At 35.8% G+C, this 69,700-nt stretch overlaps 9 protein-coding genes across 20 annotated transcripts in view; 6 read left to right on the top strand and 3 right to left on the bottom strand.

Moving 5' to 3' along the window:
* The window catches only part of LOC122291689, a 5,893-nt gene extending 3,505 nt beyond the window's left edge, over positions 1-2,388 (top strand). The window contains exons 4-5 of the mRNA XM_043099561.1: positions 1-1,120; positions 1,376-2,388. The exon at positions 1-1,120 is cut by the window's left edge and continues 540 nt beyond it. Coding sequence (XP_042955495.1) covers positions 1-1,120; positions 1,376-2,061 — 1,806 coding nt within the window. The 3' untranslated portion in view covers positions 2,062-2,388. The remainder of the gene's footprint in view (positions 1,121-1,375) is intronic.
* A 428-nt stretch (positions 2,389-2,816) lies between these two features.
* On the top strand, positions 2,817-8,427 carry LOC122291690 (probable GTP-binding protein OBGM, mitochondrial). 8 transcript variants are annotated; one of them, XM_043099570.1, is made up of 8 exons: positions 2,817-3,128; positions 5,224-5,266; positions 5,519-5,816; positions 6,000-6,108; positions 6,359-6,441; positions 6,530-6,592; positions 6,709-6,814; positions 6,920-8,427. In XM_043099570.1, the coding sequence occupies exons 3-8, from the start codon at positions 5,682-5,684 to the stop codon at positions 7,867-7,869; spliced, it is 1,446 nt and encodes a 481-aa protein (XP_042955504.1). In that variant the 5' UTR covers positions 2,817-3,128; positions 5,224-5,266; positions 5,519-5,681; the 3' UTR covers positions 7,870-8,427. The 8 variants fall into 8 exon arrangements, with proteins under 8 accessions (XP_042955504.1, XP_042955503.1, XP_042955497.1 ...); XM_043099569.1 differs by having other exon boundaries at positions 6,881-8,427; XM_043099563.1 differs by having other exon boundaries at positions 2,818-3,128; positions 5,605-5,816; positions 6,709-8,427.
* Positions 8,428-12,390: 3,963 nt separating this feature from the next.
* LOC122292750 (metallothionein-like protein type 2 A) lies at positions 12,391-15,344 on the top strand. Of its 3 annotated transcripts, XM_043101239.1 has the most exons (4): positions 12,471-12,550; positions 12,801-12,823; positions 14,717-14,768; positions 14,889-15,344. In XM_043101239.1, exons 1-4 carry the CDS (start codon positions 12,486-12,488, stop codon positions 14,977-14,979), a joined length of 231 nt encoding a protein of 76 aa, XP_042957173.1. In that variant the 5' UTR covers positions 12,471-12,485; the 3' UTR covers positions 14,980-15,344. The 3 variants fall into 3 exon arrangements, with proteins under 3 accessions (XP_042957170.1, XP_042957173.1, XP_042957171.1); XM_043101236.1 differs by lacking the exons at positions 14,717-14,768; positions 14,889-15,344 and adding an exon at positions 12,965-13,304 and having other exon boundaries at positions 12,391-12,550; positions 12,801-12,887; XM_043101237.1 differs by lacking the exons at positions 12,471-12,550; positions 12,801-12,823 and adding an exon at positions 14,411-14,570 and having other exon boundaries at positions 14,691-14,768.
* Positions 15,345-17,571: 2,227 nt separating this feature from the next.
* LOC122292463 (pentatricopeptide repeat-containing protein At1g07590, mitochondrial) lies at positions 17,572-20,509 on the top strand. The gene is made up of 2 exons (XM_043100841.1): positions 17,572-18,082; positions 18,956-20,509. The coding sequence occupies exons 1-2, from the start codon at positions 17,648-17,650 to the stop codon at positions 20,204-20,206; spliced, it is 1,686 nt and encodes a 561-aa protein (XP_042956775.1). The 5' UTR covers positions 17,572-17,647; the 3' UTR covers positions 20,207-20,509.
* Positions 20,510-21,242: 733 nt separating this feature from the next.
* On the bottom strand, positions 21,243-23,427 carry LOC122292466 (outer envelope pore protein 16, chloroplastic). Its single transcript, XM_043100842.1, has 6 exons — positions 23,204-23,427; positions 23,016-23,067; positions 22,653-22,684; positions 22,401-22,434; positions 22,212-22,279; positions 21,243-21,565 (listed from the first exon to the last, which is right to left on the bottom strand). The coding sequence occupies exons 1-6, from the start codon at positions 23,315-23,317 to the stop codon at positions 21,425-21,427; spliced, it is 441 nt and encodes a 146-aa protein (XP_042956776.1). The 5' UTR covers positions 23,318-23,427; the 3' UTR covers positions 21,243-21,424.
* A 19,659-nt stretch (positions 23,428-43,086) lies between these two features.
* On the top strand, positions 43,087-48,735 carry LOC122290939. Its single transcript, XM_043098604.1, has 8 exons — positions 43,087-43,165; positions 43,530-43,604; positions 43,724-43,992; positions 44,079-44,288; positions 44,409-44,466; positions 44,938-45,831; positions 46,212-46,296; positions 48,530-48,735. The coding sequence occupies exons 1-6, from the start codon at positions 43,087-43,089 to the stop codon at positions 44,985-44,987; spliced, it is 741 nt and encodes a 246-aa protein (XP_042954538.1). The 3' UTR covers positions 44,988-45,831; positions 46,212-46,296; positions 48,530-48,735.
* A 1,464-nt stretch (positions 48,736-50,199) lies between these two features.
* Positions 50,200-54,109, bottom strand: LOC122292601 (CAX-interacting protein 4-like). Of its 3 annotated transcripts, none has more exons than XM_043101031.1 (3): positions 53,957-54,109; positions 52,504-53,513; positions 50,200-50,488 (listed from the first exon to the last, which is right to left on the bottom strand). In XM_043101031.1, the coding sequence occupies exon 2, from the start codon at positions 53,484-53,486 to the stop codon at positions 52,521-52,523; it is 966 nt and encodes a 321-aa protein (XP_042956965.1). In that variant the 5' UTR covers positions 53,487-53,513; positions 53,957-54,109; the 3' UTR covers positions 50,200-50,488; positions 52,504-52,520. The 3 variants fall into 3 exon arrangements, with proteins under 3 accessions (XP_042956965.1, XP_042956966.1, XP_042956967.1); XM_043101032.1 differs by having other exon boundaries at positions 52,504-53,508; positions 53,957-54,081; XM_043101033.1 differs by lacking the exon at positions 50,200-50,488 and adding an exon at positions 51,350-51,711.
* Positions 54,110-60,111: 6,002 nt separating this feature from the next.
* LOC122291722 (glucan endo-1,3-beta-glucosidase-like) lies at positions 60,112-62,552 on the bottom strand. The gene is made up of 3 exons (XM_043099637.1): positions 61,386-62,552; positions 60,651-60,981; positions 60,112-60,552 (listed from the first exon to the last, which is right to left on the bottom strand). The coding sequence occupies exons 1-3, from the start codon at positions 62,433-62,435 to the stop codon at positions 60,401-60,403; spliced, it is 1,533 nt and encodes a 510-aa protein (XP_042955571.1). The 5' UTR covers positions 62,436-62,552; the 3' UTR covers positions 60,112-60,400.
* Positions 62,553-66,304: 3,752 nt separating this feature from the next.
* LOC122291721 (pentatricopeptide repeat-containing protein At4g11690) lies at positions 66,305-69,231 on the top strand. Its single transcript, XM_043099636.1, has one exon. It carries the CDS (start codon positions 66,513-66,515, stop codon positions 68,199-68,201), a length of 1,689 nt encoding a protein of 562 aa, XP_042955570.1. The 5' UTR covers positions 66,305-66,512; the 3' UTR covers positions 68,202-69,231.
* Positions 69,232-69,700: the final 469 nt, after the last annotated feature.

Below are 69,700 nucleotides of genomic sequence, written 5' to 3'. Positions count from 1 at the left end.
AATTCATCAAGCAAAAAGTATATCAGTACTAGAACACTTGAACACAAGCAAAATGAAATCTGGTCCTTCCCAAAAGGAGAAAAGATGCTTTCTTCCTCTCTAGTATCAGAGTCTGACTCATCCGTATCTCAGAGGACAATGCCTTCTATGGCTGACAATAATACAGTAGGCAGTGCCATGAGACAAGAAACAAACTCTTCTTCTCCGGATTCATCCCAGGGATTAATCCATCAGGGTTGGAATCAACAGGTTATTAATCGTTTCAAAGAAATTAAGCAGAAAATATGGCATGCACTCAAGGAAAACAGAAAAGAAAGTAACCGCACGTCTATGGAAGCACTCATTGAAAGGGAACCCTCTGGAAAAGAGATCTCTGGAATGTCAAAGATTTCCACATCCCAAGATGGTATAGACAACCCTGGAGGTTTTCATGAGGGTAATGGTTCCGATTATGATCCCAGCAGGGGAAGACTAGGCCACATACAAAGAACATCGTCTCTAAACGAGTCTCTGGATAGATACACTGAGTTGTTTGAGCGCACTTTTGGTCAAGGTGCCAAGTGGCATCACTCCAAGAGCCTAAAATTGACAAATGAAGGTAAGGTTCCATCAAGTGGGTTTGCTTCAAAGTCCTTCAAAAGGAGACTCTCTCTGCCCGATCTTGATTACTTTTTCTCCCCTCTAAATGATCCATCTAGAGATTCTCTAAGTTCTGTTATGCCAATAAGGACAGCTGGGGATTTCTGTACAATAGTTGATAAAAATAATCATTGTGAACCAAAGTCATTCAGCACTCTAATTGAAGAACAAACACCTGAGCCGATACATGCTGCTCTAGAGACTGAATTTCAGAAAGATATGATTTATGGAAATGACGGTGGTAGAAATGTTTTATCTTCAGCTGATTTGACAGTGGAAAGAAATCATGAGGGAAATGTTAAGACGGGCAACCTTAGGAAACGTAGTCTTCAACAGGACCAGATTTTTGGTTTGACAATGAACCACAGCACAGAGCTTGTAGGTTCTTCTACAGAGCAAGCAAAACCAGATCCAGTTTCTGATCATGAAACTCGCTTTCCAGATGATCTAAACAACCTTGCAGAGTTTCCAATATTTAAAGGTACTCGTACTTACCTCTTATGCAGTTATCTAAAGCTCACAAATTGCTTGCTTAATATAATGGCATTGAAAAGAAACTCCTAATTTCTTAAAGTTTTAATTGATATTTGTGCATCCCCCCAGCACCAGGGTTTTGCCCTTTGTCTTTTCTTATTGATATATGATTCGTATGGTGTAGTATACTTGATAATTTTCTGAAGGCTCAAATTACATGTAATAGAGGATTGAAATTGATTGTTTTGCTAAATTGTGTCAGGTCCGGCGTCAAGTCCTATGGACATTCAAATGGATGATCCAGATGCTCCTGTTGACCAAAAAATCATGTCCAACACAGATTCTTTACCTTTGGTTTGCAGCATAGTAACTCCAGAGACTACAAAAGAAACAAATATGAATACTGAGGATCAAACCCGGCACTTTAAATTGGATGAATCGGATGAAGCTGACTTCAACTATGTGAGAATTGTTCTTGAGCTGTCGGGCTTCATCAAGAATGAGAACCTTGGGACATGGCATTCACTAGACCAACCATTGAGTCCCTTATTGTTAAAGGAATTGGAGGCTTTCTTGCACCCTGAACTCGAGGATTATGAAGAGGACATTGATGGAAGTTGTGATCACCAGATCCTATTTTATTTAATCAATGATACACTTCTTGAGATATATGAGAGATCATTCACCTACTTCCCGAGGGCCTTCATCTTTAACCGCCACATCCGTCCAATGCCTAGGGGGCACCATCTTCTGGAGGAGGTATGGGCAAAGATTAGCTTGTACCTGAGCTTGAGGCCAGAGCTGGACCAGTCATTGGAAGATGTTGTGGCTCGAGATTTGACAAAGGGTGATGGGTGGACTAACCTCCAATTTGATAATGAGTGTGTGGCGCTTGAGCTAGAGGATTTGATTCTCGAAGAATTATTAAATGAAGTGGTATGCTCTTGAGATTCTTGAGCCACATCAAGGTCATTCATTGTTTAAGCCTGCTGCTTCACTGTACCTAAAATTTTGTTTATTTGCAGCGCATTGTATATACCTCTATTCTTCCAGCATTCCAAGATTTCATTTTTTTTTTATTACCATTGTAGCAATAGGGAAAGGCAGACATTCAGTTTTTTGAAATTCATGTAGGCATAGTTGGTTGGATAAAGGTATGGCTTCAGTAGTAGTGAAGCTCTATGTATAATCCGTGTAATTACAAATGTAATGTAGGCATAGTTGGTTGGATAAAGGTATGACAACATGTTATTTGTTAAAGCTTTTGTATCCCAACAGAGTTTATTTTCTGTTACCACTTAACAGTACCATATGGGTTATAGAATACAAACCCCATATGTACCAACATATCCTCCATATATCAATGTATATTAAAGAAATACACATAATAATAAGAGTTCTTCTACTCAATAAATAAAAAAGATAAAAAAAATAAAAATCTATATGTGGTGTAGGGCTGCTAACTAGAAATTTTTCTAAAAATAAAAATGTAACCTTCATTTTTCTCCCATTGGTCAATATTTGCTTTTATTTTATTCTCTGGTAAAAAAAATATACAATTTCTAAGATATTAATCTTAGCAATCACCTTCCATATTCCCAAAACATTTGGCGTACCCTTCCAAAAATGTGAAGTTGATTATATGAAGTTGTAAGAAAGATTACGTGCATGTATAAAAGGAGCGGGAAAAGGAAACAGAGGAGAAAACCAGTAGAAGCGCGAGAGGGTTTAGCAACTCTCAGACCCCTCTCTCTGTCTCTTCTCCTGCCCTGCAGCCGACGGGCCTCCCCCACCCCCCACAAAAAAAACACCTTACCCAAATTCAACTCTCAGACCCGTCTCTCGTCTCTCAGTCGCTCTCTCTTCTCCAGCCGTGCGGGCCGCAGTCCCTCTATGCGTTCGCAGCTCCTACAACTGCCCCTGCCCCTGCCCCTTGCCGTCGGTTCTTTCTCCCCTCTCGGTATTTTTTCAACATATTAGGCGTCCCCGTCGGTTCCTTCTTCATTCAACCCACGGTAATCTCCCCAGTCTCCTGAGATTGATTTCTTGTGGATGAGTTTTTTTAATATGGGCTTGCTATTGACGAGGAAAACTTGTGGATGTGTTCTTTGAAATATTGCTTTGTAAAGTTTCTGGTGTAAATTGTAGATTTCTGCCTCAAAAGCTATAGCTGTTTTTGGGTTTAATTCTAAGCTCTGTTTTGAATAATTTATAGAACAAGTCTGGGATTTTTTAAGCTCTTTGGGTTTTTATTTCTATGCTGAAGCAGATCGATTATTAGAAATTTTTGCGACCGTTTTAGTATACCGTAAGCTATAAATGGAAAAACTTAAAGTCAAAGAATCTTTGTATTGATTTCTATATGCGATTCAATTTGATATCGATCGGTTTGAATGAAAATTTTCCCAAATCTGACTCCAATCCGTTTTGGAGTCAGATCAGAGCCTGTGTAAGTCAGATTCGGAGTTCCATCATTTCTTGCATACCGACTCCGGCTCAGCTGGTGCTCTGCCTTAGGTTCTGGGACTCTGGCTCTACAGTTGCTGAGAAGAGGCGGGAAAATGGAGTAATCTAAACTGAAAGACAACTCTAAGCTTAGTTACCGTTGAAAGTGAAACAGCAGAAAACATGAAAACCAATTGCTTATCTTGGGTTTTCTCAGGAGCCAGACGGTGGGTTTAGGATTTTAGAGGCATTAGTTTTCATTTTTCCCTAATTTAAAGCCCTAAATCTTTCTATTATTACTTCTCTTGCATTGGTTTCTCTCAATAGAGTTACGGGAATCAGAAATGAAAGATTTCTAAATGATGCTGATGTATTGATTATATTGCAATATATACTTGTTATCTGTAATGGGTATCTATTTTTCCTTTCCTAATGCTTTGGTTATATTATTGCATTCAAATAGCTGGTCTTCAGTTTAATTTTCTATTAAGTTCTGAACTAATGAGCTGCATGTACTGATCTGCTTCCCGCACAGAGGTCTTGCTTTGTCCCCATGGTCTTACTTCGTCTTCGTTGCCATGGGCAATATTATCCTGTGGTTCCCATCTTTGGCTAGGGCATTTTGCACATCCCATTGGCTTCATCTGAAGCGGTCATGCTTCGACATGTCTCCTTTGGTGCTCCCGTGGTTCAGCTCGCCCACGGTTAAAGGGCGGCTCAATGTGAATTGAGTCCTGAGACAAACATTTAAATTGAGACCACTAGATTGTAACATGACATTTCCTAGTATCATTTAATTTTTCAAAGAATTGCAGGCTTTTTTTCCCTCATCAATGCATGGGCTTTCTATTATCATTTTTTTTTTTTTTTATAGATGTCTATCATTATTATAATACTTGTATAATACTTATCCTATTTTAGACCTTATGTTAATTTTTTCTTTTCAAAATATACTAAAGCTTTTATAATTTTTGGGGGCCTTAGGCAACTGCTTAATGGCCTAACCATTGAGCGGGCACTGCAATTGCATCTTGAGATCTGTGTTACCCAAACAGATTGGGTTTGTTTATATTCATTTTCTGTATTTTTTGCCAGTCATTTGCTGGGAATGTCCTGTTATTTTATTTTTTCCCAATCATTTGCCATACCAAATGGCTGTGCAAGTTGTAGTACAAAGTGTCATTTTTGTTCGCTTAGGAACTCCAAGGTTAAATGCCTTGTAAATTTTTGTACATGCCAAGCACGAAAATCGGTGAGAAACATATAAATATATATATTCGTAATAGTGTGACTAGTTCTTTTATCTCTTCAATCCATTGGCTATGCAACCCTCATCTTTCTTCTCCATTTTTCTGGTTTTTATCTGTTTTTTTTGCTGATGTGGCGGGCCCTCCCCCACCATGTCAGAAGCCAGCCACATCCGAGGTGTTCCCTGGGCTTACATGCTGGGAACTGTGCATAGCACAGACTGTTCGTCTAAACGTTTCACAAACTACACACTTTATAATCATTTCTGCTTTGGTTTATGACTGTAAACTGAAAATATGTCTGAATAGCATAGTCAGTCGAGTTTTTGAAATTTCCTTAATGAATGGAAATCTCTTCATTTAATGACCTTTGCTTTTATTTTGCTTGAATTTAAATTAATGTGCAATTCTTTTGCAGGCTATGAAAGATTTATTTGCAGAAGTGCAATGCAGTAATGAAGGTAAACATATAACTTAGATACTACTATGCTACAGCTTTGCATTCAAGAGAACTAGGTTTATTCTTGTTGAATGCGGATTACATGACATATTGAATAATGGTGGTGTTGTGGTGAGTAAAATGAGAGAAGGCATCTTTAAGTTTGGATAGCACTGTATTTATCAAAAAAAAGTTTGGATAGCACTGTGTGGTGAATTTATGATATAATTCCTTCATATATGGGCTCATTTGTTAGTATATTGTTTTTTGTAAGGGCATGTACATCACAGGACTGCTCTTAGGATGATTTCTTTTTATCCTCACAACTCCCAAGTACAATCATATCGGCATCCCTTTTAGGTCTCCAGCATCAAGCAAGTCAAGGAATAACTGGTCTGAATTCAAGGAGAGCTTGAGTGATAAGAAAAGAGAAGCAGATGTGGATACGCTGTGGAAAATCTCTTTGGCACTTAGAAGCCTTGAGACAATCCTCTAAGTCTCCATGTCTTTTCTCACTTTTCTCTCCCTACTCGGATACGCCTCACAGGAAGTCCAAGCTTGCACCTTTACAGGTTGGCTCTTACAACCAAACCCCCCCCCCCCCCCCCCCCCCCCCCCCCCCCCCCCCCCCCCCCCCCCCCCTCTCTTTCAACACGCCCATCCCACCACCCCAATTGTATTTTTTCTAATCTGATAATCTGCCTGTGTTTAGCAACATGAGAATCATATTATGGGAACATTGGGACTTTTTTCAGGAGAGGAAAATGATTGATAGGTTCAGGCTAAATGCTAAAGGAGGTGATGGCGGCCATGGTTGTTCCAGCTTTCGCCGTAGCCGGCAGGTTCGTCGTGGCAGACCTGATGGTGGGTTAATAGTTTATTACCTTAAATAATTAATTATTTTTACAGTATGTTTTATTCCTCTCGTCAGTATAAGTTATGTGAATTGTTATATTTTTCTTTGTCTGTAATACATTGGATGACTAGTCTTTTTTTATTTTCCCTGTTTTCTCACGGTATTGTTTACTATTAAGAAGTGTTCAATATGGTGGTAATTTAAAATGGTAATTCATGATACTGCTAACGTTCCTGTCTGTCTTCGGAACCAATGAAGGTGGTAGTGGTGGAAGAGGTGGTGATGTGATTTTGGAATGTTCCCCCACAGTTTGGGACTTCAGTGGTTTGCAACATCACATTGTATGTAACACTACCTTTGCGATATTTTGACAAAAATATAGCTTGATGATCCAGCAATGACAAAATTGACAGAAATGGTCTCCTGCAGACGGCAAACAGAGGTGGACCAGGATCCTCAAAGAATATGATAGGAACCAGAGGGGAAGATAAGGTTCTTATTCCAAAGCTGTTTTATTTACTTGAAAAATTCTTCACAGTGAATGTCATTGACCACACTTGACCAAACTATAATGAAGTGGTTCATTAAGAAATTATTTTGCTTGCTAGGTTGTCTACGTACCTGTTGGCACTGTGATACATCTTATAAAGGGTGAAATTCCTTCCATTGTTAAAAATCATTCTTCAACAGATTTGGATCCGTGGGAGATTCCGGGTACACTTGTCGATGGCATATCTGAATCAAATCAGGCATCTACCTATAATGACCCTAACATGGCAGCTGAAGTTGAATCATTGCTCCATACTGGTTGCTCATCAGATCAAAATGGAGGCACTCTAGAGATATTGCCATGCAGAAAGCAGACAACTCAAGGTGCATCGACCAATGCTCTTCCTCAATTGTCTCCTCGCAATCATACATCCAAAGTTTGCAAGAAAGAAGAGATGGAGGAGACAGAACAAATGCAATACAATGTTGCAGAATTAACAGAACAAGGTCAACGAGTTATAGTTGCTCAAGGAGGGGAGGGTGGTTCAGGCAATGTTTGTACTTCCAGAGTTCCAAATAAGCTCAAATCCATAATGCCTGGGGTTGACAAGGATAAAACCATCGATGTTGAAGTATCTGATGATGATCAGTACCCTCGTAGTGAGGGCTTGCCTGGTTCTGAATCTATTCTTGAGTTAGAACTCAAGAGTATTGCTGATGTGAGCTTCGTGGGGATGCCTAATGCTGGTAAAAGTACTCTACTAGGTGCTATATCAAGGGCGAAGCCCTCTGTAGGGCATTATGCCTTCACAACTCTAAGGCCTAATCTGGGGAATCTGAACTTTGATGACTTGTCAATCACGGTTGCTGATGTTCCTGGACTCATAAAGGGTGCCCATGAGAATCGTGGGCTTGGACACGCATTCCTGCGCCACATAGAACGCACGAAGGTTCTGGCCTATGTGCTAGACTTAGCTTCTGCATTAGATGGTAGAAAGGGTATTCCGCCATGGGAACAGCTGAAAGATCTTATCTTAGAGCTTGAATATCATCAGGAGGGTTTATCTGGTCGACCATCTTTAATAGTGGCAAATAAAGTTGATGAGAATGGGGCTGAAGAAGTGTATCGAGAATTAAAAAGAAGGGTCCCAGGTGTTCCAATTTTTCCCGTATGTGCTGTTTTGGAGGAGGGAATAGCAGAGCTGAAAACTGGTCTTAAAGGGCTCGTGAATGGTGAAATTTCTTGCAGACTCAGTATAGATGAAATGTTGCTTGATTAGGTACTTGCTGATAAATGTCCTTCGCTTCTTAAGAGCGCGCCACCCCCCCCCCCCCCCCAAAAAAAACAAAAAACAAAAAAAAAGTAAAAAGTATCTTGGGCGGCTACCACCAATAAAATATTTTTTTTAAAAAAAAAACAGAAGCTAAGCTGCCACCAAGTCACCAACCCAACTGCCAACATTTACTTAGAAAATGCAGAAAAATATGCGTTGGATACCTCCATGATCTTCTCTTCGGTTGAGTTTCAGTGTGAATTGTGGATGTTTTCAGAAGACGCAGAAGCATGTAATTTTGAATGCTTGAAGATTCTTTCATACGGGCACAGGGTGAACAGAAATCTTCAGTTCTCAAAATTTCTGGCTTTTTACCAGTTGAGGATTTCTAAAAGAGGGATATATATATCCTTGATTTTGTTGATCTTCGTATGAATAACTGGTTCTATGGAGATCCAATTATCTGAATATCTTTTCTTAATTTGTTGATAGTGTTTGATATATGCAGGTTGAACACATATCCCCAACTTATTATTACTATAAAATCAACTTAATTAAGGGCAACATTTGGAGTGCCAGTGTCTTTTTACTTTGTATTTGGCTCCGAACTAGTAGTGTGTTAGTTTTGGCCCTTAAATTAGCTTCTTGTGAAGCATTTCACAAGGGCTTCCAATTCTGATTCGACTGACTAGGTTACATGAGCACCCAAAAATTTTCAACACGCACCCGATACATTGAGAAGTTTTTAATCAGAAAAATTGATGCAGTGTGCAAATCATGATTCGACGTCCCAGACACAGTATTTCAGATGCAGTGTGCTGCTTTGTCTGGATACTAAGAATATCACAGATAATCTGCGAACCTATCATTTAATGTTTTCCATTTTGGTACTTAAATTTCTCCATTAATTTGTTTCCCTCGTCATGAAGAAAAAATCGCCTTTGAATACCTACAAAGGACAATCTCAGACTTGGCTGTTCAGCTGTGTTTGGGTGTTGAGGTAACACTTCTTATTACTATTCATTACTTTATTATTACTTTTCACCTACTTTTATTACTATACCTTACTTTTTACTTACTTTTTATTACTATTTATTACTTTATTATTACTTTTCACATATTTTTTATCACTATTCACAACTCTCCTCAACACTTCTCATCTGTTTTTTCCCGATCAAATTTCACATGCCCAATGGACCTCAAATCAGTAAAATCAAACTTTATTAAAAAAAGTATCAGATATAAAACAATAACATAAGCACTAATAAATGCAGAATCACGCATTACAAAATAAAAAATAATTTGTACAAATCTCAAATAGATAAGTTCCACTCAACTTTTGTAAAAAAATAAATCCTATCTTAAAATAAAAAAATAATTAAAAAAAAATCTGTTTTTACAAACTGACTGAGCGAGACTTGTGTATTTAGGACTTCATGTCCCTAGCATTACTTGATTTCCTATGATTTTTTGAGCTAAACACCTCGACGTTGAACTCGAAGCACCACCTTCATATAAGGGGAGAAGCAAAGACAGCTTGTTAGAGTCCACAAGGTCCAGGACTTAGTAATGCATGCAATACCATGAATCACAAAATTCGCAGCTTGAACTTAAGTCATACTAAAGAGACAACTCCCAAAAGGCATGCAGCCTTCGCATCCTGTCACATGCCAGAAAAGAATATAGATAATCCCTTACCATTGGTTCTTATTTATTTGTTTTAATCATGTAAACCGTCTAGTATTCATATAAAGTAGCACCATCTATCTATCATTCAAAGAAAAACCAAAAGAAATTAAGTAGCCAACAAGAGCGAATATATTTTGAATATATGGCTAAGAGAATAATTCATTCCTTAGTTGCAACCAAAGCATGCTTCACAATCTGGGGATACAAGCCATTTGAGGCCCACACCATACATATGCAACACAACAAAATCACTAAGACAAAGTTAGCATATCCTATGCATCTCATTTTGCGCATACTTGTGCGTGCGCATGCGCGCGCATAACTTTAGCTAATTTTCTTCTCACGTCACATCATAAAGCCATGAAAAAAAAATACTGAAAAGCAAAAGAGAGTCTCTCTGCGTCAATACTAATTTAATAATGTCTTATTAAAGAAATAACAGGGTGGGCATTGTTGCGAGCTCTAACCCACTCATACCACTCCTTTTATTTGTAGGAATCTCTTACCTAAAAAATCCATCATTTAACAATTGAGACATGTCATTGATATTGTACTAATTATAGGAGCAATTTATACTTTTTATCCATGAATTATCATCTTTTTTTTTTCCCTTCCTAATTGTTTAAAGATTTAACTCGCACGATAAATTATCCATATTTTCAATTTTTCCTAATGAAAAATTTCCCCCATAACACAAACTTAAGGCGGCTTAGATCTAAATCGATAGAGCGAAATTTAAAGAGATATATTTTGAGATGATATATATATATATATAGTTTGGTAAATGCATGGGAAGTATATATTATCCTCCATGAATATAACGAGTGAATGTGCTCTAGCTATATCATGTCAGATATAGAAAGATGGATAAGTCTAGTTAAAATGTATGGTTGAGCAGAAGAGCTGCGTCCATCATTTTGTTCTTGCAAGGACCCATGCACATGATGAGCAAGATCGTGTTTTGTATTTAAGCAAAAGAATGGCATATCTTTTGATTCTCTATATATCTAATAAAGGCTAAAAAAATTATGAGATGTCTACAAAGAATATGATGTTACTTTTGGATAGAAGTCCATGTTCAATGTCACTATCACTTCGATTACTACAGCTCGCAAACCTTCATTATTCACGCCTCTCCAGAGTGCTGCATGCGCCCACAAATATAAAATTAAAAAAAAAAAAAAAAAAAACTGTTTTAAGGAGTTGAGTTCAATTAATCCACCATTATATCGAATCTCTTCCACTCACATATATATATATATATATATATAGGGCTGATTATTTATAATTGAAAAACCCTTCGTCCACCAAAAGTTTTTATAAAATTAGATTCGTAAATTGATATGACATGACTTGGCATAATACGTTAAATTATAAAATTTTTTTTTATTGTAAAATAAATCTGATATATCACATTAAGTTATATTAGTTTATAAATATATTTTTATGAGATATTTTTATGAATGCCACACTTCTCTTTATAATTTTCTAAGATTTTGATATTTGTAAAGCATGATGAACACCTAACGACACTAATACATTACAAAAACGATATATCAAATGTAAGTAAAAAAAAATGTAAGTCAAAATACTATATATACATACACACATATATACATTCGTACATGTAGGATATCATAGATAAATACCGGGGGCTAGAGCCTTTGACCCTCTCTCCCCCTAAAATAACTTATCTTTTAAAATTGCATTGGTCCCCTGGCAAATAAACTAATTTGCATGCATGCCTAGTCTTCTCTTTGTCGTTTTCTTCCATTTTTCTTCCCATCACCTTCCAAATTAAACTTGGAAATCAAAATGAACGAAAGACTTATCTTTTTATATATATAAGAAGTTCTAGCTAGCCACTTATTTACTGAAATATTATTTGAGCACATGAACAATGATAATTGCTGTTTAGATTGTATAATTTGATTTGATTTGGAAAATAAATTTTAAGATTTGATTTATTTTAAAATTTGAATCTTATAAATCAAATATTACCATTTATGTACTTTATGCATTGACTCGAAAATAGAATAATAACTCTATATCAAACCATTAAATATTCTAGGCTTAGAGTTAGCTAATGTAGAGACGTACCGTAACTAAGACTACGTTTAGATGTTGACTTGAGCTGAGCTGAATTCTTTATGAATAATAATGAGTTGAGTAGGTGAAATGAGTTATGTAAGACTCATTTAAAATGAGTTTAAATGTGTTTGGATGTTAAGATGAGTTAAGTATTATTTATGAGAAATTGAAAAAATGTTATGAGTCTCACGTATAAAGATGTGTTGAGTTGAAAAAAGTTGTGGATCCCATGTATAAGGAAATTTTGAAGTAAGATGAGTTTAATAATTTGAAAGTTAGGTATTTAGATGTTAGATTTAGTTTAAAATTAGACTAAATTGAGTTGATATCAGCTAATTCTTGCAACCAAATGGGACCTAAGAGGCTAAGATGCCTCTGCCAGCACTTAGGCCGGATTGCTTCTAACATATAGAGGCCAAAAGATTATGATTTGGGAGAAGGTGTAAGGTTTATTAATTAACTAATATGAAAAGGCATATTGAAACTAACTATATATATTTTTCTTCAAAAAATATGTATTGATAAGGACCTTTATCAGTGTCCACTTTCTTTATTAATTCTCTCCTTATCTTTGAATTTTACAAGAAAATGAAGAGATCGAGGAGGAAGATCCACAATATTTACAAGGAATTTGTGATCATCGATCTGAACGGTGGAAAATAAGTGAGTCCGTACGAAACTAGCCTACGATTCACCCACGTGTACGGTGGATACCGACCCCTCCAACCCTCGCCTGCATTATAAATAGCAGCTCAGCTCTTCACTTCAAAACTCGTCCTAGAGTACTGTGAATTCAATACCCAGTGAAATCTTTTTCCAAATCCTAATTCCTCACTAAGATAATGTCTTGCTGCGGAGGAAACTGTGGTTGCGGCTCTGGTTGCAAGTGCGGGGGCAGCTGCAATGGGTATCATGATCTCCTCCATACTAGCTCGTTAATTTAAAGCATGCATGCTGATCTTCATGTGAAATCAATATATATCATGTTGACGGAAGCCATCAGTCCCTTTCTCATTTGTTGTGATTAATTTTTCTAGCATGATATATATATAGGATCGAGTTTGATTAATTCTTTCGTTGATCTCCTTTCACGTTTCTTGAATCACTTTCCTTGCTGCTCATCTTATACGCACTTTTCCCTATGCTTTAATGCGCAGCTGCAGCATGTACCCTGACCTGAGTTACTCGGAGAAGATCACCACCACTGAGACCATCATTTCTGGGGTTGCACCAGTGAAGAAGATGTGCGTATATAGTATTCACGTTATAATATATATAATAAGATTTTAATTACTAATTATTACTTAATTGGTTACTGCAGTTTCTATGAGGAGTCTGCAGAGACGAGCTTTGGAGCAGAGAACGGCTGTCAGTGTGGATCAAACTGCACCTGCGACCCATGCAACTGCAAGTGATCATCATCAGAAAAGCCGATCAAGCAAAGTCCCAAACAAAGCATGCATACTTAATTTACGGGCTGTTTATAATCATAAATAAAAAAATAAAAATAAAAAAAAGGAAAGGCCGACCAATAATATGGAATGGTGTAAGTTTGGGTCTATATATATATAATATCGTTGTAATTAATAAAACAGCCTTTTTAATTTGCTGGAGTTCAGTTGGTTTCCTTCAAAATATGGAATATATATTGTTAAATTTTACTTTGTTATGTTCATTAATATTCGATCCAAGTCCTTATTTATTAACTAATTATGACTACTTTTTAGTTTATAATCTGATCATCTGCAGTTGACAGTGGCGAAGTCAACGATGGACCAACAGTTACATGTTGGTTAACACAACCGATAAGAAAAAAATAAAAATAAAAAATATATAATTTTATTAATAGTCACTTTTTTAATTATTAAATAAAATAATTAAAATAATTGAACGATAACTCTAAAAGGCTCTACTGGCATTTTTCATATAGGAAAGCAGCCTCAGAAACATCACAAAAACTTAAGAGAGAACCCATTAATGTTAGAAGGAAAACCATTCAAATGATCAAACTTACTGATAAAGCTGGTCGGTTTATTACACCTATTAATTATTCTCTTTTATTTGTTTTATTCAAATTTTATTGGAAGCGAAAATGAAGTAATTCTTATATCTTCCTGATAAAGATATATCATATATACCATTCTTATATTTGTCAGAGTAAGTCGTAAAAACAAACATATATAAAAAATTTAAATTCAAACTAAAAGTGGAAAAATTGACAAAATAAATAAATAAATAGAAACGGATATTAAAGATTTAAATGTTTTTTTTTTTTTAAGAAAACTTCCCACCAAAAAAAAAAAAAAAGGAGTACCAATTTATGTAGACAATCCCATTTTGAGGGTGGCCCAATCAATTTCGAAGGTGGCAGACCTTTGAGATGGTCAGATGGATCCCAACCCATTAGGAAGTGAGCCACTTTTGATCAGGTCCACTCCATAAGAGAGATTTTTATAATTTATTTGATTATCATTTTTTATTTTATAGTTAGCTTTAGGTAAATTGAAGGCTAGACTGTCCAACACCTTGTAATCACTAATTTGGTAATAAATTTAAAATATTTATGAATAATAATAAAATAATTTAAGAATATTTAAAAATCATTTATCTATTCACATTGATTTGGATTGAATGGTAGGAGTGCAAGGTACGTAGCGCTGACGACGTATGTCAATTATATGTTACAGAGTCATAGACGCAATTTCAATAGGATTCATCCACGTGAACGGTGGATGCCTACCCCTTCTACCCTCTATAGTCTATATATAGCAGCTGAGGTCCCTATTTCCAAAGTCGTCTTTAGAATTTCTGATTCCAATAATTTACATCTGTACAGAAGTAGGTACTGATCTGAAGAAAATCATGTCTTCCAGTGGAGGAAGCTGCAGTTGCGGCTCCAGTTGCAAGTGCGGCAGTGGCTGCAATTGGTATTACCTCTTAATTTCCCTCGATCTTCTAATTCCTATATAAGCGTTGCAAACCATTGTGGAAGGAATAGTTCATCATCTTTCACGCTTAATTGATTCTTTTCTCCATGTTTTTTGCAGCTCCAGCATGTATCCTGACCTCTCAGAGAAGACCAGTACCAAGACCATCATCGCTGGGGTTGCACCAGCCATGAAGATGTACGTGATCTGTATTCTGATTTCTGTCTTCATGTTCTATATAAGAATTAATGATGTGACTGATGAAATGGAATTTATTTGAATTAAAAAGCCTCAATTTACTATGTTTTAATTTTGCAGCTACAACGAGGGGTCTGAGATGAGCTTTGCAGCAGAGAATGGCTGCAAGTGTGGATCAAACTGCACCTGCGACCCCTGCAACTGCAAATGAGCAAAAAGCCTCCGACAAATCAAGACCCCATATAAATCAAGCAATATCGGTTTGCTGTTGGTTTTTATAAATAAAAAAAAAGGGTTAAGAAAATGGAATCTGAGCTGCTTGTGTATTCCATATATGTATGTATGTATGTATGATTAAGTTGTAAAATAAGTAAGATCGCCATGGGTTTTGCAAATCCATTGCTTTGGATTGCAGAATATAGTTTAATTCATGGCTACTTTGGTGTGTGAGAGTTATAGAAATCTTATGTGCAACTGCTGCTTGCTTTTGTTCATGTTGTACTGGCTGGGTGTTTGGAGTTTACAAATTTCCTGTATGAAATGCAATTAAAAGGAGAAGCTATATATTTGAAATCATGATCTTTTGGTTTCACCATATATTTTCATATTTTAGGAATGATTGATTTTAAGTTGACGCGTGTTTGGTGAGATAACGTATCATATTATATTTTTACAAGATATTTTGTAACGAAAACATTATATATATGTATATATGCAATTCAATGTTGGACACGTGTTTATTAGTTATGACGTAGGACTTTTTTAACTTAAAAAAAAAAAAAAAATTGGGGGGCTCGTCGACTTTGACGTGTACCGGGGGCCATCTCCTGCCCAAAACTCTTTGAAAATACTCTTTACTCCTTCGAAAAATTTTAGAAATTACACATTCCTCAAGGCCTCTTAAAAATATAAAGTTCCTCATTCTTTTTTTTTTTTTTTGAATAAAAGTTCCTCATTCTTGATTAGGAGTATAATCGAACCAGTTTGATACTCTTTAACCTGAGGTTACGAACTAAAAATTTTGATTTATTAAATAAATTAATAAAATTAAAATTAAGTATCTCTTTAATATGGTTAATAAATATTAAATAATTTTATTATATATATAATCAATAATGATTCTTTAGATGAAAATTATATAATAAATTATATAATTACTATATAAAATAATATATTATATATAAAACTATATATACACATTTAGTTGGTTTCGGTCTGATCCGATCTAAAAAAAATATATTTCAAGACTTATTAATAAAACTATCGATTCAATCCGGTCAATTCTTCTTATCCAAACCAATAGTCTTATAGCCCTATTCTCGACGCTTTTGTAGTGGCGGAACTACATGCATCTAAGAGTGCCATGGCCCCCCAATTTTTTTTTTTTTTTTTGAAAAATCAAAATATACTTTAATTTTTATTCATAATTTTATGAATATAGAAAATGGTCCCTCAAAAAAAGTTATAATCTCTTTATATTCTATAAAATTTTAATATACTTAGAAATATCTTTTCAATTTTTTCCTATAATCTCAAAATTTTGTATAATTCTTATATATTATCTCTTTTCAAAGAGTGTGGTCTCATCAAAATTAAACCAAAATTAAGTTTAGAAGAAATAATAAACTTACTAATATGGATCCTAAATTTTTTTGTTATACAATATTAGACTTCTTAATTTGGAATTCAAAGTAAAAATATAAGAAAAATCATTTAAGATTGGTGATCTATATGAAAAATAGTTGAGAGGTTTTATCCTTCAGATTTCATTGAGCAAGAAAAATCTTATTCAAGATATCTATTATAATATTATATGCTTAATGTGATATGAAAATATCTAGAATTTACATAAAACTTAATAAACTAACTTACATATATACTAGAATGAAAGATGACATTCCAAACAATCACTTGATAGTTTATATGAACTAAATAAATTCTAAATATTTCATTATAAAAATAATAATAGATTAATATTATTTCATGAAATATTATCGTCAAAAACTTGAAACATATATTAAGATGTTTTATTTTTACTTATACATTATAAATTACCGAGATCTAATTTTATATATATTTATATTTTTATAATTTTTAAATTTCAATTTATCGTACATTAGAAAATTTAACCCTTTTAAAAAAAATTCATGATTCCACCGCTGCCCTTCTGAAAACTTATTCCATCGCCTACCAAGAAAATGGTCGCGAGTGCACTAGGAAGAATACAATTGGAAATCCCTTTACAGATAGAACCATTGCATTTTCACTGGTATCTAACAATTTCTTTGAAATTAAACTCATATATCATTCACAGCTCAAATGAAAAACTCAAATATCTTCACGGTTTAACTTGTAACAGTAACAGTCTCTTTATATCAATTTCTGAAAATTAAATTAAAATAAATTCACCCATGGCCCAATTTAGAGATATCTTCATGGGTTTATCAGTATAGATTGAAGTTTTTCTTCTAAATTGGATTAAATTAATTCCCTCAAAATTAGTTTGTTAAATTGTCATTTGTCTTAAACATGTGGAGCATATGTTTTGTTAACGAAATTAATGTAGTAATATACTTTACGTAGTAAGCTCCGTTTTCTCTTTTTAAAAAAAAAATGAAATCTATCGTTAAAAAATAATTTTTTTATATAGATTTTAAATTTAACTACTTTTTTTTAAATAAAATATACATAATTTATACATTCTAAAACTGTAAATAGGATTTCAATAAGCCTAAAATAGTGATCGAAATTGAAATTTTAGTCTCTTAAGAATGAAGATAAATACAAGTGTTGGATTCGCGTCAGAGCATGGGCTGGGCTCGCGCGGTTGGGGTATTTAGCATTCACCCGAGCCACTCCACTGTTTCCTTAAATGAAGTATGCTAACGGTAACTCTTCTAATTCAACGCGGTCTCGTTCAGACAATTCGTCGAGCGCCTCCGATTCCCTGCACGTCTGTCGGCCAAATCCTTTGCAGTTTCTACTTTCTTAACACCCGAGCTCCTGAAACCGATAGAATTTTAGAATCGGAAGAAGAAAACCCCAGCTGCTTGTCATATGGTGTTGAAAAGCTGCCAAAGGGCGACTCCATTGGGTCTGCTTTTCAGAGCTGGAAATTCCCCGAGAAAATATCGGACTCAAATGGAGAAAAGCCTGGCTGCTTGTCTCATATGATTGAGAAGCTGCAAAAGGATGAGACTGTTGGGTCTTCCTTTCAAAGATGGATGGGTTATGGGTTCCCCATTAATAGAGGCGACATTTTCCATGCAATTAACCGTCTTAGGAAGCTCAAGATGAACAAACGAGCGCTTGAGGTCTCTCTCTCTCTCTCTCTCTCTCTCTCTCTCTCTCTCTCTCTCTCGGTGTGTGTGTGTGTGTGTGTGTATTTGCGTGATGCTGGATGCATTTCAGTTTTATAAACGAGCTCGTGAGATTATTTATTTTATTCGTACACTCTCACGGACTTAGATGTGTTATTTTTTTCAGAAGCAGCGTATTTGTTTGTTTAAATGATTTAATCGTGTTCTAATTGCATATATATAGGCGAAACTGGACGCGCTATCTGGCTATCCCCCTGAAGAGCTCGCTAGCTCGCTTAGTTTTTGAACACGTATAGTTCTTGTTTGATTGCCGGGAACGTTTTGGGGGACGGAATAAAAAAATTTCCCTTTTATGATGCAATGATCCTTAAATAAATAGAAGAGTCGCCTGATTAATTCCTGGAGGTTTTTTTAGCATGTACATGATCAGAAATACTTGACTAATGATTTTGATTTCTACTGCTTTCTCAATCTTTCCTTGGCAAACGATCAAATGCATATATTTTTGTTCTTATAAAACTAAAATGACAGTTATGCGTGTTTATGGGTAAAATTGCTAACGCACCATAAATGATGAACAAAGCACATTCTATTCAGGTTTGTTCGGAAAGCAAAAATGAAACAAATTTAGTATACTCTTGTGGTTAGTTATTGCCTCTGGGTCATTCTGAACTATTTCACTAAAGATTTGGGAATCACCTTTACAGATAGAACCTTTGCATTTTCACTGGTATCTAACCATTTCTTTCAAATTAAATGTGGCGTCTGCAATCCACCCTGCATACTTGCTCCCCTTCTGAATTGAAACGGTTACAGCAAATGAACCGCTGAGAGATTTAAACCTGACCTATTTGTTTGCTTTGACAGGTAATGGAGTGGGTGATTAGGGAAAGGCCATACAAACCTAAAGAACTAGACTACTCTTATCTATTGGAATTTACAACTAGACTTCATGGGATACCTCAGGGTGAAAGACTATTCTCTCGCATCCCTCCTGAGTTCCAGAATGAGTTGCTTTATAACAATCTTGTGATCGCATGCTTGGATAAAGGTTCGATAAGGCTTTCACTTGCATACATGAAGAAAATGAGGGAACTGGGTCATCCCATCTCACACCTGGTCTTCAACCGCCTCATTATCCTCCATTCCTCCCCAAGCCGTAGGAAAATTATCCCCAAAATCCTCACTCAGATGAAGGCTGATAAGGTGGCTTCACATGTGTCAACCTACAACATTCTTATGAAAATGGAAGCCAACGAACACAATATTGAAGGGCTGATGAAGGTATTCAGTGACATGAAACGAGCAAAAGTTGAGCCAAATGAAATATCTTACTGCATCGTAGCCACTGCACATGCAGTGGCAAGGTTGAACATTGTGGCCGAAGCCTATGTTGAATCTGTGGAGATGTCTGTTACAGGGAATAACTGGTCAACACTGGATGTCCTAATCATCTTGTACGGGTATTTAGGGAAAAGGGAGGAGCTAGAGAGAACTTGGAGTATTGTGCAAGAACTCCCTCATGTTAGGTCTAAAAGTTACGTACTGGCAATTGAAGCATTTGGTAGAGTTGGACAGCTAAGTCGAGCAGAAGAGCTTTGGTTAGAAATGAAGTCAGTAAAAGGGTTAAAATCAAGTGAGCAGTTCAACTCTATAATATCTGTATATTGCAAACATGGTTTGATCGATAAAGCATCTAGGCTTTTTTTGGAAATGGAGATGAATGGGTGCAAACCAAATGCCATAACGTATCGACATCTTGCTTTGGGTTGCCTAAAAGCAGAACTCGTGGTGGATGCCTTGAAGACTCTAGAGTTGGGGATGGATCTAACAACGACCAAGAGGGTCAGGAATTCAACCCCATGGTTGGAGACCACGCTTTCAATAATTGAGATTTTTGCAGAGAAGGGGGATGTAGTGAATGTAGAGAAGTTGTTTGGAGAACTTGGGAAAGCGAAATATACCAGGTATACCTTTGTGTACAATACCTTGCTCAAGGCATATGTGAAGGCCAAGAAATATGACCCAAATTTTTTGAGAAGGATGATTCTAGGAGGAGCCAGGCCAGATTCTGAGACCTATAGCCTGATAAAACTTGCAGAACAGTTTCGGAGCTAATGTTAATTTTTAGATTGTTTGTTATAGCATTTTTTTTTTCTCTCTATTTTTGTGTCAAATTAAGGAGTGGAGTTAGTAAGAATTGAGGTAGGAAATTCAGGAGGATCTTCTGGATTTTGCCCAGGAGTATCGTGAAGATGCAGGCTGTAGAAGAGTCCTCGTAACACCTGAAGTGTAATACTCGCGTAACACCATTAGTGGGTTAGGCATTGATATACCTATTAATTATTATAACAATCATAGAAGAACTATTGGCTTGACTGTCTTTCACATCGACAATGTTACACAAGTGTTACATTTGAAGTATTGGGAGTTGAATAAGTTGCTCGATTCCATCGATGCTTCACCCCTCCTGGAATTGAGCGAATTATCATAAATGAGCCTCCTACGGAACGGCCAATACAACATTGTTTACCCTTTCATGTTCTTTTCTTGTCTTCTTATTGTTGGCAAATCGTACCTATTTCTTAGTAGCATATGTTTTGGCATCCACTGCGTGGCTTTTGAATGCGACGTTGAAAATAAATCCCTTTTTTTTGGCATATAAGATTCTTCTTCCAACATTCCACAGAGAGAAATCGAGGTTCGATGCATTTGTGATACAACCCCTGGCAGAGAAGCCATTCCAAACATTACTTTCAGAACACAGCAAGATTATGACTGAAGTATGTTGGCTTCTGTGCGTCCATTTGGCAGGATGGATTGGGGACGATTGAAGAGTAAGTCAAGAAATAGAACTGGAGTTGAACTTTCCGCTATATATATATATTATATAGCTTACGATGATCATACTATTCTTCTCCTTTCATTCCCTTCTTTACCACCATTTTACAATTCCCATCATGCCATTTTTCCATCCCATCTACCAAACACATGCAATGAAAAATAACTCTCTTTTCCATCCATCCTACCTCTTCTTTTCACTCACCTTTTCATGCTCCCAACAGAGATATTTAGTTCTAAAGAAACTGATTGTACGAGGTTTAACAGAATACTATTTTTTTTTCTAGGAGAATAATATGAACAAACACTAAGATTGAACCAAATAGTTGGAATTTATTAACCATCCACATTCGGTTGTCTTTCTTACAAACTTACTATTTCACAAGGAAATAACAAAGTAAAAGGCAAACATTCTTCCTTCTCGCAGTGTTATAATAGAGATAAGGGAGAGCTTTTTTTGATAAGTAGATACGGGAGAACTTTAGAGCCATCAGTTCAGACGAGGTAGTTGAGGAACTCTGCAGCGGTTGCAACCGCACCGCCTGTAATGGCATCTATCACAATCTTGTCTCTGTTGTTGTTGCTGGCTGCAGATACCAGTGCACCTGTCATCGCACCACCAATCATGGCATTCTTCTGCAATACATCCAACGAAAATCAAAGTTGGATATGGATTTTTTGATTGCCTATTAAAGATGTAAGTAAATGCTTGGTGCTTTGAAACTATTCTAACATTAAATCTCAATGATCACTACATCGAGCTAGCAACGAACCCATAGCTTTTTGCTTACAGATTAGAGCAGATATAAGAATGAAAAAAAGAAAAAGAAATGAACTCCGATGCAATCAATTTTGTTTAACAAGAACCACCTCTTGTTAGTGAACAAGTAGCAATCTAATTTAGTGCAATCCAATACCTACAAGCAGGGTTATCTAGTCTTATTTATCAGCTCAGATTTCTTTTTTCTTTTCTTTTTTTTTTCTTTTCTTTTATGTTGGGGAACCTCTCTTAGCCAGGCCTTCGGACCAATTCCTGCAGAATAAACCCCGGTCCCGTGCACCGCACTCTCGGAAGTTTCCCTACACGGAACTGATTATATCGCTTCTCAGCTCGGGTTTCTGAAGCTTTATACACATGTTAACTATAGGCACAAACAGCGGGAAACTGAGAAACAGAGTGGAAGCCAAAATATTCAGAATCAGTGCCATGCCTGAACCCTGATACCAAATTGCTCAAGTGTGGACAACAGAAAACTAAACAAGCACTTTATAGCAAACATACCCAGTCTCTTGTGCCACGAATCCTCTCTGATCCATACTCCAATCCCACATAAACTCCAGCCACAGTTCCTGTGAATCAAAGGGATTCTTAGTTTAGCTCCTCATTTTGCACAAGTTTTCTGAAGCATTAAACTAAGAAACTTTCATTATCTCATAGAATTAAAAAACATGGAATATGACTCGCACTTACCCCAATACGCGCCTTCTTTACACATCTTCTTCAGCTGCAATAACAGTAGTTTCCATTAGCAGAGCAAGTTTAGCATGCCATATTCATCTCTTTCAAAAAAAATAGTGTCAACGTCCAAAACGCGGAAACTATTAATTTAACAATGAATCGATATGTATATTCTGGTCAACATCCAAAAATACAATGAAGCTAGCCAACGAAACCACGAGGTCATCATGGTTGAAAAATCAGATATAGTTAACAGATACTCACCGAGTGCTCAAACTTGTGCCGAGAAATATTCCCTGCAATCAGCATGTTACATTAGAAGAGAACTGTAACAAGATCATCTTAGCAGGTTAAAATTTCAGAGAGATGGAAAAAAGCGCCAAACGAGTTGAATATGAGATTTTTCATCGGTCAAATCTATTTAATTTGGCATAACAGTGTAGCGTAGAATACAAGAGTGGCATTAACTCCGGTGAAATTGAATTCTCCGTGAAGATGCGGAGAACCAAAACGATGTCAAAGCCAGCCATTTTTCTCAGTTTTCTCAGCGACAAGATTCATTGGCACAGACAGAGAGAGAGAGAGAGAGAGAGAGAGAGAGAGATATATATATATATATATATATACCTTTTCTAAGGACGTCATAGGCATCCTCTGCAACTGCTCTGGCAGCGGCGACCTGAGCCAAAAAAAATGCAGAAGGAAGCCGTCAAATTCTCTCAAAAACGCTACCCAGAAGGAGCAGAAGAAGGAAAATGAGAGAGGGAGAGAGGGAGAGAGATGAAAGAGAATGAAGAGGGAAGGAATAATATTACGGTGCCGATCTTCAAGAAACCATCGACGGTGAGGTTGAGGAAAGGGTTGCCCGTGTCAATCATGACTTCGACTTTAGGAGTAGACAGAGAACCAGAAAACCTGCTCCGAGGCATCCTTCTCCACTTTCGCACAACACACTCTCCCTCAGTGTCGCTCTCTCGCTCTCTCGCTTTCTATCTCCTCTCCGTCTTTGTTAATCTCTCTAAAATTTAGACGAATTAATTGGGATTTTATTCGTTTATTTAAGACTGAGCCTCGTTTGTTGGATTAAACGGACGAGATGAGAATCGAAGTAGGATATTTTGTAAACAGCTCGGCTTAGCAACCGACGGACGCTTAGCAACGGCCCGTCGGTTGCTAAGCCATCAACAACATCCAATAGAAGTCCTCCACTTAAGCAAGTTTTCACAAAAATTATAAGGAACAATACACTAGATGAAATCAATATTTTTGTAGAAAACACAAAAACTTAAGACCGCCGCTGGCTGCAAGATCTGTCACCCACCGCCGTGTTTTGCTTAACCCACTAGTTCCGTCACCACCAGCTCAGTAGGCACCAGTTCCATCACCACCTATTACAAAGAAGTGAAAGAACAATAGCATTATTAGATTGCTATTTTCATATCGAACCTACAAAACTTTCATATTCAAAAGTGCTATTTTTATATCAACACCACCATAGGATTTGTGCACCCTAGAAAAGAATTAGGGCATACCAGAGAAGAAAATATCAAATGAATTTGTAAGGAGCATACCAGAAAGGCTAATTAGGACATACCAAAGAGGAAAATATCGAAGCATACTAGAGAAACTTAAGGGTTACGTCGACTCCATATTGTCCTCTGAGTGTCATGGCTTCAACAAATACTCGACGGCGGCGACTTCGAGTGAGGATGTTGAGGACCTCGGTCAAGTCCCTAAACACTATGTTCCTCTAGTCAAGCTCCTCCTTGTGATGACCGAATAAGCCTTGTCTTGTTGCTTGTCTTTATTGAGTATGGCAATGAAGGGTCCCTAGGTTGATGGGGGTATGGTGTTTAGTGATGGTAATGATGGTGAATATAATTGAGGGTGATCTAATTGAGGTGTTTGAGTAATGATGCAAAGTGGAACGGATTGGAGGATCTCTCTTGGTGTAGGCGCCACTTAGGATGATGTAGGGTTTGGTGATGTAGTTGGCGCCACTTAGGGTATTTTAGGGTTAGATGAAGTGAGGCTAGGGTTTTATGATGGGTTAGATTAGGTTTAGGGTTTATGAAAGATTTTAGGGATGACCCTAAAATTTAGGGATTGGAGTATGGAGACTAGGGTTAGGGTTTTCTAAAATGTAGGAAATCCTTATGAAGGCTAGGGTTTTCGGCTAAGCATGTTGGAAAAGTAGATATAGGTTAGATTTAGGGTTTTATGGCTTTATGGAAGTGGTATGATATGGACTTGGGTCTTATGGAGGCTAAGTATGTGTTTGGCAAGTGAGAAAATGTATGGAAGGGATATGAAATTATAAATCTAGGCTATGGCATGTGAGAATTATAGATCTATGAAAGTTGGAATGTGTTGGGCATGATTTATGATTGGGAGATGGGAAGATGGATGTATTTATGTAATCAAGAGAAAATATATGAACAAGAATGAAAAATAAAGATCAACAATAGAAGATTGAATAAATAAACCTCATAAGATTGATAAATGAATCAACACTCATTTAGGAATTGCAAGATGAAGATCCTCTCATTGGGATTCACAAATTGCCCCCAAGTAGCCCAAGTGCTTAAGTACTGAAAGAGATCTCAAAAACAAATAATCCTTCCATCAAGGAATTTGCCAACAAATCCAAATGAAATGACTAAGGGTCCTATTTATAGAGTTTACAAATTGGAAACCCTCAAAAGGTCTCTAGCAAAATAAATACATAAACAAAGCAAATAAACAAAATAATAAATTGATAAATGGCCCTATGGCCATGACATGCATGGCCCATGGTGGGCTAGAGTAGTGCATGGCCCATGGCTGGACTAGTCTTGATCTGGTCCGATGGCTGGCTACATGGTATGACATAGTGCTATGCATTGGTCTGGTGGTGGACACAGCATGGTGTTGTACGTGGCCTACTGATGATGACATGGCATGGTGCCAAGCTTAGGTCTGATGCTGGGCATAAGGTCGTGTCGTGCTGTTGTTGTGAGGCCCAATCAAGTGGCTTGGGCGATGGTCCTGCATGGCCCGGGCAGGTAGCCTGGGCGATAGGCATGCATGGCTCAAGCTGATGGTCTGGGCGCTGGGGCTGCAAAGCACGGGATGATGCCGTGAACTAGATTGCATGCCTGGTAGGCATGCCACTAACCTTGCCTGCAAGATACAGGCTGGAGCTGTGAGCTGGATGAGGCGCGCATGCGCAAGGGAATGTGCATGCCAACACTCAGGGACTGTGCGCGGCCAATAGTCTCCATGGGCGCTTGCTGCGTGTCCCGACCTGAGCCAAGGCATATATGTAGGCTAACCATGTGACTGTCTTAACCCTCCAAAAGCTGTATCAAGGTGTGGTTTTGGACAATCCTCCTTGGAGTTGTGACAGGGTCACAAGATTTCTAGTCTAGTCTAGGAGAGGGGTGGGTGGAGAGGGGGGCGGGTTTCATGCAAGAGGATAGGAGACGGAGAAGAGGGGGTGGGTGGAGAGGGGGGTGGGTTTCATGCAAGAGGATAGGAGACGGGGAAGAGGGGTGGGTTTCGTGTTCATCTACTAAGCAGGTACATGGAAACTAAATTGAGAAGTATATTTTTCATTCACCCATTGGAAGGTTATTGTTTGGGGTTTATTAGACAGCCGGTCTTAAGATTTCCACTTTTGTAAATAGTAATAAAATTATTTAAATTAAAATGTTTATAGAGTTTTGAAAAATGAGAGACAAAAAATTGAATAAAAATATTATAAAGTTAAACTATTGTTATAATATAATTTCTTTATTTTGAGATTTGAAAAAATTGAATTATTTTTCATGTTTTGTTTATAAGTTTGGGGAAGTTGAAAAATTAGGTAATGATTAGATAAAAAAGTTGAAAAGTTAAATTTAAAAATTTAAAATTGAAAAATATTTACGTTTGAATAGTATTTTGATGTTGAAATGAGATGCGACAAGATAGGTTGAGACCATCTATAGAACCAAACAGGGCCTTATCTGAACAATGAATTTTTTTTTTTCAATTAATTGTTTTCAATTGTTTTTGTCCTAAGTTCCATATCGGAGGAAAATAAATGGATAATTTGTGAGATATTTATTTTTCTACAAAATCACAATTTATCTTAAACAATCACTCATTTGAGCAATTCAATACAAAGTGACAATTGATAGTCATGAAAAAATTAGTTTTTATTTTTTATTTTTTTTATTTTTTATGTGTAGACCAAAAGTGAAGTGGTATTGTAAGTAATTAATTATTTTCAATTATTTTTCTTCACATATTTGATTTCATGGGAGAGAACAAAGATGATTATTTTATGAAATATAAAAAGAAAGTACCCTAGCCACAAACGGATTAGACAAAAGCAAGGGAGAAGCTACCTACCTGCTTGACAAACTCTCTTTTACACCCATGAATAAGACACTTGCCACGTATGGATTGTAGCAAATTAGAGAATAAGCCGCATGCAAGCGATCACGTTATTTTATTTTCTTTTTGCTCGATCTCTTCCCCCTCTCTCTTCTCCTCCCCCCACACCCATCTTTGTGTGTGTGTGTGTAAAATGCACTCTCTCTTTCCTTTAAATACTCTCTCCTTCAAAACCTCCCTCTCTTCCTCCCTCTCCTCTAATTTGTTACCCCTCAACCAAACTCAGATCGGATCTTTATTTTGTTGCATTTTAATTTCTATTTGGCTACTAAGAAAATGTGGGATTTTAGTGTTAGTAATATAGTAACTTTTGATGACAATATATCGCTTGTTTTCACATTTTTACATAGAATAAACGTACCATTTCTATTGTTATTTGAGCAGTACCAGAACAATGTGCATGTGTGTAGGTGATAACAGAAGATTTTAAGAGAAACCATGAGGATTTCAATGCTATATTAACTGTTGAATATTTGTTTTTATTGGGTGTTAGTAGAAGATTTGTTGTATTGTTGAAGATTCGAGCGCAAAAGATCATGATGTTTTTGTTTTGGAATGATGAAAAGGAAAAAGACTAGCAAACAAGAGATTATAGAATGGTTTTGTTTTGGTGCTGGGGAGAGGAAATTACTAGATGGTGGTGGAGAGAGAGAAAGGGAAAGGGGGGAGAGGAGAAATGAGAAGGGAGAGTGTGCAAGGGAGAGGAGAGAAATGATGAGGGTTATTCAATACACCAGCCCACATCATAAATCACATAAAACTCATATTTATTGAGATATTATTGGCTAAGTGTAAAAAAAGGTGAAGGTACACGATTAGTCTGGAGTTTTTTCTCAAAAGTAATCCTATAAACTAATTCTATTTGATATAATTCATCATATTGTAATGTTATTTTTATTGTAAAGTAGATCTAACAGATTATATAAAATTATTCCAATTTATAATATTGCTTTTGTATAATATATTTATGATTGTAGCACGGTCTAAAGAGAAATAAAATATAAAAATAAAACAGAAAAAGAAAAAGCGAAGAGAAGGCCGCTCGAGATCTTTGCATGTGCCGGTAGTTGGGGCATGGGAAAATGTGGGTGTGCATGTGATCACATTGAGTTTGAGTAAGTTGGTAGTTCCACTACAAGAAAATACACTTTAGCCAGCGCTTTTTGAATTGCTGCAAATAAAGACGCTGCAAATGGTTGTTATTTGCAGCGTTTTTCACATCGCTATCAATATTTTACACTAAAATGAGGTTTCCGTAAAGTGGTACCATGAACTGTCTTATTGCAGTGAATTTGTGATATTTTATGACGGGAAAAATGCCGCAATAAATAAAAAGCAGTTGTGACGTAAGTAAATGACAGGATTGTCATTTTAATGGCAAATTATCTTTAGTACTCGTATACGGGGGCGGCAAGACCCACCAAAAACAAAACTTTTCCCCCTCGATTTTGGTTTTAGTACACTCCTGAAAACCCCCTCATTTTCGTCTTTTCCATTGATTTCTGGCTACCTACAACTGAATCCACCTCACTACGTTGCCATACGGCTTCCCTCATCCACAAAAAACCAGCCCTAGCAGCATCGTCCACCCATTTGGAAATTCATGCAAGTTAGACCCTTCGAATGGGAATCATAAAAGCCAGCCATTAGCGCCAAAAATATCCTCTCCTTTTGGGTCCAAAATTTGGACTTTGTGTTATTTGGTAAGCCTCTATTTCAAGATCAACCACACCCCGTTTCCTACTAGGAGGGGGTTTCCCATGTAGCCTCTCTGTCCTCTCCTTCACTCGCTTCTCACCAATTTCGAGTCCCTTTTGCTTTTACTATCCAAATATATACCCCAAAAATTTGTTGTTAGGCAGAGAATTGGAGGTGGAGATCCTTGCGATTCCTCGACAATTCTCACGCATGCACCACAGGTATCTCCTCCCAACTCCCCCACTTTTTGATAAAATGCTAGTACAAATTTACAGCGATGTGTTTTCTTTATGTTTTCGTAATAGGACATATAGAGATGGATTTTCTTTGTTGCATGCTGTCAAAAACTAGATTGTGTTAACTTTACCCTCGATTATTCTTTTTCTTCTATAAAGCAACATTGTAGAAAACACTTATTTGCCAAAACAATTAACACTGCCTTCTGTACATGTTGAGAGAATTGATCCACCCCTTAGCATGGCCTTCCTTGCCAAGATGGATTTATGACTATTATATCTTTATTATTAGTCATGGTAAATAAATTGAATATAAAACATAGGTTTATATTCAGTTTAATTAATTATATAGAGATGAGATGGAGTATTATATATCTCATCATTATAAATTATTCCCAAGATAAGATAAGATTTCTTAATATTTATTCAAATGTACATATATATTCAAATCTCTTGACTAAGATAATAATTAACTCACAAATATCTCTTTATATGCATATAAATTATGATTATAATCTGGTCTAAGAGCATAATCTTGAATTGGGAATTAGGAAATCCCCACTCATATTCCAACTACACCTAATTATTCCTTCCATTCGCTAGTTGGAATTAATGGTCTAGTGAGTTTTTTGGGGAAGCAAGTCACAAAAAAAAAAAATAGAAAGAGGGATCAAAGATCGAATATATATCATATATGACCTTATAATAATAAATTACAAGGACTTGAGCTCTTTGGGCTTGGAACTCAGGGTTGTACAATTTGTAACTTTAGTTCTCTGCATCCAAAGCAATTAATCTGCTGTACATGATATATAACGTTATTATTGCTGAAGAGGCCCGGCGTTTCATGCCTGTTTGTTTTGCTTTAACATAACAAAACTCTTTACTATAATTTATTTAATTAAAGTTGAGTCCCTCACCGACCAGTTGCATGCATGTCCCCTTTTTAAATCACTCTGCTCTTCCAGCATAAGGATTCCTTACCGTACCACCCTCTCTCAATTGACAATTATTTTTCCTTTTCGTTTGAGCTGTATTTAGATGTCAGTGAAGAACTGCAGTACCTTTTAGCACCACTATTAAGGAAATTCACTTGCATCTGTTAGCACAATATTGTCTACAATCTCACTGTACAACTTAACTCCATGAAGTAATATTAACTTAGTATATATTAATGAACGTTATTAATCATGGGATTAGAGATTTTCCAATCTAGCCGGGATATGATAATATTCATGAATACCCTAGCTAGGTTTAATAGCATTATATTTCCCCCACACGCCATCCCAAGGAAAGCAATTGAGAACAATTCATTCATCATGTTTAATTACAGTCTATTTTAGTACTCATATGCTTATTGACATTTCTTACGATCCTGATCGAGCAATATATCATGTCATGAATTAAGAGAGATATAATATTTCTGAAGGTCTAGTTGTCAGAGTACGTTAGTCACCAATTATTATAGTGATGCCGGCTAAATTATAGCCGGCCACAGACTTTTCCACCAGCAGCAGCTAGCACTAATGAAAAAAATTAACCGGCATTAACAGATGAACACATGAAGATATGATGTAAGTGTTGCTTTGGTGGAGAGGCCCAAGTTCCCAAAGAGATTGATATTTGATGAGATGGTTGTGGGTCTTCTGCATCTTCTTTTCATAAACCCCTCATCATGTCATCAATCGAGTAGAGTACGCACTAATTAATTCATGTCTCCGCTTTCTCAGGATTTCTAATTTTCTCTCAAATAAGAAATGAAAATTAAAATAATAAATAAAAACATGGGCATTTTTTATTAGCTTCCTTTCTAACAAAAGGGAGAATTTAATGATTATAAGTTGCTAAATATTCAATGAGCTTATGATCATAAGCTTCCTTATAATTATAATTGGTCTAATCACATGAAGATCCGATCCATATATAAACGTTTTGTCTTCTCTATCTTGGAACTTATTTAATTCTCATTTATCTTTATTAATTACTTTTATCATATTATAAATTAAATTATATTCTATATATAGAAACATTAATTAGTTAAGGCTGCATAATATTGGATTCTAAGTTTCAAGTAATCATCATATATATCTTGAAACCAGTCATTAATGAGAATGATTTTATCATGTTTATGAATATCTATATAATATGTTAATTTCAATTTTCCTTATAATTAATTACTTGATCTCACTTATGTATTTCGAGGAGGAAAAGTAGGACAAGCCTTCTGGCGAACTGCCTTTTCAATGGAATACGATGCAATCCTATTTAATTTTTTCCACCTAAGTACATCTTAATTGTCTTGTTGTTTGTGCACAATCTGATCATAATATCTTTTGATATTGATCATTATATATAAGCTGTTTTCAAACAGTATTAATAATTTCTTTGCTTAATTTCTAGCTAGGTGGAGGCCCCATGCATGCAATTTGGAATTTGTTTATTGGTGCTCCTAGTTTGTATCTTTCCAAACTAATTCAAGTACTTGGACTTGTCAAAAAAGAGGACAAGAAGGTTGATAGAACCCACTTACATTTTTTTATTTTTCCCTCCTTTCTGATGATCATGATCGTCTCATATATAATTTTACACTACAAGAAAATACACTTTAGCAAGCGCTTTTTAAATTGTTGCAAATGATTATTATTTGCAACGTTTTTCACATCGCTGTCAATATTTTGGTGGGAGTTTGTTATGATCCTTGCTATAAGTCACTATGTTGTACTAAGGAAGGGAATGTAAATGGAATGATGGCTACAGTTGGAAATGCAACGGAGAACCACATTCCCTTTTGACCACGAGAATGCTTGATAAGCAAACTGATTTTTCCCTTTCTTCCTTATGTTTTCCTCATATACATAACCACTACCTTGTAACCAACTTTTTGAAATGGTAAACTGACATCACCGATTGTTACCGTGAAGACTCTTGGACTTTAGAAATTATTTGTTATGTGCTTCTAATTAAGCTCTGTTTTGCTCATGTTTTTGGTCATTTGGGGCTGCTTCCCATTTTTGCCTCATGTTTTGCTCATCTTGTTAGAAATGATTAGCCTCATTTATGGCTCTTCTATTTTTGTATGTAAGCTCTGTTTTCAATTGTAGGATTTAGTAAACTGGCTAACAGTTTCTGGTGTATACAGTTCTGTTTTTTTGTATATGGACTGTGTTGGTATAGTGTCTTGCTCAATATGTTTCATTGTACCATACATTGAGGTTTTTTGTGTGTATATATATCAATATATTAATGATGTTGTACTGCTTATATTAGATCCTTAGCAAGCAAGGGGTGGTCTCATGTTAACTATCTTCTGGCATGCATATGTTGTCCTCATTCATTACCCTCATATATTCAAGTGCTTTCTGGGCGATTCTCAACTGAGTAGGATATAGGCATACATATGTATAAGGGGTGGATTTTGTAGCTATATGGATTTTTTCCCTTTTTTTCATTACTTTCTAATTATATTGTCAAATTATAGGTGTGGACTTTGTTTCTTTCTGATTCTTGGCATTTTTTTCCATTTATTTGCCTCCAAAATAAAATATAATTTTCATATAACTTTCTATTTTGATTCATCTTTCTTTCTACCACCCTACCTTTCCCAAGTGTATTTTTGTTCAATGCTAGCTATTTTTCATTCATCTCTCTTCAATCATCGTAAAATTGGTTTTCTAAACTCTCATATTGATTAAATGGTTCATATATGACAGGGGGCCAGAAGTTTATTTTTTATTTACTTACGTTATTGGTGAGGACAGAAAAACTACTTTAGTTGAGAAGTAGAATCATGAATTTGTGGGCACACAAATTTAAAACTATGGCAAGATATGTGTGAAATTAGCTAATGATGTATGTTTCTAACTTTATATTACTGTGTTGTCATGTCTGTCTGCTATCCACTTCAGTATCCAATTCTAGTTACAAAGTATGTGGAGCATTAAAAACTGGGTGGTATGGCAAAGAGGTGTCTTTTGTATTTTTGCTTAGGAAGAATCATATACTGTGATTTCAATGCGTATAAAGCGAATAGAATTTTGTATTTTTAGTCTTTTGTGATATATATATTTCTTTAGATTATCGGAATGTGTGGGGTAATTTAATTATGAATGTGTTGAACCCAAGATTTCAAGTTTCATGTGATTATAAATCTACACATGGATTTTGATGATAACAAATGAATTCAAAGAATAAAGGAGTTTCAAGCTCAAGTTGTCCACACAATGGAGTCAAGCACATCAAAGAACCAAGCATGAGCAAGAAGGAAATAAGTTCACATTAAAGTCATAGAGTAATATTGTAAATCTCTTAAAATTTGAAATTAGGATTAATGCTCAAAATTAATATTTTATCATAAAGTATTAAAATAAATTTTCCACATGTGCATGAATATTTTTGAAAATTAAATTTGAAAATTTTGAAATATGATTGATTGTCATCTTTTACATATGCATGCCTTGATTAAAGGGTTGAACTTTGAAAATATTAAAGATGATTGATTGTCATCTTTTACATGTGCATGTCTTGATTAAAGGGTTGAACTTTGAAAATATTAAAGATGATTGATTGTCATATTTCACATGTCCATGTTTTATTTGAATATTTTCAAAAGTTATTAATGATTTTTTAGACCTATACAAAAGGTAGATAATTTTATTTGAAAAATTTGAAAAGTAAAGTGTGCTCCTTTTGTCATATACAAAAACTAAAAGATTAGGTTTGAATTTTTTGAAAAGGAAAGTGTGCTCCTTTTGTCATATGCAAAAAGTAAAAGATTAGGTTTGAATTTTTTGAAAAGGAAAGTGTGCTCCTTTTGTCATATGCCAAAAGTAAAATATTAGGTTTGATTTTTTTGAAAAAGTGAATGATGTTGTCTTTGACAATTGAAAAAGAAGAACCTTTTATTTGAATTTTTTAAAAAAGTGAATGATGTTGTTTTTGACATGTGAATCTTTTTTAATTTAAATATGAAGTCTCATATGCCCATAAATAAATCATTTGAGAGCTTTACATTTACAACACCAAGAGCAAACAACATTCATTCAAAGTTTTCATTTTCTCTTCTCTAAACATTGAGCCTTAATCCTTGTTCATTTTGAGAGATATAGTTTGCGCTGTATTGTTCTTATTTCACTCATTGAGGAGTGTTTTCTGATAACCTACCCACTATCAGCTCTTGTATCAGAAAAAGGGTGTGTATAACCCTTGTGTGTATAGAAAGTATTCTACACGGAAAATAGTTGAATCACCACGTATAAGGTGATTGCAAGTGTAGAGGGTGTTCTACACGGATCCTTTGTAGCGGTGTTGTTCAAAGGTGTAATAGGTTTCTATCTCCACCTGAAGGAGGTTGAATAGTGAATTTGGGAATCCTCAAGGGGTAGCTTGAGGCGAGGACGTAGGCAGTGGGGCCGAACCTCGTTAACATACTGAGTTTACTTCTCTCTTACCCTTACTCTTTATATTTATTATTATTTCATATTTTGTTTATATTTTATATTATATATTTGATTTATAATTGTTATTTTTTTAATACAACTCAATTCACCTCCCCTCTTGTGTTAGTCATCTGGGTAATAGAATGTACAGTTTTTAACTACTTTCCTTTATTCACACTCTGGTTCCTCATTCCATTCTAACATTGGTCTGGAGATTGTGGCTATTTTTTTAAATACAAACCCATTTATCTATTTGCTGCACTATTTGTTAAGCCACTCGATCTTTTCACTTATTTGGTTTCTCCTTCCGCAGATTGTGTGACCCATCATTCCCTCTGCATACAAACTCCAAAGTATATATCTCCATCTAAGGTTTTCGAGTGACTGGGCATGGGCAGTCCATCATCGGTAAATATAATCGTCCATAGATTAGCGTGGGACTCTATTTTCTGCACCACAGGTATCTCTCTGCCTTCATACCCACTTGTTGGTTTCCAAAAATTGTGCCATTTTTGGGCTTCTAGGTGGATGTAATTTTTCCAATCCTAATGTGAAGGCTTGTCCTTTGTGGACATATACAATGAAACTTTGTGATTTCTATCATGAATGTCTTACTGTTGCTTCATGATTGACACCAGATTCTATTTTTCCCCTTTGAGACTAAATATATATATATATATATTCACATTTATTGATGTACACATTGGCTAACTTGCCCACGTTGACCTTAGTGGCTCCAGTTGTCTTCCTCAGCTACATTCAAAGAATCAAAATAGTATAATCTTTTAATATTCACTAAAATTATATATATGTCAACCACCCAGGAAAGCTACCCGAGGGATAGATTATTTGAGATAGTGGTGTTTTTTTTCTTTTTTCTTTGCCAAACATGTTGATGGATGCTTGACTCAATGCCTACAAATGTTGTTGAACAGAGCAGAATTAGATAAGTTATGGGTATAAAGTGGATAATTATAACTTACATTCAAGAAAAAATTTAGATCTGTGATATAGGTTTGATAGCTCCAATTGTGAGAATGATATATGCAAGAAAAACAACAGAAATAAAATTGAATGTTTCACAAAAGTTGCATGCAATTATTCTTAAAAGATTAATCTTGAAACCCACTGGCACGACCCAATTATGGTAATTTTCTGGGCTGAATATCAGAACACATGATCTACATGCCCAAATTCTGTTAAGAGTCTATACCTATTAGGCTGGAAACTACTTTCCACCTTATGTTCTTCTGAAGACAACTTTCTGCAACAAATACTAATTATTTTTGTACCTTATTCCGGAGACAACAAACATGACTATGATGAAACTAAAACAGTAATATTCTCATAAAGTTCATAATATCTCAATGTTTCAGTTTTAATTTTCACATTAAAAACTACTTTCCATGTTTGTTGAACGAGAATAATTTTTTTTTTTATGTTTGTAATAGTAGATATAGTAAAATGTGCTTATTGGAAACTGTTTACTAATATCTAGTTGGATTCCAAGCATATCATATTCTTTTTCTAAATAATGCTTACATTTCATACACCCTAAAATGCTATATTAAACCTCTCTTCTTGAAAAATTTCCAGACCCTACACATAGTCTAACAGAAGATGGGTAGCTTGTAACAAGAGGTTATTGTTACAAGCTATGTGCAGAGTATTTGGATGTACATATATAGTTGTACATCCACAAGGGGACCACAAGTGACTGAGCTTGTGTAATGAGTTTTAAAAAAACTCATTATCTATTTGTTCTAACTGTGGTTTTATTACAATCTTAACGGAACATTTGTAATTAGTCAGTAAATATACATATGGATATGTTAATAGGAAGAATTAGGATCTTCTGCGTTTCGGTGTAAGGTTTTGAAGCATGGGTGATTGGTTAAATTCTTTCCTGGGTATTTAATGTGGAAAATAAAAAACTTATCGCTATTGGAAAGGGTTTCTTCAATAACGAGACATGTAACGAAAAAACACTTAATTAGATTAAATATATTGTGAGTAGTAGATTGGGAAAATAAGTTTGCACTTCTTGATAATTTCTTCTGCAGCTAAAATCCGATGCTTCATATAATACAGTTTGTGTCCAAACGCCAATCATGGCCAACATTCACATTCTACTTAATACTTAGATATCAATACATTTATATATTGTTGTAGGCTTTTGTTGTCGACTTTATATTGTGTCTACCTCTTTTTAGACTTAATTATTTCTCTTAACATGTTTATGGTTAATGTTTATTGTGATACCCCATTTTTACGTGTATTTTCATTGAATGAGTATTTTAATTTAATTAAAATATTAGTTCTTTTATTTTAAATTATCGTTTTGAGTTTAAATTGCTGTGTAATTTATTTTAGTTCGTTTTTGGATTTAAAATTTAGTTGTTAGTTTTTACTACTTATTTATTATATTTTAACTTGATGTGGTGTTTAAATTATTTTATTCGTTTTATAGCTTTTAAAGTTGTTTTCGTCAGATCAGTTTCTGGACTTCAGAGGTGAGGACTGGACCTCATTTCTTTTCCCCATCTTTTCTTTTTCCCTTTTTCTTTTTCTCTTTTCTTTTTCTTTCTCTTTTCTTTCTTTTTTCTTTCTTTCTTTTTCTCTCCTAGTTTTCTCCCGTGCGCGCACAACACTCTCTCTCCTCACTATCGCCATTTGCCTTCTGCCACCCAGCACTGCCGCCTGCCGCCGCCGTGACCTACACCACCCACCCAGAAATCTTCTCCTCCGGCTGGCGCACCTCCCCACCAAGTTTCACATCCATCCGAGTCACCATTAGCCGCCACGAGCTCCTCCAAGCCGCACGATTTTTGGGCCATTTCGCCGCTGTCGTTCCACCTCCGGCCACCACCTCTTCACCACATCATCACCTACCTCTTGCCGTCCTAAACCACCTATTTCCAGCTCCAATCCGTTGTCGGAGCAGCCCCCACGAGCTCATCTTCATTTTTGTCATTTTTCACTTCCACCGCCATTTCCTCTGCCACCCACGACCCATTCTCAGTTCCACTAGTTTCATAAACACCTCTAGGCCATTCCCTATAAATCTCAAGTCTTGATTTTTCCCCATTCAAAAGTAGGTATTTTACAACCCAAGGCCACAGTGTATTTTATACTGTTACATTGCTTTTTCTTCATCGTTTGCAGTCTCTTGATTCTTCGAAAATTATTATATAGCGTTATAAGTATTTTTCAAACTCTATTTTAGATTTAAATATATTATTGCTTGTACAATAAATTCATTGACTGGTTGGTTATTCCGGACTGAATCCGAGAAGTAAGGGGTCGGATGGATTGAGGACGGAGTTGTTTGGTGTTGTTGATATTGTGATTTGTTGGATAAATTGTTCTTGAGGTATGCATTGCATGGTACATACATGTGCATGTGTTAAATTGAGAAAAACTGGTTTTATCAGTATAAATGGAGGTGAGTGTGTATCACAACTCCAAGCCGAGATGGGGTATTATCTCAGTGGAGCTCTTCTGGTCGCTCGGGAGCGTAACATACTGAGTGACATCCCCTGAGTTGTCACTGGGCAACAACGAGAGCGAGCGAGATGGTAACGCTCTCGTACCGACTCCGTGACCCCTCTGCTGGTGGGAGCTAGAGGATGCTTGACTACATACGCGTCGGGCGCGGAGCTGGGTATCGCTCGTTACGAAGTCACAAGCATGGTCGTTACCCGTGGTGTGACAACGGGAGTCAGGGTGTGTAGATGACCCCTAAGGGAGGTCATGGTGCATTCGGATTAATTGGATATTGTTTTGAAATTGGATTTTGGGCCAAATGAGACTTTTTGGCGTGAGTTGGAAAGGAAATTGTTTTTGGGGCCAAATGGGATTTTTAGCGTGCGTGCAAAAATGTGAATTTGTGGGATATGTACACTTGGCATCCTTTCATGCATATTGTTGAGTTTAATATACTTTTATCTTATGGCGTTTGGATTATTACTTACCTACGGCACCATTTTGGTACCGTAGATTTTGATGCAGATGTTGAGGAGGAGGAGGAGGCTGAGCCCGAGGAGGCAGCTCCGCCAGAGTTTTGATTTGGAGTTGTTTATGTCAAAAAATATCTCTACTAATTTTTATGCTTTGTATTTTGGTTTTGAAACAATATTTGAGACTTGTAATATTTTGTTATGTGTGGTTTAAACAAGTTTGTATTTAAACAAAAATTTTGGTACTTAGTTATAAGACTTTTATTATCCGCTACGTGATTTTATTATACACTTGTTATATGTACACACACTTGGCACTTGGCGATGGGATGCATGACCCGTGTAGTCATCATCCCGACGTCTCGATTTCCTCGTGTCCGTACATGAGAGTTGGGGGCGTCACATTTATTATCACCTCCTCCTGATACTACTTCTTAATTTAAACATAACAAAAAGGAATAGGCGAACATACTTATATATGTGTGTGTTTGTGCTATTTTCCCCCTCCTTGTATCATCCTCCACATGCTAGTTACTTTTACTATCTACATTATTATAAATTATAACTTCAATTCCAAATCCACTCATGCATTCTTGTTTTTATTAGATGGACAAGAGTTGGATGAGTTTAGGTGATAGACTTCTATCACCTGTTTACGTTGATGGGTTAACAATTTCCTTACAATGGCATGAACCCATTCCATGGGAAGTGATCGCATTCGGTGTCTGTGCCGTATATGCTGTAATAATCTCTTCTTGCCTATATTTGAGGTGGAGTCTCATTTGTTTATAAAAGGGATAGATCCAAACTACACCCACTGGATATTTCATGGGGAGGAGAAAACACTCTCCATCATTGACGATGATGACGATCCTGGAGTTGAAAGTGGAGACATCTACATTGATGACATGGACCGTATGTTCGATGACATACGGGCAGCCACATTCGGAGATGCTCCTGAAAACAACACTACATCACCAACTCACTCATCAATACCACAGTCCTCCCAAAACTCAACTTTTGACCAACTATTAGAGGATGCTAGACATCCTCTTTTCAACGGCTGCACAAAATTCTCTAAGCTCTCTTTCGTTGTGAAGTTGTTACACATTAAAACACATGATGGGTGGTCAATCAAGTCTTTTGATATGCTCCTAAGCCTTTTTACGGTTAGCCTTTCCTAATGCTGAATTGCCACAATCATACGAGGAGGCAAGGACATTGGAGCAAGGTTTGAGTTTCACGTACCACAAAATTCATGCATGCCCTAATAACTGCATCTTATTCTGGAAGGAAAATGTTAATCTTAATGAGTGCCTTATCTGTAAGGCGTCGTGATGGATGCCAAATACACACTGGTCACGATTGATCCCTCAAAAAGTGCTTCAGCATTTTCCTTTGAAGCCAAGATTGCAGCATCTCTTTGTGTCTAGCAAGATAGCAGGTGACATGAGATGGCATAAGGAGCAGCGGGTCACCGATGAGACTAGTATGAGACATCCTGCTAACTCTGAGTCGTGCAAGACATTTGATCAAGCTCACCCCAGATTTGCTAGGGATGCTCGCAATGTTAGGCTTGGTTTGGCAAGCGGCGGATTTAATCCTTTCAACAATCTGGCTAAACCTTATAGCATGTGGCCAGTGATTCTTGTCTCGTATAACTTGCCATCGTGGTTATGCATGAAAGACTTGTTCTTCATGACATCCCTCATTATCTCTGGCCCAAAATCACCAGGGAATGACATTGATGTTTATTTACAACCGTGAATTGATGAGTTACTTGAACTTTAGGACCATGGGGTACCTACATGTGATGCATCTAGTAAGGAAATGTTCATGTTACATGCTGCCTTATTGTGGACAATCAATAACTTTCCCGCTTATGGAAATCTATCTGGGTGGTCAACAAAAGGGAAAATGGCATGTCCGTCTTGCAATGCATGTACAGATTCCAACTGGTTGAAGTATGGCAGAAAACATTGTTATATGGGACATCGACGTCTCTTATCGAGAGATTACATTTGGCAAACGAGAAAAGGGTTGTTCAATGGTAAAGAAGATCTTCGCATGCCATCAACATTGGTTGAAGGAGCGGATCTTTTAACTCAATTACAAATGCTTGGAGATATTCAATTTGGAAAATGTTGTAGGAAGAGGAAACGCACAACAGAAGAGTTGAACTGGACAAAGAAAAGCATCTTCTTCAAACTACCTTATTGGTCAACTTTGCGGCTTAGACATAATCTAGATGTTATGCATATTGAGAAGAATATTTTGGGCACTTTTATGAACATTCCCGACAAGACAAAAGATAACACTAATTCACGCCAGAACCTAGAGATCTTGGGCTTTAGCAAGGAATTACATTTAAAACGTGAAGGTGAATGTGTTACAATGCCACATACATCATACACATTACATGGAGATGAAAGGAATAAATTTTATGAGTGGCTTGTTGAGGTTAAATATCCAAATAGGTTCACCTCCAATATCACTCATTGTGTATCTGTACATGATTCCAAAATCTCTGGACTCAAAAGCCATGACCATCATGTTTTCTTGCAAACACTACTTCCTATTGCTGTGGGGGGGTTCTTAAAGAGGGATATTGCATTGGCTTTGACTGAACTTAGTAGTTTCTTCAAAGAGTTGTGCGCCTGAACACTAGATGCGAATCGTCTATCAAAGCTTCAACTTGATATCGTCACCATTCTATGCAAACTGGAGATGATATTCCCTCCATATTTTTTCGATGTTATAGTCCACCTAGCTGTACACTTACCCCGTGAGGCCATTCTCAGAGGTCCAGTTCAATATCAATGGATGTACCCGTTTGAGAGGTTTCTCGGGAAATTCAAGCGGTATGTTAAGAATAAAGCGCGTCCAGAAGGTTCAATAGCGGAAGCCTGGGTTCACATCGAGTGTTTGACATTTTGCTCCATGTATCTCTAAGATGTTGGGACAAAGTTTAATCGACCAGATTGCAACATTGATGGTGTGGAAGAGAAGATTATAGATGGGTTCAAAATTTTCAACTAGAAACTTCGTCCCTTAGGTATAGCTAATAATATGCAATTAGAAGATAAACTCCATGTTGCAGCCATTTGGTACGTGCTAAACAACTGTTTTGAGATCGGACCCTATTTAGAGTAAGCAATCATTACTTCTTTCGTGTTATATCGAAACAATCTACTACCATTTGTTATTTAATTTACATCACTGACTAAATCTGTTTCCCTCTTTGTGTTCTACAAATCCAGGTAACACTATGACAAATGCAAGGTGTCAAACCCAAATTCTATAGATCGCACGCAACAAACTAAGTTTCCAATTTGGTTCAAGTAACGTGTAAGTTAGCTTACTAGTTAGCTACTTTGTGGTTTTATACCTGACCCTGATATAACAATGTCACTGAAACTATAAGTTCACGATTTACCTCGATATTTATGTAGGTTATGGACCAGCGTAGCAACAATCCACTTGATGTGTCCTCAGATTTGTATGCGTTAACTTGCGGTCCTGACCATTGGGTTGCATCATATGCTACTTGTATTATAAATGGTAAGCGGTTCCATATGAAGTCTCGTGAACTTCGCTGGCGTTCACAAAATTCTGAGGTGTTGGTAACTGGTGACCAAGATACTAATAATGTAGACTTTTATGGTGTTATCAATGATGTTGCGGAGTTACATTACATAGGAGGTCGTAGAGTGTACTTGTTCAGTTGTGATTGGTTTGATGTTGGTAATAAAAAACGAGGGATACAAGTAGACAATCATTTAACTAGTCTCAATATGAATAGGACTTGGTATAAGGATGAACCATATGTGTTGGCATGCCATGCTTCCCAGTGTTTTTACATTAGGGATCTAAGGGCAAAAGGGAACTGGTATGTTGTATAGAAGTACAATAATAGGAATGTGTATGATATTCCACCAGTGCAGAGGGTTTTGGACAGTATTGATGGCGAATCGAGTGACGATGATGCCTATCAAGAGAATGAATCCCCATATGACTATCCACTTTTGCATTGTGATGCATGTACAGTGGAAACTCCACTTAGTAGGACTGATATATCACCTATCAAGAGAATGAGTCCCCATATGACTATCCACTTTTGCATTGTGATGCATGTACAGTGGAAACTCCACTTAGTAGGACTGATATATCACCTACCCATATTGATGCACGAGACCAGATGGAGTCGGGTGGTGCTGGCAGAAATTCAGCATATTTTATTGATGGCATGGCTCCATCTAGTTCTGGAGATGCTTATGGTGATTGGGAATATTCAGATGATGATGACCCATCCACCGAGGAAGAGTTTGACTCAGAATAACCAAATGACAACATATTGATATAAGGTGAATTCTCATAGTTTACCAAATGAATATCCGTATTTTGAACTCTAAGGTTGGAAAAAATCGGCCGCCAATTTTTGACAAGCATGAACTTTAATTTAACTTGATTTATTTAAACTCAAACAAGTAGAATAAATTCTATATTAGGGTACTGCATTTTCAATACTCGACAATTCTTATTAGTTTAATGCATTATCTTATTGGAGTGTGCAATGATATTTGTAAACTACACTTGAGGTTAGAGATGAGAGACTTTATTAATCCATCTCAGGTCGGGCGAAGAAGGAAGAACAATTGTGCATAGTCCAGCAAAAAATCCGTTGCAATTCCATCTCAACATTAGCCGTTCACTAGGAGCATGAACGGTCCAGGTAGATATTCTAACACTTATTTGGCATTTTTGATTTTGGTTAGATATGATCCTAACACAAATGAGATGTCATTTAAATGCAAGCGAGGCAGTGGGAACTAGTGGCCGAGGTCGGCCCAGAGGCCGAGGATTCCGTGGTAGAAGACTAGTGCCTTATTCATGTTGAGCTCGCCGACCACGCAGTGCCCGAATTAGTTCATATCATAGTCCAGGAGACATGGATGAGGCCAGCTCATATGACTCTACCCAACCCCCAAGCCATCCATGGGAGCCCATGTGCGACCACAACACTGGAGGTCGAACCTAATAGAGTCACCTCACCCAACATAAGGCCGGAGCCTAATAGAGTTCAAATCGGTATAGTTAACATGTGCATGATTTTTATCATATTCAAAATATACATATCATGGTGTTGCAATATATTTGTAAATTCCATCATACCCTGACTAGACATTATTGGTATTATGTGATACAGGTGCGGATGCCCCCACGGATCCTAACAGAGTAACCTCACCCAATATAGAGACAGAGCCTACTGGGTATAGTCCACAATAATGGCTATTTTTTATGTATATACAAAATATACATATCATGGTGTTAGTACATATTTGTAAATTCCATCAGACCCTGAGTAGACATTATTGTTATTATGTCATACAGGTGTGGACAACCCCACGGAGCCAGATCAAGTGACCTCACCCAATATAGAGGCAGAGCCTACAGGAGTTCAAATCAGTAATGTTCACATATCATGTTTTTTAAAACAAAATGAGTTAATATGATGCGTGTTACAATAAAGTTTTAAATAACATCAGACTCCTAACCATATATTATTTCTAATTATGTCAATACAGGTGAGGACATCCCCAAGGAGCCCGTAGTAAACCAGGCTCAGAGGAGACGTGGACGTGAGCCAGCCAAGTGCACTGAATTTGAAAAATTACGGAAGCATGGAAAGGTGCTGTGGAAGATAAATAATGGAGAAGCGACACCATGCTGTTCAAACGCCAACATGTTTACAACACGATTAACATGGATAGTCAAACATCAATGTGACATGAGTTATCCAAGATGGAGTGATGTACCCCAAGCACATAAGGATGAGTTAATCGATCGTGTTCGGGTAAGACTTTTCCACTTTCATGTTGGTAGGTTGAAAGTGGTCGTAGTATAATTAATTAATCCACATACATTTGATTATATATGTAGGGGGATTTTGAACTTGATTGGGAATTGGAAAACCATCGATTGACAGTAATGAAACAGCTTCGGAAGAGATTTAATGCATTCCGCCATGAATTGCATAGGATATATTTATCATATGCCAGCCACGACGAAGCATTGGCTAACGGCACTGTTTTGGTCAGCCCCCTTGTTTGGGTTAAGCTATGTGGTAGATGGGGTAGCGAGGCCTTCAAGGTATGCCTCAAGGGTGGTCAATACAAACCTACATTCAGTTGGTTAATGTATCACGACAAGCATGTGGATGTTACTGAACTTCTATTGTAATGCTTACAGTTAATGGGTTTTTCATGACAGAAAATATCTACTAAAAATCGGGAGAGTCAGAAGAAGCTGGTTATTAACCACACAGCAGGTCGCAAATCTTTTATGCGGATTCTTGAAGAGAATGTATTAGGTTTAGCATGTTTAACTTGCCCAATAGCACAATTCCCTACTTTCATTTTCATATAGGGACAAAACATCTTGTCCCTATATTGTATAGCATTTATTCATTGGCTCTGAAAAATACCGGGATTAAGCTACCAATCCCGGTGTGGAAATATGTTGTGCCAGATTTCCTGACTATGTGTATATATACACATTCCACACACATGTAGAGGGCTGAATTAGCGAACTTGGTAGATTTCTTCAAGGAAACCCACTGGTCAAAGAAGAAAAATAAATTTTTAACAACTGTCACCGAAGACAAATATGTGAGTAAATTCCTAGATAACAAATATTTGCTAACCGCAATGCTAGTTCTTTGTTATTTAATTGAATAACAAAAATGCTAACTTCAAAGCTAGTTCATTGTAGCTAATGGATTTATAATGTCGTATTTCAGAAGGATATGGTTGGAAAGCTGGATACTCTATAACCAGAGCAACGAACTGACGAAATGGCAGCGGGTGTATTCAGAGAAGTACTTGGTCATAGACCAGGTTATTCAAGAGGATTGGGAGAGATGGTAATTCCAGAGTCTACGAGACAACGCACATTGGCACGAGAGAAAGAGTACCTAGCTTTGACTAAGAAACATAAGAAAGATGTTGAATCTTCCAAGAGTGAGATGGAGGCAATGAAGGCAAACATGCAGTTTCTGTTGGAGAAACAAGTGGAAACCGACCGCCTAGTGAGGGCTTTTTTCGCTGCTAACCCGTCCCTCAATGAGTTTCAACGAGAGACTCACTGAGGGGGACAAGATGAGAAGATAAGGGAAGGTTTTTTGTGACTTTTTGGGTGCATTTTTTGTTGTTCCGATGGTGGATTGACAATATATATCCAATGGAAGGCTATATGTATATGTTTTGTGGGAGCAAGCTAGGGTGGCTTAGATAATTTTTGGGCCCTGTGAGATATCCTGAAATATATATATATGATAGTTTGGGCAACCAACATGAGATGATATTATGCTATGTGGTAATATCATACAAGTAAATATTAAGCCACCATTATCTTTATACTTATAACATATTTTCTTTGTTATAAGTACGGATCTTACTACTTATTGAAGACTTTAAAAACTAATGGTAAATCTCTGTTGGACTTGACAACTTGTTGTACGGGATAACTAATACCATGTATGTACGTGGTATGAACTCTGCGGGTCATGTTAAGCCAGCAATTATACTTTCCTTGGCATGCTTGGATATACAGATTGAGAGTTGGGACTGTGTGATGAGGCCCAAAATAGAACCTGTGTCATTTGCAGAAATTCAAAAGAGGATAATATTTACAGGTGATGTCTTCATTCCCCGTATTATCTTGATGTCACTGATTCTACATCCAAGACGTGAACTTGAAAAAATTACATTTTATTAGGAAGACCTTAGCATTTAGGGTGATTATTATTGCTTAGGAAAATTATGGGTGATTATTTTCTATATATGATAGAGAAAGTATGAAACAACTCCTAGTTCACTTCAAATGACGATTCTGGGTTAGTATTGTGATAACTGATATTCTGGTGTAATCTAATACTAAGCTTCTGCTCACAAGATGTTAGGTATGCAAACTGAAAAAATATTGTGTTCAATAAAATTAATGGGGGTTTCAGATTTTTGGGAAAAACTTTAGATTCAATTGAATTTTTTTTTTTTTTTTAACTTTTGCTTATAGGACTCTAAAGCAACGGTTCAGATGTTAAAGAAGCGGGTTAGTGGGTTTGGGCCAGTGCTGATGATTACCTCGAGTAATTACACTGGTAAATACCATTCCACCTCCTGATATTGTTAATCTATTATTGTCTTAAGCTATGTATCTTTTATACTCTTGTTCAAGAATATAGTTCATAACACTACTAATTTATGGAAGAACTGTGTGGAGGCATAAATTATGCACACAAATAAAATGGTAAATTGATTTATATGGGAAGCGTGGGAATGTTAGAGCCCTTTTCTGTTGGATGGAAGATACATAAGTTAAATAATAAATAAATAGAGAAATGGCCACCATGATAACTTTCAAGTTTCAGGCTAGTTCATTTGAGTTATCATGTTAAAACACATGTGGCTAATTATTCATGGAAAGGAAAGGAAAGGGTGCCAAAAACATTGAACCAGTTGTATACTTCTGTTGGTCTATCAAAAATCACAGAGAGTATTGGAAAAGGTTGTTGATCTAGTCTCAACCTTTTCCATCTTGTCTAATCTTATTGAGAATGTTTAATTTGGGGCTGGACTTGGTGTTTTCTACTAGTTCAACTTATGTAATATTTTATTGGGTTGGTTGTTTACCCCCCCCCCTTACAATGCTGAAACCTCTTGAAGTTGTGCACGTCAAATGGGTTGTGTTATTTATTTCTTTGCCCTGTGACGTTATATTGTTTGATAGGATGAACTATGCTTCATCATATTGATAATTGGCATGTTAGTTGTAATGATGTGTCTAGTGTATACACGTGCCTAACTTTTTTTCATGAACTACATGGATGGTTACTGCTCTATCCATTCATCTCAAATAAGTGCTAATGCTTAAAGTCTATTTTGTTTTATCCAGTTTCTAAAAGTTGACTTTTTGCATACATGTAGAAGCATAAATAGCAATAGTCTCATAGGTGCATGCAAATAGACACAGGTTGTATTCTGGCTAAATATTTTATCTAAGTCCTCTTTGGTTATAGTTATAAAGGCATGTGTTTATGTCTCCAAAGACCAAGACCCCATACTGGAAGTCATCATGTTCAATTCTCAATGTTTTTTGTCAAGTAGTTGAGTATCTGTAACAGAGTTTAGGCCAATACAGTTCTGTTTTTATACACCAAGTTTGGTTCTGCGTAAATTATAACTCTTTATGATCCCTGCAAGATTAATTTTTGTAATCTTTAAAGGACCTGTATGCAACATGTTAAAAGCCTCACTGTCCTGTTCAATCAATCCTCCATAACCTTGGAGGATTTGATAGCCAACCCGCTACCTTCCTTTCACATGAAAATGCCTCTTATACAAATTATAAGGCTGTCCTACCTTTGTGTCTTATTCTTGAGAATGGAAATAACCACTATAGCTACTTGAAAGAAACCAGGCAACGTCAATTATAACTTTTATGTGTTTCCTTCTCTTCACATTTCCTTTTTGGACAAAAAAAACTGTCGTATGCTGTCATTTGGTTTTGCGCTCTTTGTAATCTGTCAATGATGCATTGACCCTACTAATTTTAGATGAAAATCCTTATGGAATAATACGTTAAAATATCACCATGAGCCCCATACATGAATCATGTCAGATGCAGGGGACGTATGGCATACCATTCTTGCTATGTGAAAGTTATAGGGTATCATATGACTTGGAGATTAATATTGTATGAAGTTGTCACGAAGCATGGCGGGTACAAGAGTGAGGTAGTTTGAAAGTGCCTTTATTATTTGAGGTGTGTTCCTTGTTGACCAATATTGAAATTAGATTCTGACTGAGGAAACCATTTGGTACATTTTTGTATATGTGATGGCCCTATGTGTTGAGAACTGGGTTCAAGGTTGTCAACACCATCCTAATTTGGGTCACTCACTCAAAAACTTAGGAAGTTTAGTACAAGAATCCTTCATTTTTAAGAGAGATTGATCATTAAGTTTCAGGTTACACATAAACTATGCAATTGTGTGGCTGCTACGTATGGTTGGAGGCACAACATATGAATCCATGATGCTAATTTATATAGAAAGAGGGAACAGGGGTTTGGGGTGTAAAGATATTCGTGGCAGGGGACTTATGGCATACCATTTTAGTTTTTATATATATAACTTATAGGCAGATAAGTAGAGAAATGTGTAACCCACAATATATTTGGTGTAATGCTGTATGTGTATCCATACATTCCAAATGCAAATATATAATATGCAGAGGCTGATGGACAAAATGATAATATGTATATAATGTGCTTTTCCCTTCCATTACCATTATATTCATGTACTGAAAATTCAATTTTTATATTCCAAACAGCTGGATCTTTGTTTGCACAATGCAAGTCAAAGGGATATACATATGGTCAGCTAAGATTGAGGGTGCAACAAAGTTGTTTCAGTTCCAGCCACCAATGTGTCATCCAAAATTATCTCCACTTCCATAGCATCTAAACCAGTGGCAATGTGTGTTTATTGAGAGTGTGACTCTTGAATATATCCATATGTATGCTTGATAGATAATATTAGTTGCTCCGCTCTGATTTATAGTTCACTACCTTCCATTAATGCACCATGCCAATGTATTGGTTATTAAAAGAATTAGTACAATGTTGTATTAGATAATTGAATTTATATTATTCAAAAGTGGTATATATGGTTGTTAAATGCCAAGTATTTGGATGAATGTATGTTTTTGGTTTACCATAGATATGTTGTATTTGAGAATAAACTGAGTAAGTGGAGCAGGATTTGAATTAGGCATCCAAACCACTCGGTTGAAATTTATCGCACAGTGCGAAGTGGCTGAGAGTACTTCCAGCGTTTCTACTTCCGCTGGTAAAAATAATTGAAGCTGCAGAATATTTCCAGCGCATCAAAATGAGCGCTACTACTGCTGTCTATACATGCTCTACCGGTAGAATTTCCAGCACTATATAACGCTACAAATAATCTTATTTATAGCGTACTAGAACTAATTATTATTATTTACAGCGAGTTTCACACATATTTATGGCAATTACATACTGCTGCAAATTTTTTTAACCAGAGTTTTACAACTAAAATAGACTCGTAACTGTGGCAATTTTTTTATATTTACAGCAAATTTTTAATATCGCTGCATTAATTTATAAGTGAGTAGATAATTGCGACTAATGTCCAGTGCAGTACAAAACGCTGAAAATAATTATTCGTAGCATTTTTTAGAATCTTTTGCGACTGTTTTTAGCGCTGTAAAATGCTATTTTCCTTGTAGTGTTATGTGCTGTTGCTCTGCAGTCTGAGCATATATATGGGCATAAAATATGTGAAACTTTGACAATTTTTTTATTCTGCTAGTACTAAACGAGTAGAGTAAAATGTGCAAGACCTTATAAACACGTACCGTAGGACGCACTCAAACTTGGTAAAATGCAAAGGTTTGTATAGCCTAAAATGTTCCCCACAATGATTAGACCATCGGTATCTGGTATGCACTCTGAGGGTGGATCGATGCTGTAGCAGGGTTAAAACATTTTATTGGCAGCCTAGTTTGGATAACAAAATACTTCTATCTCATCTCATCTTAATATCTAACGTTACAAACATAAACACTTTTTAATCTCAAATCTTTTTCATCCAATCATTACTTAATCATTACAACTTTTACAAACTTCCAAACAAAACACAAAAAATAATTCAATTTTTTTAAATTCCAAAACAAAAATTATATTAAAAAATTATATTTTAACAATTTTTTGACTTTATAATATTATTAGAATTTCTAACTTTTTCTCTCATTTTCCAAAACTCCATAAACATCTTAACTCAATTTCACTATTAACAAATCATTTCATTACTATTCACAAATCATCTCATCTCACTATCCAAACCAAGATCAAGATAGTATTACTTGCTAAGTTAAATTGTGACACCAAAATATACTACTGAGCTTCTGGTTTTTGAGTGACCTACTCTTTATGTGCCATTCACTCAAAACATTAAATGTTATTTAGGCCATATAAAAACTATTGACTTAAGTAATTCACAAATATAGTCAGATCCAAACACAAGTACAGAACAGTCAAACACGTTCGGACTAGCCATGAAAGTAGACTATACAATGGAATAGGCAACCCAATACAATAGGTTAATATGTTGAGGCTCGTCAATACATAAATTAAACACGTCGCACCTTCAAACAATCCAAATACAAAAGCAGGTATAGATTTGGTTTGCCCGCCATCTGGGTTCCATCACTGATTTGGCGACTCTAGGAGAGATCACCATATCCATTAACCTGCATTTCAGCAAATTCAATCATTTTTTTGGCAATAAGCAACCGATGCATGTGTTATACACGACACTCTGACAACAGAACCTTCCAAGGCATAATAAGATTATATCCAGTTGCATCAACTACGAAATAGAAAAAAAAAATGCTCCCCAAGTCCAAATAAACAACAATAAACCCACCAATTGATGGCCATCAAAATGCATGCTAAACCAGACAAGAAAAACTCATATGATTATATTGAAAAGCAGCATTCTTCCAGAATTCTGACTATCAAAAGCTATTTGCTTCTCTGTGTTGATTGCTGATCCTTCTTTGTATTGATTGCTCATTACTGATTAAAACCATATTAAAAAGATGCTCACTCAGGGCTTGTTTATATAGCAAGGTGTTCTCAGGTATTCTCAGATATTTCCTTCTCAAATATCACTCAAAAACAAAATACTTTTCAGTTATAAATATTCAACATTTTCATCTAATCATTGCAACTTTTCCAAACTTCCAAACAAAACACAAAAATAATAAAACAATACAAGTTTTTCAAATCTCAAAACAAAAATTATATTAAAAAATTATATTCAAATTTAAATTTATAAAAATGTTATTTAACTTTTTTCTCTTTTATTTCCCAAAACTTGATAAAATATCTTAATTCAAATCATTTCATTAATATTCACAGATATTCTGAGATATTCTAATCCATTTGGATTGAGAAACACTCTCAACCCATCTCATCTCATATTATCATTACAACTTTTTCAAATTTTCACACAAAATATAATAAACAATTCAACTTTTTCATTTCTCAAAACAATAATAATATTAAAAAAATAATATTTTAACAATATTTTATTCAACTTTCATCTAAAACCATCTCCTATCATCTCACTATCCAAACTGCACCTAAAGTGTCCAAATGAGCCCTTAATCTTAGGATCAATAAAGCCACACTATTAACATCTTTTTGTATATAAGTAAGAATAATTTATTAATCCAAATAATTAGGCATAACCTAAATACATATGAGGTATACAAGAGAAAAACCTAATTACAACCTAAAGCCACACTTTAACTATACTTATCAAAAAAATAAAAAGCCACTCTTTAACTAGGGATGAGATCCGACTCAGAGTTGAACTATCTCCTGCTTTGCTCTACATGGCTGGTGTCAGAGCAAAATTAGGGTCATTGTTTGGAGTTGGGCTAACCAAAGAAGTACTTGCACAACACTGTATGAAAATTAATCCAAACTTCAGCAGAATCAATTACTGCAATAAATAGAAATGATTGCATAACAGAGCACGAGGCAACCACAAACAAACAGAAGCATAAGCGATAATCATAAAGACCTTTTTTAACCGGTAATAATCATAAAAGAACTGTCAAGAACACATAAACAAAAGGCCTGAAAAGATGACTGCTCAAAAAAATATACCCAATGAGAACCATACAGCAGAAGAGCACATGATCCAGGCAACAACTTAACATCAAGTCGATGGTTAAGCACTAAAGATTGTCAGCGAGATCATGAGAAGTACTCGTGAAAAGGACGGCATGTAGACCAATAAAGATAAAGAAAATGGGATAAAAGAGAAAAAATATGGAGACCAGTTAGGCAAACCCAAGCTCTTCTTTTTTTTCGATGACGGGAGACTCACCCCATGTAGAGCCCCTTAGGACTCAACCATGGAACCTAAACCCCCAGGGAGTCTAGCACATGAACCTACCACCATGGCCTCCCACTTAAATTGCAGTTTGATACTAGGAGGAATCGAACCCGTTACATGGGACACATGCACACAAGTTCTCCCTTACCACTTAGGCTACCCACGGGTGGTTCCAAGCTCTTTATTAGCAAACAAATAACGGTGTATTCATCTTGTAAGAAAAGAATTTAAACCAAAGTTCTAGTAAGCAAACTGACAAAACTAGAGCAAACGGTACACACATTCCTCATTCTACCATTTCATCGCATGCTGCAAAATATTAGAAAGGAACTCATTAAAGTAACGAGTAAATACCTTTCCCAGGACAAATTCTACGCATCCTCGTAATGACGTCGTTTTCTGCTCTTCTTCTCATATCTCTTCTTGTCCCTGCCGACCCATGAATCATCTAAACCACTTGAATCTGAATCAGATGGTGAAGCTACCCTCCTGCTTGTTCGCTTGCGCTCTCTACCAGAGTCCTCAGATGCATCAGAGTCAGAATTGTCTGAATGCCGGTGACTTCGCCGCCTCCTCTTCTCCTTCCTACTCTTCCTATGCCGTCGCCGATACTCGAAATCCTTGTCTGAGGACTCATCCTTATTTCTGCGCTTCTTTCTCCTCTTCCTACCTCCATCCGAATCATCCGAATTACCATTTCCTCTCTTCCCACTCCGCTTCTTAGATCTCCCTCTTTTCTTACTTTCTGAATCTGTATCCGATTCATCTTCATCTAAATCCTTCTTTCTCAACAACCGACCCTTGCCACTAATCTTCTTCCCATTTCTCACAGCAATAATCCTCTCAATCTCTGAATCTACACCTGAATCTGAACTCTCACTATCCTCTTCATCACTCTCATCAGAGCTCTCAACTGCACTTTTCCCTTTCATCTTACCCACATTCCCCTTCAACTTATCCAACTCAGCCAAAGCTGCAGCCTCGATAGCTTCTGGGTCTTTATCCTTAATATCATCCTTAATACTCAGAAAATTCCTGCACTGAAATGTGAGGTGTCCAACACGGCCACACTTCTTGCAGGCCCCACGGGCCTCATTGGCATTTGATCCAGTTATACGGGCAAGAGCCAGGAGGCCTTGGAAGCTTGCATATGCATTATCAGACTCTGGTTCAGCGTTCATTGAACTGTGGCTTGCAGAGGTCTTGCCTTCATCCTTGGTGGGTGCGTATGGGTCATAACCAATCGCACTCTGCCATATACCGTGGGTTTGGAGGGCTGCACTACTGTGCACCCGATTATTGGCTGGCATGCGAACCCTACCCGCCGTAGCCGGCATCTTGAAATTCAAGGATCAAACTCTGCACTAAAAAAAAAATTATAATAATGATTATAAGAACTTTGATTACAAAATGACAAAGGTTAGTTAAAATTTCATTCTATGAAAGACCAGAGTTTCTTCGCATACAAATCAAACAAATTTAAAATCTAAATCTAACTTTAACCCTAGAGCCAAAGCTTTTAGTACCAAAAAAAATCTAATAAGAGCTCGAAATTTAAAATTACGAATTATATGGTTTCTACAAGTTATTCGCAATGAAGCTTAGATACAATGGAAAATGCCCACGAAAGTTTTCGGGAAGAAAATCAAGAATCCGAAACCAGCAGGAAGAAACGGATTTCATTTCAATTAGGGTTACACGGAAAATAGAAAATCGAACGCCTTGGAGTTAACAAAAAAAACCAAAATTTTTGCACGAAATCTCCTGGACGAATCAATAAGACAAATTCGATCAATAAACCTCTTACCTGAGTTGGAGTGAAACTTGTTGAAGATCAAATCAGAGAGGAACAGAGAGAGACAGAGATAGAGAGGGCAATATCAGAAAAGGAACGAAATGTATTTTGCCTTTCTAGTTTCTTCCCTTAATAGATAGATTTTTTTTTTTTTTTTTTTTAAATGTGAAATTAAACGACACCGTTGGTCACCAACAGTACCATCTAGGCCACCGTGTCCTACCACTTCTGCATGAGAAATACTACTCCCACCGCTTTATCCTCCCGCTCCTCCTTCCCGCTTGACGTGAAAAGCCTACATGGCCTATTTTTAAACAATAAAAACATAAATTTGAATCCAGTCTCCTTCTCTCCCTTCATCGATTTTTCTTCCTCTCTCCCAAACCCATCGTCTGCAAGCCAAACCCATCGATTTTTCTTCGAATCCCATCGTCCGCAAGGCAAACTCATCGAGTTTTCTTCGAATCCTAGCTAGCCTAACCCATTTATATTTTTGTTGGAATCCCATCATCCGCGACTCCGTAAGCCATCCTAGTTCCTTCTAAGAATCCACATCGTCTTTCTTCGACATCGTAGAAGCCTTCCCGTCATTCTCTCCTCCACATCATTACCCTCGTACACAGAAGATGCTCATAGATGGTATGCATTATATAATAATGCTATTATATAATATTTATCTTCATTCATTTTATAGTATGCATTATTTTCTTTAAACTCATTTTCATTTCCTTTTAAATGATCGACTGAAGAAATGACCTATGAGAAATTAAATACCTTTTATATTAATTTTTATTTCTTTCTCTTTTATGGTGGTATCTTTTTATGTTTCCTAAACCTAAGGCCAAGACAGCCATAGACATAGACATTTTTTCTGGTCAAATGCACGTAGGGAGATTTGTTTTAAACTGGGAAAACAAATGAAATGAATACAAAGTACCTTATACACGGGATGCACAAGATGCAAAATATTTTATCGAGATCAAAGTTTCAATTTTTTTAACTCCAATTATTATACCCCATCTCCCTCGCCCTCTCTCTCTCTCTCTCTCTCTAATCTCCGTCTGAATGCCATGGTATTTTCTCTCTCCCCAATCCCTCCAAAACCCCCTTTCACTCTGTCTCCAAGAATTCCTCCATTTCTCAATCTCTCTCTCTCATTGACATCTCTTTGTTCAATGCCCAAAGTTATTTCCTAAACACCAGCAAATTATTAAATCGAATCCCAATATCCAACAAGATAATCACATCCACAAAACCCTAATATAAGAGAAAATGATGGAATGTTAATGGAAATACCTGGAGGTCGAAGTCGCTAGAAACACACAGAAATGAAAAAAATGCAATGAAAAGTCTTGAGGCCGATTGGTGGAGCTCACCCAAAAATGAGAAACAAGTAGTCCATTTACGTTTCAGTTCTTTATTCATTTCCTCTCTTTATTTTTATTTTTTTTTTTGTTGGTTTTAATATAATAACACGTGGCAAGCCACGTCAAGCTGGAGGGAGGAGCGGTGACTGTAGAAGTACTCCTTCCGCATACGTGGGGTAGTGTTTCTACGTCACATCCCGCTCCCACCATGCGGGGCTTCAAAAATTATTTTTGAATTTAAAATATTATATAATTTAAATTGTAAATTAGAAATTATAAATATAATTATAATTTAAAAATAAATAACAGGTCCGAGAAAATTAATTTTATAAATATAAACTTAACAAATTCTAATATATACAATTTATATAAATATATAAATATATATAAGCGATCGGTAGGCTGGGATTGGGCCTCGTGCCCCCCTCTCCGGCTACGGGCCAAATGTGGGGTGGGTGGCCCTGCCACCCGCATCTAGTGGATGGGGGTCTGTCCTGCCCATGGGAGAGGGGCAGCAGGGTGTAGAGTCTCGCTACCCAACTCTAGTTTAAAATCTTGAATATTAAGCCAAGATTAAGCCTTGTTTGATTGTTGAATCAAATTCAACTCATTTCAATTCATTTCAAATCAATTATTAATGAAACTTACTATTTTTTTAACTTCTCATAAAAAAGTTAAATTCATCTCAACTTAAAAAATTGAACTAACTTCAATGAGATCAACAAAATGCTATTATTTACAATTCAACTTAACTCATTTCAACGTCCAAATATAATTATTTATGAATTATAGTAAAAGAATTTATTAATTGTAGTAAAATTATTCTAGTATAGATGTTTTATAAAATTTCGAAAAATAAATTATACTTGTGGCTTGTCGCCATGAGTTGGCCCCCACAAAGTTATAGTTAGGATATTTTATTTTATTTTTTATGTTTTTTAAATGATTAAAGAAAGGATTATTATTAGAGTTGTGTATTTTTTGTTTTTAAAAAATGTTTAAATATTATTAAAAAAATGTTTGAAAGAAAAATAAAAATAAAATAGAAAATAAAATTTACACTAGTGGTAAGTTTGAGAAGGAAAACGAATAAGGTTGATTTACAGCACCCTTTTGGAAATAAGAAAAATAAAATTGAATAAAAATATTATAAAATTAAAATATCATTTGAATATAATTTTTTTTAATATTATTTTTATTTTGAAATTTGAAAAAGATGAATTATTTTTTGTATTTTATTTGAAAGTTTAGAAAATTGTAATGATTAAGTAATGATCAAATAAAAAAGTTAAAAATTTGAAATTAAAAAATGTTTGTATTTGTGATATTTGGTTCTTAAGATGAGATAAGACCATTTTATAATTCAAAAGGAGCCTAAGGGCCTGTTTGGAATTGCGTTAAAAGTTTTAAAAAGTGTTTAAATAGCTTAAAATTTATTTAATGAAAAAATTAGATTGTTTGAGTGATATATTTTAAAATACCCGTTTGAGGATTTTGATATTTTTTCTCAAATGTATTTTTCGAGATAATGTGAAACGTGATTCAAATTTTAAAAAGACTATCAATTGACAAAAATACCCATATAATTTTAAGATCATTACAACTTTGAAATTTTTAAGAATATGATCATAATTTTAAAAAAATCAAATGATCTTTTCCATAGCAAAAAACACTTTTTTAATTTATTTTTAAAAAAATATAACATGTTTGAAAGTACTTTAAACACATAGTTACCAAACAATAAATTATTTTTAATAGTATAATTTATTACTTAACCTATAAACTATAAGTCCTAAATCTATAAATTATATTTTCCCCTGCATAATGTATTCTCAAACATGTATTAAATAGAATTTGAGTGTGTAAATCTCTTTTGAAAAAATGTGCTATAAAAAGTTGGACCATGCTACTCTACTGTGTAGCACATACCATTGGGCGTGATCGCTACACATTATGCCCTTTTCTTTTAAAAACTCTATTAATATTTTGAAATTGTATGTATACACACAAATTTATTATAGTAATTTTTTAAATATTTAAAAAAATTTAAAAAAATAAAATCATCGGTCAAGTCCTAAGGGGGCAAAGTAGCATTTTCATATATGTTTTTGTTTTTAAATGACTTACACGCGTTAATTGACCAAATCGTTTTCCTTCAAAAGCTAATATTTCATATTTGCCATACCCAATTTCACAAAAAAAAAAAAAAAAATTGAAAATCTGTCCTTGTAGACGTCCAAAATGGATAGCCCAGATCCAATAGTCAGTGTGGCCGCCATGGGTAGCCCAGATCGAACCGCCATAGGAGCCACCACGGTCTAGTGGCCACCAGGCTCATGGGGCTGAAACTAATTTGATTTACTTTATAAATATGATTGAAAAAATATTTTGAGTTTTATATTTATAAAACTTTGAGTAATATGGATTTTATATTTGTATGTTTTAGAAAATATTTAAGGCTTTTCAGTTTTGCAATCTTTGCCTAAAGTAAGAAAAGAAAAAATATATATAAATATAATAAATAGGATAAAACTAAAAAATAAATGGACTTTATCGTAAGGTGTGAGGGTGAGGCTGGTCCACCCTCTATTTGTGTTTTAGTTTGATCTATTTGGACGCATGTCACGCTACGATTAGAGATTAGGTGATAGCTCTTCACCGTCTGAACGATGACATAAGTTGATTGCAAGGTCATTTGGACAATGTGATTAATCTAGTGGAATTAAATAGATCATAATTAAAAGTTGAAAACTGGTGGCACAATTTTCAACCCTTCGTAAAATCTTCAGATCCTTATCTCGCAGCCTGCAACACAATGGAAAACGGTTGGGCTAATCTACATTTAAATACTTTGAAAATGAAGTTAGTTCTCTTGAAAAAACCAATAAGTTTCTTATACAAGGAGTCCAAAAACCCTTTTTACTTACTTGGATGATGGTTGTATTTATGAGTAATCCAACGTTGCTAGGGTCATGCAGAAGTTATTGTCCGTGATGCCTGATATTGTGGGAGTCATATTAACGTTTTCTCATTTCTGAGGCAAAGTGGTACATGTTTCATTTACTGCTCATTAGACTTTATGTTTTTGTTCATTGAATGATCCGTCATGTCACTTCTGCATTTATTACCTCAATCTCAAACGTCGATCTTGTTTTGTGTAAATAGTGAATCAATTGGTTCCTAGTTAAATGCGGACCAAACCGTCTTATTGGGTTGTAGATGGCTTAGGATCCTCTCTCACAAAGGGTGGACCAGCACTTTCCTAAGCGAACATCCGGCTTGAGCATGGTGACGAGCACTTGGCTAATCATGCCGGTCGATGAGGTCCTGCCGCACGCCTTCAATCATCTTTTCTAGCAGGCAACCGATTTTTAGGCCTGGTAGATGGGCTTTTTATTACCTGGACTTATCAGAAAATTTCCCCCAACAAAATCTTAGAAGGCTCACCTGATACTGATTTATGGCTAGTTCGGACATTTTATAATGAAAAAATCTAGTTTTTTTTTTAATACTGGAAAATATGGAGAGGGGGATTGAACCGAGAACCTCTCTTATAAAGGTTAGATTTCATGCCATCTAAGCCACTCTTACTCTTATTGAGGCTAAATCTCATGCCATCAGACATTTTATAATGAAAAAATTTAGTTAAAAATATAATTATACACTAATATGTGATTAGACAAAAAAATAAATTTTATTAAAAATAATATTAATTTAAAATTTAAGTATAAAAAAATCAATATTTATATATAGATTAATACACGACTTTATTTGTATATAACAAAACTCCTTTATAATACTGATTTATGGTTTGTACAACTACAATGATAAATATTATTATTTTTAAATATTTATAAATAATAATTAAATAGTTTATAAATAATAATCAATAATACGAATTAATAATTTTTATTAAATTTTAAAATTTGAAAATATATTGAATAAAAATATTATAATTTTTTAATATTATTTTCATTTTAAAATTTTAAAAGTTTATATTATTTTTGTACTTTGTTTAAAAGTTTAGAAAATTTATATTTGATTTTGTGTTTGAATAGGGTAATAATTAAATAAAAAAGTTAAAAGTTTAAAATAGAAAAGTATTTTATATTTAAATAATATTTAAGAAGAAAATATCTGCCAGTAAGGCAATTAGTATTTTTAATCCAAGAGATTCTAGACATGAATGGTCACGAAGATTGCAGTGATCCTATAATAGTCTTTTTATTCGCATCTCTAGTCTTCGGAAAGGCCTTTTTACCTCACTGAAAAATATATCAGGATCACGAGGATTGCAGTGATTATATAATATATATATTTTTTTTGCTTGCACCTTTGATTTTCCATAATGATTGGTACAGTAATGTAAAATTAAAATTACTTTTAATTAAATGACGCAATTATATTGTATGGTTGTAAATAAGTTGTAAAAGAGTTATGAGTATCACTATCTAATAAGAAAATATTGACAGTAAATTAAAATGTAACCTCATGATATGTAGCCTTCTAGCAGTCTTGTTTTGCCCTTGTTACGATTTTTTTTTTTAATAATAAAACCTGTATTAAAATTAATATGAAAGACACCACAACATAGTTGTAAAATCAAAAAGCTCAGATCCAAGGCCACTCATGGGAAGTAAGTCCTCACAATCATGTTGGCAAGGGTGGGACGGAGTGACCAGATCCACTAGATATGGAGGTGAGTGACCCATGTTTGAAAGCCAAGCCTCCCGACGTTCAATTTTGGTAACCTTCATTTTTCTCTCTAAAAAGTGAAAGAAATGCAAAGGAACACTCGACTGAAAGAAGAATGAAACCCCAGAAATATATTCAAAAGTCAAAACCAAAGTTACAAAAAGGTATCTAATCTACATCGAACATATATATAGGGTCCCTACAGCCAATAAATAAGCTTTAAACAGCTTAATGGGTGCAACATCCGCCATAGACGATAAAAGAAAAGCTTCGAATTTTGAATAAACCGAAGCTCCTAGCCGTTGGAACCCAAAAAGGCCACCCATGACCCACCTACCCCCGAAGGACCCACGAAAAGCATATTAAATAAAGATTAATACTAATTAAGCTAACCTCAAATCAGAGAAGAAAAGAACTGTATCCCGATCATACAGGAAGCTAACGAATAGAATAGCCTTGTCATGCAGCAATTCATCAAGCCAACTGCCACCGACTGCTCCAACTTTAGATTCAGATCTTGGAATGGGTACGTACATGTTTGGTAACCTGCAATCCCAACCCACAAAACAGTTTAGGTATCCAACAATCCATTTATGCCCAATTTTCAGGTAGGTTTTAGGGATCGAGAGAAAAAGTAATCTTACTGGGGTCGGTGGTGGTGAGGACTCCACTGTGGTTGAAATCGCAGTCGAAGTCGTGGCGACCGAAGGCCTGGTAATAAGCGTTCATGGCGTACGATGCGTGTGATCTCACAGTGTTGGGGTTAAAACATGGCCCACCGTCCTGTATCGGCTTGCAGTCCACTCCCTTGCTGCACACATAGTCCATGTTCGCCTGCAGCGCCTCATCCGTCGTGCCCGGTTTAGGCACGCACCATTTCCTACCGGAATCACCAGCCGGTGTTGGTGTAGGCCCCTGTGTAGTAGCCGGTGTTGATGTAGGCCCCGGTGCTGTAGCCGGAGAGGGGCCCATTGCCTGCAGACAAAACAATGGACGGCCAGGATTAGCTTTACTTTTTTAGTTCAAAAATCCAGGAGCAACAAGTTATTATGGCACCGAAAGTACTGAATCATATTGATTTAGCACAGGACAAAATAGACAGATGTCTTCTGTCTTGGAGGAAGGCCGAAGTTTGAACATTTGCGTAAAAGCTGGCAAGCGTCAGAACCAAGAATCTTTGAACACAGAATGGAATACAGGTGGCCTTCGCTGCGCTTGACGATGTCAGAAGCACAAGGTCCCAGAGACAGCCACGAATATCACGTTACCCTTGCCTTTTGCTCCGTCGAAGTCCTTGACAACGTTCAAAGACTTCGACGGAGCAACGACGGAATTGAATAATAATTAGATAAATATCGGAACAACTAAACTGAAAATACCTGCTTGTTTCGTAAAATATCGACGTTGTAAACGGGAGTAAGATCCGGGTTGAATAATCCGAAGTTTCGCTCCGAAGTGCTCGGTTTGAGGTTCTCGTTGAACAAAGAGAAGAGGTAAGTCTCGAAGGTCCGGTTCGGCATCAACGGTGTGCCCTTACCGGAGTTCACGTGCTTCACGAGGTTACCGTTGTAGGACAGCGCATTCTCCAGGTTCACGTCCGGTTGGTTCGGGTCACCTACCGAGGGCCAACCTGTTTCGGCCACCACGATGTCCACATCCTCGTACCCCAACTTCTTCATTGCCGAATAAATCGCGTCGAGCTGCGCATCGAACATATTGGTGTAGTTAAACCCCGTGACGTTGTCAAAAACACCACCGTTTGGCCTGAAGAGTGCGTAGTTTAATGTCCGGGCCGTGAAACCGAAGAACGGGTAGGGGTTGATCAGGAAGGGGGACTTGGTTTGTCTGTGATACTCTAGAATCGGAGCAAATATGGCTCGATCATACCCGCGTCGGAACCGCCCTGAGCTCGGTGGCTCCGAGGCGGACAGTATACCCAAAGAGTGGGGCGTGGAGACCTGAATACCGGTAACATTTGCCAAGTCTAAGGCCTGCTTCAAAGCCTTCATAGCCGGTAAAAGGTGCGCGATTAAACTCTTGTCTGAGGTTGCAAGGATTTCGTTACCGACAGCGATGCGGTTGATTTTAGTCTGAGGGTAAAACGGGACAATATTACTGGCGACCCAGGACTGGGCGGCGGGGAGCTTGGCGAGGGAGGGAACATCACCGTTCCCGACGGTGACGGTGACGTAGATGCTGGAGTTGGAGAAGGCGCGGAGAATATCTGGGTTGGCGTCGAAGATCTTTACGCGGTCGATGGTGGTTTGGGTTTTGAGAAAGGTGGCGACTTGGGAAGGTGATGGGAGGTTGTCGGCGACGGTGCCATAGTTTACGCCGATGGAGTAGGAGGCGGAGGAGTGGTGGATGAGGTGGTTAAGTGAGAAAAAGAACATAAAAAGGAGTGGAAAGAGATCACAAGGTATTGCCATGGCGGCGAGCAGAAAGCCGAGAGTTTTGGGCAGTGGAGTTGAGAAACTTGAGATTTGAGATCACAGATTAATGTGTTTTTAAGCGGAATAGGGAGGTGGTGGGGGCCACTGATACGCAGAAAGTGGTCATTTTGGTTTTGGGATTTACTATTCAGCCATGTTCACCTTCACACCGCACTTGTAAGTTTTTCATACGTGCACTTCACACCACACTTGTATAGAGGTGTGCTTTTCATAAGGTATAGAGGTGTTTTCCGAGTATGGGATGGAGAGTAGTGAACAGTGATAAAAGAAAAATTTTTCTTTGGATATCTTAGATAGAGATGGAGCTCAGAGATCATGTTAGATGACAGATTAGATATTAGATATTTTGTTGAAATTAAAGACTTTTTCGTTTTATAAAATATCTCATTTTATTTTATCTTATTTAATAATTTTTTAAAACTTTTATTTAAAATAAAATAAATAATTTAATTTTATAATTTCTAATATAAAAATAATATATTTTAATAATATTTTATTTAATTTTTAATTTTAATTTGAATTCATCTTATCTTATCTCATCTCATTTCTAACAAACGAAATCTATTATGTTAAAATCTGAATAAATATTATTATAATATAATTTTTAATATTAATTTTATTTAAAAATTAAAAAAATGAAATTATTTATTATATTTTATATGAATATTTAAAAAAATTATAATAATTATATAAGATGAGATGAAATAGTTTGGTTTTATATAATCAAACCAAATTTAATGTTGAAAATGTTTCATCTTATCTTATTTTATTATTATAATATTTTACAATTTTTTACATAAAATATAATAAATAATTTCAATTTTTTTAATATAATATTTAAACAATATTTTATCTAATTTTAAACTTTTAAGAATCCAATTTGGATAGTGAAAGTGTTTTATTTCATCTCATCTCATTTCATTATTACAATTTTCTCAAATTTCTATATAAAATATAATAAAAAAATATAAAATTTTCAAATATTAAAATAATAATAATATTAAAAAATAATATTGTATTCAACTTTTATTTTTATTTAAAATCATCTTATTTCATCTCATTATCCAAATCGCACCTAAAATAATCTCATCTTATATCTCTATTCAAACCCACAGAAATATTTATTTCTTTTTTTCTTTTTTTTTATAATTTTTTATATCCTTAATTTTTTTAATCACACCTTAATTATCTTTATAATTTATAATTTTTTATATCTTGAAAATATCGGTTAGACTTCTGAACACTTCTTAATTATCTTTAAAATATCAAACCGCACCTAAAGTATCTGTAGGCACTCTCAAGACCCAATCTCGGTGAATTTAACATTATTCATGATTACATGCAACGTTGTAGAAATTTCTACCATCCCCTACCTTTTTGAACTTTTTTCAAAAGATATGCCTACCTTAACTATGATTATATGCATCCCAAAAGGTCCAACGTGATTTAGAAAAGGAAACAAAGTCACTTTAAGGTGTGAATTTAACTGAAACATCAGGAATTATTATGTTTTGTGGCTAAGTAAATCTGTGAAAATGAAATCCATTCCTTTTAATGGCACATGGGTGACTTGAAGGGATTTTAGTTAAAAGAAATAGCCGTTGGCATGGTGGTTCTTTAGTAGTAACTTGCCTCTTTTCGAGGTGTTTGTCTCAGATGCGATTTGATTAAACTGACTTATGTAGGATGAGGTGTTTGCCTCTGGTTTTTAAGTGTCCCCTCTACTGACATGAGGCTTGCTAGTTATACGCCAATGTGTAAACAACATATGTAGGATTTATTATAATTATAAAATATCAAAATATAAATATATTTTGATTTAATTGATATGATAAATTTTTATACAAAAATTATACTTATAAGTGAATATAAATGCTCCACAAGACATAAGAGAATTATATAATTATTTACTAAAAGTTATTACATTCTTAAATTTGTATGTAAAGCATACTATCTATTATGAGTGGATAAAAAATTCGGCAAACCAAACTCTAGTGGAGTTGGAAAATTCACAATTAAAAATTGAAAAATTCTGAAATATACTACATATATTTTATATTACAATTTACAATTAAAATGTTAGGGGGTTGAGTAGCGTAATAGTTGGTGTAGTTTTGGTTGAGAAAAACACGAGGTTCACAGATGATTTTAACGAAATCATCTACCCAAATGTTTTATTTTTATTTTTATTTTTATTACTTATTTATTAAGTATATATTTTAAATGAATATGTGAGTTTTTTTTTTAATTTTAAAAAATATCTAAATAGTTTAAAAAATGGTGAAAGAAAAAGTAATAAAAAAATAAAAAGAATTTGAAGTGATCGGTGAGGATTCTAATCCTTTGTGGACGTAGCAACGTCCTTTGTTAATCCCATAAAAAGAGTTCGAACCTCACGAGAGCAAATTATTTTAGCGCCCATGAGATTCCGAGAACAACTAAAACGACGCCGTATCTCCATGAGCATTCATGACTTTTTTTCTGTTTCTCCCCCTTCCCTAAGACTTATGGGGTCTTCTATGATTTGTTTCGTTGCCTTCAGTTTTGTTTCCTTGCATATGTAAATAAGCGCTTCAAATCCATATTTTTCTTTTCATCGACATAGGTTTAGGTGTTGAGAAGTGTTGATGAGAGTTGTGAATAGTAATAAAAAATAGGTAAATAATAATAATAAAATAATAAAAAGTAAGTAAAAAGTAAAGAATAGTAATAAAAATAAATAAATAATAATAATAAAATAATGAATAATAATGAAAAGTGTTGAAAATACTTTAACACCCAAACACTAAAGGCTTATAAGACAAGCTGCTAATCTTCGTTTCATTTTATTTTGAAGTTCAAAACTTGTGTTTGAAAACTTGTTTATATAAGTTTTGTTTTCATACGTGAGGCTTTGTGTGTGGTGGGCGACAGATATGGGTGGCCAATGCAATGGATCTAATTAAGAAATTTGTTAATCTTTATTTAGGTTATGCTTAGCTATTGAGATTTTTCATATAAGAATTTTGAGTTTTAAAATTAAATATTAAAATATTATATTTTAATATTATTATTATTTTAAAATTTGAAAAAATAGGAAAAAAATTGAATTATTTATTATATTTTATATGAAAATTTAGAAAAATTATAATGATAAGATAAGAATTTTATATTTGAGATGAGAATTCTTTATAGCCAAACATTACCTGATATTTCTTAGATGTGTTTGGATTTACTTGAATGTTGTTTAGACATTGAGAAGGTATTCCAAACCTCCGATTCCGACAACTCTAATAGGAGTTGGAATTTGCTCCATTTTGAAGTTGGCTTTGGCTGGTGTTGGGGGTTGAAATTGAACTTTTCAATTTGCCCTACCTTCCACATTATTTAAATAGTAAAATTTTATTTATAAAATTTAAATTTTAAAATTTACTTTTAAATCAAATTATATTATATAAGTATTTTATCACATATGTTTTATACACATACTTGAATATAAAAGTTTTATTTAATTTATTATTTATATTTTATTATAAATCAAATATTATCGAGTAGAATATCTTTCTTATCAATTTGTCAAAGAAAAAATATAGTTATAAGTATAATTATGTACTAATCTATGTATCAATATGATGTAATTGATTAAAAAATAAATTTTATTAAAAATAATATTAATTTAAATTTTAAATATAAATAAATTAGTATTAATATATAGATTAATATACGATTATACGTAACAAAACTTTTGTCAAAAGGAGGTAGGCGAAGGAAGTCTGCTTTGGCAAAACTGCTGAAGAAATGAATCAAACCCGTGGCAAAGTAGAATCTGACCCATTCGGTACTATTGGCTGAACATTCAAAGGTGGGCCCGGGCACCTGCAAATTGCAATGCATGGAGAGTGGCTCTACAGTCACACGTTCGTATCCTGTAAGTTTTATTTTTATTTTTTCTTTTTTTATGTATTTTTTTAATAGTTTTAAATATTTGAAAAAAATCCACGGTGGATCCCCATGGGATTTAGCATTTCTGATTCATGAAAGGCTAGGGCAAGCACCACAGGCAACGACTAGAAAATGCCGCGATCGCATCAAGCTCTCGTCCTCGTACAAAAAATGGTGAAAAGCCCGCCATTGAAAGCTCTTTCACTCCTCAATTCCTCAACTATCCATGGCCTCCAACACAACCACGAATCCTTATCCTTCATCTTACACCACATTCTCACCTCAAACATGCTATCCTACGCCCAGTCTCTCATTCTACAAATACTTTCTGGTCGAATCTCATCTCCTGTGTTCACTCCTTCGTCTCTTCTCCACTATCTAACACAAACTCGTTCGAATTTAGATTCAAACCATGTTCATCTCTATGAAGCAATCATTAATGCCCACGTTCTATCTCAATTGCCAGAGCAAGCGCTCTTCTACTTGAATATGATGATTGATAAGGGCCTTGTGCCTGGACCATACACTTTCAGTAAGCTTTTGGGTTGTCTTATCAAGTCAAATTGTTTTGAGAAAGCATGTGCTGTTTTCAATGAAGCACGGGGTAAGGTTCAAATGGATGTGTATAGTTTTGGGATTATGATTAAAGGTTGTTGTGAGGCTGGTGATTTGAAGAAAGGGTTTGAGCTTTTGGTTCAGTTGGAGGAAATGGGCTTCTCTCCAAATGTTGTTATCTACACTACTTTGATTGATGGGTGTTGTAAGATAGGCGATATTGAGCGGGCCAAGGAGTTGTTTCATGAAATGGGAGAGCTTGGTTTGGTCGCTAATCAGTACACTTACACGGTGTTGATTAATGGGTTTTTCAAGAAAGGTTTGAACAAGGAGGGGTTTGAGCTGTATGAAGAAATGGGGCGCAACGGGGTTTTTCCTACTATTTTTACTTATAATTGTATAATTTATGAGTATTGTAATGATGGTAGAACAACTAGAGCCTTTGACCTGCTTGATGAAATGCGCGAAAGAGGGGTGGTTTGTGATGTTGTTACATACAACACTCTAATTGGTGGCTTGTGTCGAGAGATGAGGGTTTGGGAAGCTGAGAAGTTGGTGGATCAAATGAAGAGAGTTGGTATAAGTCCAAATTTAATTACGTATAATATGCTGATGGATGGCTTTTGTAATATTGGAAAGTTGGAGAAGGCCTCAAATTTATTTGATCGGTTGAAGTCAATTGGCCAATGTCCAACTCTAGTTACTTACAATGTTCTAATTGCGGGTTTTTGTCGAGTTGGGAATTCAGTACAAGCTTCTGATTTGATAAGGGAGATGGAGGAGAGAGGGATTTCTCCTTCGAAAGTGACATATACAATCCTGATTGATGCCTCTGTTCGATCAGGTGACATGGAAAAAGCATTTCGTATATATTATTCCATGGAGAGGGCAGGTTTGGTTCCAGATGTTTATACATTTGCTGTATTAATACATGGTTTATGCATAAAGGGTAACATGAAGGAAGCCTCAAAGCTGTTTGAGTCCATGAGTAAGATGCATTTAGAGCCAAACGATGTGATATATAATACATTGATTCTTGGGTACTGCAAAGAGGGTAGCTCTTACAGGGCATTGAGGTTGCTTCAAGAAATGGGTCAGAATGGACTGGTTCCAAATGTAGCCTCCTACAGTTCAACCATTGGAGTTCTTTGTAAGGATGGGAAGTGGACAGAGGCTGAAATTCTAATTAAATCAATGACAGAGTCAGGTTTAAAACCATCGATTTCAGTCTACAATATGATTTCTCAAGCCAAAAATAACTCATGATTCAAGTTTTTGGCATGGTATATTTAAGGAAACAAGAAATGTAATGAAAATTTTATGAACTGGCTGTTTTGTGGCTTGATTGACTACTAGCATTAAGCTACCATCGTACAGAGCTGAAATTTCAATAATTCTTGGTGCCATGATAGAATTATCCCAAGTGATTATAGAGGCCCCCTTCCGTGGAGCAGTACAGCGTTCTAACCATAGTAGATAACATTAGGGTTGGAATCAAGGGATTAATTATGTGCCAGTAGAGCTGCAGGGTAAAATTTATAAGCAGGGATGTTCTATTAAGTGCTGCACTTCCAGTTTGAAGACAGACTAGACAGCAGTGAATGAATGGGTAGAATGAGGAAGGCCCAATTAGCTGAGCTGCATTCCCATGATGGTATGTCAGATCAATCATATGTATGGTGGACTTACCATTAAAGACCTCTGTAACTTAATTAGTTTTGGCACTACAACAATAAGCTATGGCTCCAATTCTCGGCCACCAATTACAGTGTCAAACAAAATATCATTTGTTCTCTAGGCTTCCATGAGGTGCAGCTCCCTCTAAAATCTCAACTTAAATGTCTATGATCATGGAAAATGATATTGTTGTTTGATCCCTCCTGTGATAACACCCTAGGTTGTACCTGGGAAAATCAAGAAATTTGGGATTGCAATTGCTGAAAGATGTGAAAATAATTGATATTAGTGTCTTAGGATTTACATGATGCAATTTGTGACCCTTCTTAAGATTAGCTGGAATGGATTGTGCCTGGTACTAGGGTAGCCAAATTTGCTTAATAGTGGTTATAAATGATTGTTATGATGCATTGAAGTTACCTTTGGGGTTTGTTGTTTATTGTTGCATATTGGAGCATTTGAACCTTCCACAGATAATGGAACCAAAGATGAGGCTGTTAGCCGAGTATCTTGCAACAAAAGAGAATCAACGTGATCCTAGGAGAGTTTCAAATATTTGTATTTTTTAAATTTCACATATCATTTGCGGTTGTTATACTAGTTTCAAATGTTTGTTTTATGAGTTGTATTATTTATAGATTATGATGTACACGTCAAAATCAACGATTTTACATGGTATCAAGCCATTTGACCAATGTCACTTACGCTCCTCTTTCACAATGTTTGCCTTTCCCAACTCCTCTCCCTCTGACCCACAAGCTACCCAACTCCCTCTGTTCAATCCCTCCTCCTTTCTTGATATTTCCAAGCTCAGCCGACAAAATTTTCTTACATGGAAGGTGACTATGCTTCCATATCTGAAGGGTCAAAGAGTCTATGGCTACATTGATGGAACCCTTAAACCTCTGCCCAAACAACTCACTGCTACCGATGGCACCACTTCTGTCAACCCCTTGTTAGACACTAGGGAAACTTAGGATAATTTAATCCTTAGTTGTCTCACTTCCTCGCTCATTGACGAAGTTCTGGCGCAAGTCGCCCATTATACCACCTCCAATGCGCTTTAGATGGCTCTCACATCGGCTTTT

The sequence above is a fragment of the Carya illinoinensis genome, chromosome 13, assembly GCF_018687715.1.
Source record: "Carya illinoinensis cultivar Pawnee chromosome 13, C.illinoinensisPawnee_v1, whole genome shotgun sequence".
Taxonomy (NCBI): domain Eukaryota; kingdom Viridiplantae; phylum Streptophyta; class Magnoliopsida; order Fagales; family Juglandaceae; genus Carya; species Carya illinoinensis.
The sequence above is the reverse complement of the archived record's forward strand: the minus strand, read 5'-3'. Positions and strand labels throughout refer to the sequence as shown.

Excerpts from the sequence above, each read along its gene's own strand:
- LOC122291690 (XM_043099563.1), top strand. The coding sequence starts at position 5,682 with ATGTGGATACGCTGTGGAAAATCTCTTTGGCACTTAGAAGCCTTGAGA. Across the intron at positions 6,109-6,358 it reads TCGTCGTGGCAGACCTGATG|GTGGTAGTGGTGGAAGAGGT; the intron begins GTGGGTTAATAG and ends GAACCAATGAAG. Across the intron at positions 6,442-6,529 it reads GTGGTTTGCAACATCACATT|ACGGCAAACAGAGGTGGACC; the intron begins GTATGTAACACT and ends GGTCTCCTGCAG.
- LOC122292750 (XM_043101236.1), top strand. The coding sequence starts at position 12,486 with ATGTCTTGCTGCGGAGGAAACTGTGGTTGCGGCTCTGGTTGCAAGTGC. Across the intron at positions 12,551-12,800 it reads TGCGGGGGCAGCTGCAATGG|CTGCAGCATGTACCCTGACC; the intron begins GTATCATGATCT and ends TTTAATGCGCAG. Across the intron at positions 12,888-12,964 it reads GTTGCACCAGTGAAGAAGAT|TTTCTATGAGGAGTCTGCAG; the intron begins GTGCGTATATAG and ends TGGTTACTGCAG.
- LOC122292463 (XM_043100841.1), top strand. The coding sequence starts at position 17,648 with ATGCTAACGGTAACTCTTCTAATTCAACGCGGTCTCGTTCAGACAATT. Across the intron at positions 18,083-18,955 it reads TGAACAAACGAGCGCTTGAG|GTAATGGAGTGGGTGATTAG; the intron begins GTCTCTCTCTCT and ends TTGCTTTGACAG.
- LOC122292466 (XM_043100842.1), bottom strand. The coding sequence starts at position 23,317 with ATGCCTCGGAGCAGGTTTTCTGGTTCTCTGTCTACTCCTAAAGTCGAA. Across the intron at positions 23,068-23,203 it reads GTTTCTTGAAGATCGGCACC|GTCGCCGCTGCCAGAGCAGT; the intron begins GTAATATTATTC and ends TTTTTGGCTCAG. Across the intron at positions 22,435-22,652 it reads GGCACAAGTTTGAGCACTCG|CTGAAGAAGATGTGTAAAGA; the intron begins GTGAGTATCTGT and ends CTGTTATTGCAG.
- LOC122290939 (XM_043098604.1), top strand. The coding sequence starts at position 43,087 with ATGGATGAGGCCAGCTCATATGACTCTACCCAACCCCCAAGCCATCCA. Across the intron at positions 43,166-43,529 it reads GTGCGACCACAACACTGGAG|GTGTGGACAACCCCACGGAG; the intron begins GTCGAACCTAAT and ends TATGTCATACAG. Across the intron at positions 44,289-44,408 it reads GGGGTAGCGAGGCCTTCAAG|AAAATATCTACTAAAAATCG; the intron begins GTATGCCTCAAG and ends TTTTCATGACAG.
- LOC122292601 (XM_043101031.1), bottom strand. The coding sequence starts at position 53,486 with ATGCCGGCTACGGCGGGTAGGGTTCGCATGCCAGCCAATAATCGGGTG.
- LOC122291722 (XM_043099637.1), bottom strand. The coding sequence starts at position 62,435 with ATGGCAATACCTTGTGATCTCTTTCCACTCCTTTTTATGTTCTTTTTC. Across the intron at positions 60,982-61,385 it reads ATATTTTACGAAACAAGCAG|GCAATGGGCCCCTCTCCGGC; the intron begins GTATTTTCAGTT and ends TTTTGTCTGCAG. Across the intron at positions 60,553-60,650 it reads CCTCACCACCACCGACCCCA|GTTACCAAACATGTACGTAC; the intron begins GTAAGATTACTT and ends TTGGGATTGCAG.
- LOC122291721 (XM_043099636.1), top strand. The coding sequence starts at position 66,513 with ATGCCGCGATCGCATCAAGCTCTCGTCCTCGTACAAAAAATGGTGAAA.